The 60,948-nt window shown below is 48.6% G+C and overlaps 1 protein-coding gene across 1 annotated transcript; it reads left to right on the top strand.

Moving 5' to 3' along the window:
* Window positions 1-18,194: 18,194 nt before the first annotated feature.
* Window positions 18,195-45,194, top strand: LOC123378420 (zinc finger protein 436-like). The gene is made up of 3 exons (XM_045032152.1): window positions 18,195-18,508; window positions 28,156-28,282; window positions 38,737-45,194. The coding sequence occupies exons 1-3, from the start codon at window positions 18,347-18,349 to the stop codon at window positions 40,125-40,127; spliced, it is 1,680 nt and encodes a 559-aa protein (XP_044888087.1). The 5' UTR covers window positions 18,195-18,346; the 3' UTR covers window positions 40,128-45,194.
* The last annotated feature ends 15,754 nt before the right edge of the window (window positions 45,195-60,948 follow it).

Here is a 60,948-nt window from a genome sequence, read left to right as displayed (position 1 = left end):
CCCAGCCCCTGGCCAGTCGCGTCTGGGTTGGCTGCCCAGCTGGTGCAATCCCGCGGCGGAGGCATCGGCAGCCCAGCACCGTTCGTTCCCCTGTGGGACCCAAGCGGGATTGGGGGGCTGGGGCCTGCTGCCCCCACTCGGGGGCTGCCCGCAGGATTGCACCTTAGTCTCATCTGAAGCTCCTTCCGCCTATGCAATGCTCTCTGGTGATTTGCTGCCTTCTCATGGCATGCCAGATTTCTAGCCAGAGTTTTCCTGTCCTTTGTTCCTGTAGAACCCAATGTGGCTGGAACATTAGACTGGAAGAGTTTGCAACAAAAACAGTATGCAGCATTCTGGGTTTTTGAGTACATAAGCCGTGGCCTCTCCACTTTGTCACCATTGGGGATTTCACACCAGTAATGTGTTGGATGGAAACTTCTATTTTCATTGTCTTTGGGGAACATGAAGTTTCACTTGCTGTGGCCCACGCAGAACAAGGAAGTCCCTCAGGCTACTGCTCAAGTGGGTCCACAGTCCTGGATCATCTAGACTTAAGGAACTAAACTCAGCAGCAGCTGTTTCTTGTGCCTCCACCACACTCTTCTCTGATCTACGCTTTTCTTCAGGAATGTGCACGGTTACATCCATTTGAGATGGGAGATATGGATGCTGCAGTAGCTGCCAGGTCACCTGCACTCTGACTAACTGGGAGATCAGGCATCTCCTCACCACTCACATCCTCACTGGGGCCGGAAGGCTCACGGTGAACATTTGTGTCTATGTATCTCAGGAGAGCTCCTTCCTGCTTCGATAGAAAAGCTTCCTTTGCTTGCTTTCTTTTTCTGAATGCTGCCCCAGAGGGGGGTTTTCATCTAAAGGGGATAAATAAGCAGGCTGGTAGCAGGGCCTGAGTGAGGGACGATATCAGCGTCTTAAGGGCCTAACTGACTCCTACTACTTCAGTTGTCTGCCTGTTCTCAAGTAGGTTCAGGGAAGCAGCAGGAAACAGGAAGCTCCCTGAGAAGCTGGTGGGAATCAGTCCAGGCTCCTGGGGGTGCTGGAAAGGTACATAAGAGGTTCCTCCCCTTTCTCTCTCTCTGCAGCTCCTGCTGCTTTCTGTCATTCCCTCTCACCTTTTCTCCTGCCTGCCTGTTATGTCTCTTGTGCCCTCCTTCCTCTGGCACAGCCCTCCACCAGCTCTGTGCATCCAGAGCAGGGAGAATACATATGCACCGGCACCAGACACAATTTTCTACACTCTGCATCCTAGTGGCGCCCCCGAGAGTCTGGCACCTGAGGCGGCCACCTCAGTTCGCCTCATGGTAAGGCCAGCTCTGTTGCCACCCCATTAACTTTGGGTTTGAAACAGGGTTCTTCCACTGCCTCCTCCCAGTCCTCTCTGGGGCGTGGGGAGGGCAGTGAATCTACATTCCTCCAGTTGTCCACTATCTTGGCGATAGCCTGGAGAGTCTTTACCCCTTGGTGGTAGTAGGAAGTGAACCCTTAAGAATGTGGCCAAAGCATGAAGGGGCATGTCAATGTTTAGCATCTCTGGCACGCTGTAGCGTAGCTAGTGGGGTGCAGGGGAAGCAGCTGCTTCCCCTCAGCACATTATCAAAAAAGCTGCGCCTTAGGCGGGGTTACCATGGCGCCAGGGCTGGGGCCCATGCTCCGCTCTGAAGCTTGGCCTGCCCGGCTTCCCCCAGCTGCTGCATACCCCGCCCCCGCCGATCAGCTGTGTCTGCCAGCAGGAGGGAGACAGCTGATCCTGCAGCAGGGAGGGGAAGGGAAGAACTGAGCTCCAGCAAGCTGGGCTCCTGCAGGCAGGCTCTGCCGGCTTCCCCGAGTGTGCTGCATAAACCCTGCCCCCTCCCTGCCTCGCCGATTAGCTGTCTCCCAGCAGGAGGGAGCCAGACAGCTAATCAGTGAGGGGAGGGGGGAAGAACTGAGCTCCAGCAAGCTGGGCTTCTGGGGAGGAGGAGAGGCTGGGGCCTTGGGGAAGAAGGGGGTTGGTCGGGGAATGCCCCTATAGGGGGCAGGGGCACCCACCCACCAGTCAACTGTTTATGGGGCCCGTGGGGGCCCACGAGCCATCAGCTGTTCGGTGGGGGTGGGGGCAGTAGGGTAGCTAGCTAGGGGAGCGCGAGTGCTCGCAGGTTAGCTGGGTTTTGGCCACCAGCCAATCAGCGAGGGGAACTGCTCCTGGAGCAAAGGGCTGAGCAGCTGAGAGACCCCCACCTCCTTCTCCTACCTGCTTCTTGTGGCACTGGGGCAGGTGCTTTCTCTGGCTCTGCAGCAGCAGCTCCTAACCTCGCGCCCAACTAAAGGCAGCCAGTAGCAGCAGCCGGTAAGTGTATTTCAAAGGGGGTCTTTCTTGTGGTGAGGGTGGCTGGGGGCGGGGGACTGGAAACCCCCCAGGTGGCTGTGAGAGCCAGCACCTGGCTGCTGGTGGGATGGCCGTCTGCATGGTGGGGGGCAGGGAGCTCAGCCAGAGGCATTTCTAAAAACATCCCCTGCACCCGGGCAGCTGGACCAGGACAGGCATTGGCGAGGGCGGGGGTGTATCTTCTGGTCTCCTGTGGGGTGGGGTGTCCCTGCTTGCCCTCCCTGCCCAGGCAGAGACACCTGCCTCACCTCTCAGAGCCAGTGGCCATGTCGTGTGCCTGGTTCCCCCTCCCTGGCATCTGTTATACATATTTATTTTGTACTTAAAATAAAAACACAAGAATGATATGGTTTTATAAGTACGTGTGTTATTTTGCATTTAAAATATAAAAAAGGTTTACAGTATTGTATATAAAATCAAAACAATAAAAACATGTTATTTACTTATTTTATATTTCATACTGTAAACCTTTTTTATATTTTAAATGCAAAATAACACACATACTTATAAAACCATATCATTCTTGTGTTTTTATTTTAAGTACAAAATAAATATGTATAACAAATTTATAAGTATGTAACTAGTAATTTGATATGGCAGCAGGTGGTGGTGCCTTTTTTTGTGTGTTCGCTCCCCCTGATGTTAGAACCTAGCTACGCCACTGCTGGTATGTAAATACCTTGCAATGCTGGCTACAAAAGTGACATGTGAATGCCTGTTTTCACATTCAGGTGACATTGTAAATAAGAAGCGGGCAGCAGTATCTCCCATAAATGTAAACAAACTTGTTTGTTTTAGCAATTGGCTGAACAAGAAGAAGGACTGAGTGAACTTACAGGTTCAAAAGTTTTACATTGTTTTGGTTTTGAGTGCAGTTCCCTAACAAAACAAAAAAACCCCAAACAAACCGATATTTCTAAGTTGGACTTAAAGAGATTGCACTACAGTACTTGTATGAGGTGAATTGAAAAATACTATTTCTTTTGTTTCTCTTCTTAACACTGCACATATTTGTAATCAAATATAATAATATACACCTCTACCCCAATATAACGCTGTCCTTGGGAGCCAAAAAAAAAATCTTACTGCGTTATAGGTGAAACCACATTATATCAAACTTGCTTTGATCTGCCGGAATGCACAGCCCTGCCCCCCGGAGCGCTGCTTTACCACGTTATAACCGAATTTGTGTTATGTTGGGTTGTGTTATATTGGGGTAGAGGTGTAAAGTGAGCACTGTACACTTTGTATTGTGTTGTAATTGAAATCAATACATTTGAAAATGTTGAAAAAACATCCAAAAATATTTATAATTTTTAATCAGTATTCTATTATTGTTCAACAGTGCAATTAAACTGTGATTAATCGTTATTAAATTTTAATCAAGTTAATTTGTTTTGAGTTACTCACTTAAGTTAAATAAGATTGACAGCCCTAACGACAATTATTCTTTGAAAGGTGCATGTAAACTATTTTGCTGAATCCATGTTCCTTTGGTAGCGTGAAACTACCTTTACAGTGGATAACAAGAAAAGGAGACTCAGATTCAGGGAATCAGAACGGTAGATAAGACAAATTTGTAAACTGTTATGAGGCTTAATGCGGACATATGGCTGCTGAAGGATTCTTTTAAACACTAAAAATATGTCTGACAATTGTAATTGGAGGGGGTGTATGTAAAATATTTCCCTGACTCCACACTCCTTTGGTAGCTCAGTACATTTCAAATAGGGAAGGGCAGCCATGGCTAGGCAGTGGGATGCACTGTGCCTTTAAGAAGGAAGCCTGTGCTGAGATGTACCATCCCGGGAGAGGGGGAAATGCCACCCACCCCTGGTCCCCCATGTCAGACAGCGCAGATCGGTCAGTTTTATCCTCTCTGCCCCGCGGTTCTCCCTCCCCGGCGGTGCCTGTGCCCCAGTCTTACCCCAGCTCCTACCCCCCGCCCCTGCCTCCCCCCCGGCCCCGCCCCCTGCACAGACTCTGCCCATCCCCGCTCCGGTTTGCCCCCTGCGGCCCCAGGCCAGCAGGACCCGGGCCCGGCCCCGGGCAGGGGCAGATGTGCCCGGGCAGCTGGAGGAGCCCGGCCCGGCCCAGCCCGTCGGGCGCCTGCAGCAGCGCGGGGACCGGCCGCCCCGGCCCGGGGGGGCAGAAGCACTTTCCTGCCCCGAGGTCTCCCCCCGCCCGGGAGCTGCTGCGGGCGGAGCGAGCCCCAGGGCGGGGCGCGCTGCAGGCAGCCGGGGGTGGGTGGGGGCTGCGGCGGCTGCGGGACACAGGAAGGGGCTGGAGCAGCGGAGCGGGCGGCGCCGGGAGCAGGGAGCGGGCGGGGGGCGGCGCTGGGGAGAACAAAGGGCCGAGCGCGGCCGGGGCTGGGGCCGGGACATTGCGGGGCGCTACCGCCTCCCTCCGCCCCGAGCCGGGATTGAGCCGCTGCTGCTCCCACGGGCGGGGCCGGGGAGACCTTCGCTGCAGCGGGGACCAGCCCCGGGCCCGGCTCTGCCGGCGCCAGCTCCGGCCCGGAGACCCAGGTAACCGGGCCGGGCCGGGCCGTGACTCTGCGCCGCGTCCCCCCCGCCCCGGGATCTGCCCCCGCGCTGGGACCGCGCCGCCCGCGGGCGGCCCCGGGACAAGGCCGGGGGCTGAGCGGGGAACAGACGCGGCGGGGCGCGGGGGCTCGGCAGGCGGGGGGGGGTGACAATATGGCGGGGGCGGAGGGAAAAGGGGGGTGGGGGGCGGAGAGCCCGTGTCAGGCGGGGTAGATTTACCCATCTCCGTGCAGCCGGGGCATCGCAGGGGGGGAGAAGAGCAGGTGCCCACACGGGGGTCGGGGGGGGGGGTGAAATCCCCTCTGGTTTCACCGCTTCCCTCTCCCAGACTGATCAGATCCTCCCGGCGCTGCCCCGTCGCCCCGGAATTAGCAAACAGGGATGTCAAACCCCAGTCGCTTTCCCGTCTGCTCTCTCCCATGACCGAGTGTCTCTGTTCCCGGCCACGGCGTTTGCCCCGTTCGCTCCCCAGTGCAGAATTTACAATCCTCAGATTTGGGGGGTTTCCTGCCCATTTTATCTGCAGCAATTTGTCCTTGTTCAGGGGGGAAATTGTTGCTGCGAGTCATTTGCCAAGTAGGAACGGGGTGATGGGTGCAGTTTGGCAGAGCCGTGGGGCACGGCTGCATCTGGGGTGGGAGCCAGCAGCAGGGCGGGGAAGGGAGGCTGCCCAGCCCCATTGATTCCCTTTCTCCCCCACCCCAGGCCCCTTCAGCCACTAGCTGCCAGTCCCATTGCCAGACCCCACTGCCCACCCCCAAGGCCGCCTGGCTCCTCCACCCTCTGTGCTTTTGTTAAAGGAGCATTGCCCACTGCCCCAGTGAATGTCAGGCAAGGGGGACCCGGCTCTTTGTGCTGTTTGTTGTACACAGCTGTATAATCCCCTAGTGGGGCACTCGCCTCTGGAGGATCTCCGAGCAGCAGGGTGCAGCATCCCAGACCTTGTCTCCTCCTGCTGTTCCCTGCAGGCCGCCGGCCAGCTTGGTGGGAATTCCGTGGCTGGGTCACTGGCCGAGTCCTAAAATCTTAATGAACCCTTGCCGGGGCATTAGAGTCCAGCAAAGAAGCAGTCTGCTCCTCCTCACTAGGGCCTTCAGCTCCAGGTCCTTTTAATTCAGCCCTTTGTTCAGGCTCCCAGAGGAGGCCTGTCCCCTTTTGGGGGCTTACCCCATTTTACCTGTTGCCAGGGGAATCCAGGCCCAGCCATTACCCCAGGTTCGAACCCAGGGACCCTATACACAGCAGCCATGTGCTGCTCGCTCCAATCCATCACTGCTATTTCCCTGGGCCGCTTCCTATGGGACCCTTGTATCTGCAGCCCTATCACAGGGCCACCATCCTCAGGTTCTTCTCTCTCACCAGGCCAGGGAAGAGCCCCCTGGCTTTCCTCTTCTGGTCTGACTGACCTGCTGTGCCCCTGCAGCAACTTTTATCTGAGCCTGCTGGGCTCTGAGTGGCTGCTTCTGTGAGGCCTGTGTAGGCACTAGGCAGGCCGAGAGGACCCACCTTCACTGGTTTCTGGGGTGGGGTGTAGTACGATCTTGGGGGTCTCCTGTAGGGATCTGCAAACGCCACACACCCCCTGCCAATCCCTTCAAACGTTCTCACTTTTCCTTCCAGTTCTTCAGTATCGATATGCGGTCCCCTCAGATGTTGGTGTTTTCCTCGTATATTAGGAAATGTTTAGTTTTTGCCCCATTTTCTCCTCAGTTCTAAAATATTAACAGAAAATTCCTGAACATTTTGCCCCATTTTCTCTCTCGTTATCTATGATTTATTATCCCCTGAGATTTTCCCCATCTAATCATCTGATATTAACATCAAATCTCCTCAGATGTCTTTTTCTTAAATCCTTGAATATTGATTGATATAAAATCCTTCCATGTTTTGCCCTTTTTCTCCCTGATTATCAACTATTGATATAAAATCCCTCAAACTTTTCCACTTTTCTCTAATTTGTGACAAATTTCTCATATTTTCCCCTTTTTCTTTTTAATTACTGAACACTAATGTCCCATTTCAGATTTTGCCATTTCCAGGTAATTATCAGTTATTGATTTTAAAAAATCCCTTCCAGCTTGTAGGTGTTCCCTGTGTTTTTCATATGAAGTCCCTTCTCCTTTTTTGGAGGGAACCTGTTGCCCTGAGTCATTCTCCACAGTGGAAGTTGCAGAGGGGTTAAATTCCCCAGTGATCAACTTCCCCCCTCGCATTCGAGAATCATTTGTTTCCCTCTTTATCTCCACAGGGTTGCTGATCAGAATGACTTGCCCTATTTCAGATACTGTGAGGCCCTGCCTGGGATGTGTATATGGGGGAACCAAGATAAGGCATTAAATGCTTAAAGTTATTTAGGCAGTGCATTTTAGAAACAAATGAGTAAACAAAAGATTTGAACATTTAAAGAAGAAAGTTATTATCTTATTAAAAGTTTTAACTAATAAGAATGGGTGAAAATGCTATCAAGTTACTTGTCCACTTTGTTGTATTAATTTAATGAATTCAATGCAGTTGACATGACTTTGTGTACTTTTAAGGATGCTACTCTATGGAACCAAGGAAAACCTACGTTTCATATGTTAGGGGCTAGGATTAGAAGCAGAGTTATCATTTCTGTTGCTTAGCAACCGTATGTGCAAAAAAGTTAGTCTCTTCAGCTGTTGCATTCCTGAAGCGTTAGAATAGTTACTTTACTGGACTTATTTACGTATTTTAGTGATGTTTTTAGTTGCGCCGTTTCTTCCTGCGACCTGGGTTTCTGTAATAACTCTAACTTTGAAAACAAAGAGGGCAGAAGCGAGGAGCGAGCGGGTGGAGCGCAATATAGGGAGGGAGGGAGACATGAGCCTAGAGAGGTTAATTCACTCTGTGTGGTCATTTTAAAGTACAGACAGCAGCAGTGAGCCTGGCAAACTGAGAGAGGCTATAAAGCAGGGGTCCCGCATCCTGGCCGGCGGTTGAGCATCCGCCGAAATTCTGCGAAATGCTGCCTAAATTGTCAGTGGCAAGCGGTGTCATCGAGAGGCGTTGCCGCCGAAATGCCAGTGAAATTCGGCGGCATTTCGGCGGATGTTCGACCGCCGCCATGGTCCTTTGTCTGGCGGGCACCAGACGAAAAGGTTGGGGACCACTGAGGAAAACTTAACCAGTATGTGAAAATATCTCAGCAAAAAGGTTCTATAATTAGCTCTGTGTGGGGAGTGGGGCTCCGTGGGTTAAAGCAAAGGGCTGGAAACCTGTACCCCTGGTTTTGTTCCTGGCCCTGGGAGGAGAGTGGGGGTTGCTACCTGCATCCACAAAACCTGAATTTGTTCTCCCAGTGCCTGTTGCTTTTGTCTGCCTGCCAAATGGATTGCTGGGGTTCCCTGCTGCAGTTAGCCAGTTCTGGGGAACTCCATGCATATTTTAAAGATTTTTAGCCTGTGTTTGCCAGCCTAAATTTTTTTTTCCTCTTGCTGGCTGCGTTTTTTCTGACGACGCATTAATTCCTGGTGTTGGCCCACGTACTCTAGGTGTTTTACTTTGAAATCCTTTTTTATCCACTCTCCTGTGATCAAAAGCAGCCCCTGTTGCCTAATGTGTTCTGTGACCTATTCCATTTCCTCCTCCATCTTCTTTACCAATGTAGGGAAAGTATTGTTTGCTACTTCTCCCTCCTGTGTGCTTACTTCTCCCGTTCTGACAAGGCACCAATCTGGATTTCGGTATCACTGGAACACAGCTCTCATCATACGGTGGTGGCTGCAGTGTGATGGCCCCTACGCGTGGGCTGCTTAGTGGCTCTTGGTTTGGGTCATTCTACATGTCCCCATTCCATCCCAGGTTCCATCCCTTAATTTTGCTTGGGCCACCCTTCTCCATTTCTGTTCCCATCTATCAGGCACTATCTAAGTACCTGGAACCTGTTGTTGCTCATCAAGATGGATAGTAGGGGATGGCAAGTCTCTTTTTTGCAGATTCTCTACAGCTGTTTCCAGTTTTCTATTCTGTTTCTCTGCTTGCTATGACATTTCATGTGTCTGGATTGCTTGCTGCCCTGCCAGCAGAGCTGGTGCTTTCCTGGGCTCTATTGCTTCTGTTTCTTCTTTTTCTCTCTTTTTTTTTTTTTTTTTTGGTTTTGTTTCTGTTACTTGCCCTGCCAGTTTTGTTGTTCATTGTCTTAGCCATCTAACAGCCATGGGCAGGGTTTGCAATATTCTACGTTTCTTACTGTTCTTCTTCTTCAAGGTTACAGTCTCTGCCATTGTCTTACAAATTCCAGTCCATATTTCCCCACTTTCTTTTTGGCCTGATATGGACTGCCACTACTTGGGTGTGTCCAAACCTGATCAGACTGGGGGGATCTGTAGCTGGGGGATGGAAGGATTCGCTAGCTTGGAGCTTTCTGGTTTCATCAACCAAAGGGTTCTTCTGATCCCCAAAGGACCAGCCACATACCCAGGTCAATATATAACTCAGATCTTACCCAATAGTCACACCGTTGCCAATCCTTTAGTGTCTAATATCTACAGGTTTGTTTATTAGAGAAAAGAAAGAGGAGAGAGTTAAAATGGTCAAAGGAATCAAATACACACAATCATTGCAAAGTTCTTGGATCAGGTTTATAGCAGTGATAGAATAAACTGCTGGCTTATAATGTCTCTGGTAACATCCAAAAGATTGGAAGGTCATCAGTCCATTGATTAGAATGCTCCTTTTACTGTAAGACCATAGTCCAGAGATCAGAGCAGGAAAGAGGCAAAATGGAGATGTTTCCAGAGTCTTTTATACTTTCTGCCATGTGGAGATGCTCTCGGTACAGTAGTTAGTGGAAATATACAGGCACAAGATGAAGTCCATTGTCACATGAACTGGTCACATGCCCTTGCATGCTTTGATGAGTCATAGTAGGAGCCATTGTCCTTATTCGAGCTAAAAAGTCCCAGGAAGGCCCACCAAGTGAAGGCGAGCTTCTTCTATGACCCATTGTTTTACTTAATGGGCTCTCAACTTGAATGGTTCACTCACAATGTGCGGGTAGACTGGATGTCAACTACCTTGTGGGTGTTACCCAGGAGCAAGCACATTTGAAATACAAGTATACAGTCAAGTATCAGAGGGGTAGCCGTGTTAGTCTGGTTCTGTAGAAGCAGCAAAGAATCCTGTGGCACCTTATAGACTAACAGACGTTTTGCAGCATGAGCTTTGTGGGTGAATACACATGCATCCGAAGAAGTGGGTATTCACCCACGAAAGCTCATGCTGCAAAACGTCTGTTAGTCTATAAGGTGCCACAGGATTCTTTGCTAAGTATACAGTCAATATTCATAACTTAATGTAGAACAATGATACATGCATACAAATAGGGTAATCACATTCAGCAAACCGCAACTTTTCCACTGACACCTTACATGACATACTTTGTTGCAATTGCATAACAGCGGTAGCAAAAATTATATACATGGCATATTTTAATCCCATAACATCACACCTAGGGCTCCAGAAAGGCCTTCACCTTCATGGGTGCAAGAGGCCATTAAGTAGTCTTTGCATTGTGGTGCTCCACAATGCCCATTTAGTTTTGATAGTCCTTGATGTGCAGCAGCTCACAAGCATTGTATAGAGACTAAACATGTTCTTATAAGTTGAACACTTATCGTGAGCAGTATTAACATACGGGTGAGCTAGTCTGGTTTCCAGCTCAGAATTTGTCAATGCGCAGCTGATGCCTACAGCCTTGGCCTAAAGCTGGCGCCTAGTCTACCAATGTCACGGGGGGACAGAAGATGCTGGCTGGATATGTACTTGGGCCTGGAGGACTGCATTCTGATCACGGAGCATGATGACCTGAGCATGCGGTTTGTGCATGACCCCAACAATGTCCAAGGAGGTGGGTTGGGCTCCTGCTTGGGTGTTTCCAGGGGGGAGTGTTACCCACACAAAATTCTCTGTTGCTTGCACACTCTAGGGCTTCCACCTCTACCTAGTTCCTAGGGCTCAAGGCTTCCACCTCTACCTAGTTCCTAGGGCACAAGATGTAACCCTCTTAATTTAGGCACCCACCCTTACCCTGTTCCTAGGGCTCAGGCGTAGCCCTGTCAATTTAGGCACCCATTCCCTCCGGGCAAACACCCATTCCCTCTGGGTTTAATGTAAACTGGGGTCCAAAAGGAAGTTCTTTGGGAAGCAACTCCAGGGCACAGTCCCATCAGAGCTACCAGACCTCAACACTCTGCCAATGACACCGTGCAGAAACTGGAATCCCCCAGATGGACCTGATCCTGACTGGCCATCAAGAAAAGTTCTTCTGTCTTATTGGGAGTGGTAAGCATTGTATGTGTAAGCATGTGCATTCTGTTTTGGTAATTGTTAATAGATAGAAGTTAAGTAGGATATTACTGTGTAAGGCTCTTTCACTAGTAAAGCACTCCATAAACCTGCAAAAGATTAAGCCCGGAGGGAATGGGTGTTTGCCCTGAGCCCGGAGGGAATGGGTGCCTAAATTGACAGGGTTACGCCTGAGCCCTAGGAACAGGGTAAGGGTGGGTGCCTAAATTAAGAGGTTTATGCCTTGAACCCTAGGAACTAGGTAGAGGTGAGTGCCCTAGAGTGTGTAAGTGATAGAGAATTTTGTGCGGGTAACAGGAGCTCCATGCCATGGTGCAAACTCCCAACTTCTCTTCTAGGGGCTGCTCAAACTGTCCCATACTGAGGAGTAATGGTGCAGCTCAGTGGTTGGAGCAGGAGTCTGGCCTAGTGCTTGGAGCAGAATCAGAGGGCAGAACCGCAGTCGTGATCAGGAAACAAGCCATGGGCCAGAACAGAACCGAAAGTCAGAACCAGAGGCCTGGTCAGGAGACAAGCCAGTGGTCAGAGCCAGGAATCAGGAGTTGAGAGGTAGGCAGGGACTCGGGCTGGAGTAAAGCAGGCACGGGTTGGAGCAAGGGCTGGACAGGAAGCAGGTCTGGTGCAGCGGCAGGCGTGGAACGCATTGAGCAGCCACTGTGCTGCTGTTGCTAGAAGGTGTAAATGGTGATCTGTGGGCTCTTCTGACCAGCCAGGGAGCACAATCACTTAGTGAGGGTTTCTTGGCCCAGCTGAGCTCATTGGGTTGCTAGGCAACCATGCCCAGAGGCAGCTGAGTTCCTCATAGGATGCTGCTTCTTTGGAAGCAGTGGGTGTGTGAATACTGCGAGTGGCTAGTGGAGCAGAGGCTGGGCACTCCAGGAAGATGGTTGGAGGCCTGAGGGATGGAGTTCCCTGTTCAGTCCTGTCCTTGAGGTGGTGGTGCCACCCCTGGGCAATGTTGTCTTTCCCCACACCCCAGGGTCCGCTGTCCTCCCTCCGTCACTCACCCTGTGTCAGAGGTGAGGGAGGCCAAGGGATGCAGGTGGTGATATGGCAGAAATCCATCACTGTTCAAGAAGTGGCTGCCGTGACTTTCCCCGAAGCCCACGGGGATGCCAATAAGGACTGGAGGAAAACTGGGGCTTGGTTAAGTGAGCCCTCACTATGCTGCTGGAAAAGGCTGCCCTGCACTGCTGCAAATAATTGCTGGTTGCGTTGCTCCCATAAGGGGTAAAGTCTCTACCAGGAGCCCAAAGGAGTTTGGACTCACTAGGGAGGCACAGAGAGAAACAAGGTGTGCTGAGGCAAGAAGGCCCCGTCTCAGAGCTAGAGTTCTAGCAAAAGCTAATCCCAGGCCTAGCACGTTCCAGGGGGCACTGCCAAGAGTGATGCCCAGCGTATGTATCATCTAACACCCTTGTATATCTGTGATAGCTGCCCTCGGGGACAGTGATGGGGGAATCCGCCTAATCGTCTCCTTTGACTCTTCTCTAGCATTTGGTTCAGAGACTGTATTACAGAGAACGTTTAACCATGTCCCAGAGGGTTAATCCCAGTGGAGAGGCTGGGTCTGTGCTGTAATAAAGTCAAGAAGGGTATGTCTGCACTGCAATAGAACACCCGCGGCAGGCCCATGTCAGCTGACTTGGACTCATGGGAATCAGGTTGTGGGGCTGGATCCTGAGCCTGGACGTGTACACTGCAATTTGATAACTCTGTAGACTGTAGGCTAACAGCAGATTTTATTTCAATGTATCCCTCTCTTGGCATCGGAGCACCAGGGCAGCCAGTACATACCTCTGGGTATGTCTACACTATGGGATTACTCCGATTTTACAGAAATCGATTTTTGGAAACAGATTGTATAAAGTCGAGTGCACGCGGCCACACTAAGCACATTAATTCAGCAGTGTGTGTCCATAGTACCGAGGCTAGCGTCAACTTCCAGAGTGTTGCACTGGGGGTAGCTATCCCATAGTTCCCACAGTCTCCCCCACTCATTGGAATTTTGGGTTGAGCTCCATTGGCCTGATGGGGCAAAAAACATTGTCGTGGGTGGTTCTGGGTACAGGTCGTCAGGCCTCCCTCCCTCCGTGAAAGCAATGGCAGACAACGGTTTCATGCCTTTTTTCCTGGGTTACCTGTGCAGACGCCATACCACAGCAAGCATGGAGCCTGCTCAGCTCAACGCAGCAGTCATGAACATTGTAAAGACCTCGCGCATTATCGTGCAGTTTATGCTGAACCAGAACCTGCAAAACCAGGCGAGGAGGAGGTGGCAGTGCGGTTATGAGTGATGAGGACATGGACACAGAATTCTCTCAAACTGTGGGCCCTGGCGCTTTGGAGATCATGGTGTTAATGGGGCAGGTTCATGCCGTGAAACAAGCACAGACTGGTGGGACCGCATAGTGTTGCAGGTGTGGGACGATTTCCATTGGCTGCGAAACTTTTGTATGCACAAGGGCACTTTCATGGAACTTTGTGACTTGTTTTCCCCTGCCCTGAAGCGCCAGAATACCAAGATGAGAGCAGCCTTCACAGTTGAGAAGTGAGTGGCGATAGCCCTGTGGAAGCTTGCAACGCCAGACAGCTACCGGTCAGTCGGGAATCAATTTGGAGTGGGCAAATCTACTGTGGGGGCTGCTGTGATGCAAGTAGCCAAAGCAATCATTAAGCTGCTGCTATGAAAGGTAGTGACTCTGGGACACGTGCAGGTCATAGTGGATGGCTTTGCTGCAATGGGATTCCCTAACTGTGGTGGGGCGATAGATGGAACCCATATCCCTATCTTGGCACCGGAGCACCAGGGCAGCCAGTACATAAACCGCAAGGGGTACTTTTCAATGGTGCTGCAAGCACTGGTGGATCACAAGGGACGTTTCACCAACATCAACTTGGGATGGCCGGGAAAGGTTCATGACACTCGCATCTTCAGGAACACTAATCTGTTTAAACGGCTGCAGCAAGGGATTTACTTCCCAGACCAGAAAATAACTGTTAGGGATGTTGAAATGCCTGTCGTTATCCTGGGGGACCCAGCCTACCCCTTAATGCCATGGCTCATGAAGCCGTACAGGCACCCTGGACAGTAAAATAAATAATGGAGATATCCTATCTCCTAGAACTGGAAGGGACCTTGAAAGGTCATTGAGTCCAGCCCCCTGCCTTCACTAGCAGGACCAAGTACTGATTTTTGCCCCAGATCCCTAAGTGGCCCCCTCAAGGATTAAACTCACAATCCTGGGTTTAGCAGGCCAATGCTCAAACCACTGAGCTATCTCTCTCCCCTCAGTAGTCAGGAGCTGTTCAACTATAGGCTGAGCAAGTGCAGAATGGTGGTAGAATGTGGATTTGGATGTTTAAAGGGAGGCTGGCGCACTTTACTGACTCGCTCAGACCTCACCCAAACCAACATTCCCATTGTTATTGCTGCTTGCTGTGTGCTCCACTATCTCTGTGAGAGTAAGGGGAGACATTTATGGTGGGGTGGGAGGTTGAGGCAAATCACCTGGCCACTGATTACGCACAGCCAGACACCAGGGTGATTAGAAGAGCACACCAGGAAGCACTGCACATTAGAGAAGCTTTGAAAACCAGTTTCATGACTGGCCAGGCTATGGTGTGAGAGTTCTGATTGTTTCTCCTTAATGAAAACCTGCCCCCTTGATTGACTCATTCCCTATAAGCCACCCACCCTCCCCCCTTCGATCACAGCTTGCTTTCAAAGGAAATAAAGTCACTATCATTTAAAAATCATGTATTCTTTATTAATTGATTATAAAAATAAGGAGACAACTGACAAGGTAGCCCGGGTGGGGGAGGAGGGAAAGAAAGAAAAGGCCACTTCAAAAGTTGTTGAATCTCAGCCTTTTGCTTGGGCTGTCCACTGGGGTGGAGTGGCAGGGTACCCGGAGCCTCCCCCCCGCGTTCTTGGGTGCCTGGGTGAGGAGGCTATGGAACATGGGGAGGGTGGTTATAGAGGGGCTGCAGCGGCACTCTGTGATCCTGCTGCTGTTCCTGAAGCTCCACCAGATGCCAGAGCATGTCCATTTAATCCTGCAGTAGGTGCAGCATTGCATCCTGCCTCCAATGATCTTCCTGCTGCCACCTCTTCATCTCGAGCGTCCCTACCATCCTCACGTTCGTCCCTCCTGTCCTCACGTTCGTTGGCCTCTTTCTTGTACTGTGATACGGTGTCCTTCTGCTCATTCAAATGAGCTCTTTCACTGCGGGTCGACTACATGATCTCAAAGAACATTTAATCTCGCGTGCATTTTTTTTGCCACCTTATCTGAGATAGCCTTCGGGACGGAGGAGGGAGGCTTGAAAAATTTGCAGCTGCGGGAAGGAAAAAAGGGAGAGAAGTATTTAAAAAAGATACATTTTACAGAACAATGTGTATACTCTCTCACGGTGAACAACACTATTCACATTACATAGCACATGTGATTTCGGTACAAGGTCGCATTTTGCATCTTAATATTGAGTGCCTGCAGCTTTGGTGTTAGAGATCACAGATGCAGGGCTGGGCAACAGAATTCGGCTTGCATGCCTTTCGGCTTCTGCAACCTTCATAAAAGCAGCGCCCTCCTTTCCCATACCAAGCAAAGCCCGTTGAGTGCTGTGGTTTTCGTGTTAACGTGCAGCAGCAGAAACCAAAGTAACCCACCCCTCCCATCCAGTTCTCTGGGATGATCACTTTACCCCTCCCCTCACCGCGTGGCTGGTAGCAGGAAAGATCCCTGCTAGCCAAACGCAAACAGCTCAGCGCCAATGCCCCCGCCACCGCTTGGCTAACTGCAGGGAAGGATTTCTTTTCAGCCACAGGCAAACAGCCCCGTAGGAACGGCCACCTCTGTCCCCTTAATTAAATTACCATATTTCAACCAGGTTACCATTAACGATATCACTCTCCTGAGGATAACACAGCAAGATAAAGAACGGATGTTGCTTGTATGCCAGCAAACACCGGGACCATATGCTGCCAGGCTTTGTCATTCAACGATACAAGATTACTTGCTACTAGCATGGCATGGTAAAGTGTCCTACCATGGAGGATGGAATAAGGCTGCCCTGCCCAGAAACCTTCTGCAAAGGCTTTTGGAGTACCTCCAGGAGAGCTTCATGGAGATGTCCCTGGAGGATTTCCGCTCCATCCCCAGACACGTTAATAGACTTTTCGAGTAGCTGTACTGGCCGTGAATGCATCCCAAGTCCTCAGGGCAAATTAATCATTAAAAAACGCTTGCTTTTAAACCATGTTTTATATTTACAAATGTACACTCACCAGAGGTGCCTTCTATGGCTTCATGGTCCAGAATACCGTCTTGGGAGGGTTGGAAGGCTACTTCAGTCAGGCTGAGAAAAAGATCCTGGCTGCTGGGGAGAACGGTGTGCTGTGTGCTCTCCACAAGCTCGTGCTGTGTGCACCTCCTCCTCCTCCTCCTCCTCATCTTCCCCGGCCACAAAATCCTCAGGCATGGCTGAGAGTACCCCCTCCTCTGAATCTACGGTCAGGGGTGGGGTAGTGGTGATGGCCCCCCCTAGAATTGCATGCAGCTCAGCGTAGAAGCGGCATGTCTGCAGCCCTGCACCAGACCTTCCGTTTGCTGCTTTGGTTTTCTGGTACACTTGCCTGAGCTCCTTAACTTTCACGTGGCACTATAGTGAGTCCCTATTGTGTCTTCTCTCCATCATGCCCTTGGAGACTTTTTCAAATGTTTTGGCATTCCGTCTTTTGGAATGTAGTTCTGCTAGCACGGAATCCTCTCCCCATACAGTGATCAGATCCAGTATCTCCCGTATGGTCAATGCTGGAGCTCTTTTTCAATTCTCAGACTGCATGGTTACCTGTGCTGATGAGCTCTGCATTGTCACCTGTGCTGATCAGCTCTCCAGGCTGGCAAACAGGAAATGAAATTCAAAAGTTCCTGGGGCTTTTCCTGTCTACCTAGCCAGTGCATCCGAGTTCAGATTGCTGTCCAGAGCACAGGGCCGGCTCCAGGCACCCGCTGAGCAAGCTCGTGCTTGGGGCGGCAGATTCTACGGGGCGGCATTCTGCTCAAACCTAGGGTGGCACGGCCGCTTATTTGGGTTTTTTTTTTTTGGTTCGCTGCTCCGGCCGCCCTGTAGAGGCGGCAGCGCAGAGGAGGGCAGCGCCCTGCAGCAAACTCGGCAGGGCAGCCCGCGTCCTTCCCTCCCCACCGACCGGAGTGGAGCGGAGCCCTCCCGGCAGGCAGTGCGGCGGTCGGGGCCGTGGGGTGAGCGCCCCGCTGAAGAGCTGGCCGCCCCCCTTCTCTCTCTCCCCCCCTCCGCTTCCTCCTCTTCCCTCCCATTAGACTGGGCGCGCACTCTGCAGCACAGGGAGTCCCTTCGCTCCGGCCGCCCTGTAGGGTTTTTTGTTTTGTTTTTCCCCTGCTTTGCCGTCCGCGCCGTTATTTCTCCTCCCACGCCCCCACCCCCGCTTTGCTGCTGCAGCCGCACCGTTTTTGTGTTGTTCCCTCCCCCGCTTTGCCGCTCCAGCCGCGCCGTGCATGTTCTCCCCCCTCCAGCTTTGGTGCTCCAGCCGCGCCATGTTTCCCCCCCACCCGCTTTGCTGCTCCAGCCGTGCCGTGCGTGTTCCCCCCCACCCGCTTTACCGCTCCAGCCGCGCCATGTTCCCCCCCACCACACCCCGCTTTGCCGCTCCAGCGGCGACGTTTTTTGTTTGTTTGTTTTTTATTCCCCTGCTTTGCTGCTCCGGTAGGCCCCCCCCCTTTTTTTTTTTTGCTTGGGGCGGCAAAAAAGCCAGAGCTGGCCCTGCCAGAGCGGTCACAATGGTGCACTGTGGGATAGCTCCCGGAGGCCAATACCGTTGAATTGCGTCCACACTAACCCTAATTTGAACCAGAAATGTCGATTTCAGTGCTGCTTCCCTCGTCAGAGGGGAGTACAGAAATCGATTTTAAGAGCCCTTTATGTCGAAGTAAATGGCTTCGTTTTGTGGATGGGTTCAGGTTTTAATTCGGTTTAGCGCTGCTAAATTAGACCTAAACTCATAGTGTAGACCAGGCCTAAGTGTTTCTAAGTGCATCAGAACCTAGAATGTCTATTTGCAGGGAGAATGCCTGGGATGAATGGAGAATGTGAAATGGACAAAACCACTTCTGAAATTGCTCCAATTGCCCTTCTTGCCCTGACAGGCTGCAGAATAACATCCACATTTTGCTCCGGATCGTCCCATCCTCCCAGGAGAAAGGAAATGGCATCAGTGGAGCCGGCTCAGGTAAGGGATTGTCTGGGAGCTGGTGGTGGGCTCTAGCAGGAGGGAGAGGGGCAGTAAATGCACAGGAGAATGGGAGCTGCTGGAGGTGGGAGGAGGGGGGCAGGAAATAGACAATGTGGAGAAAGGGAGGGGACAGGGTGTGACCATCCTGCTGGAACTAGTTGAATCTGGGGCTTGTTTTTGAGGAATGGACACATGAGGCTTGAGAGTGGGACTTCTCCTGTTTGTGGAATAGGAAATAACCCCCCTGGCCAGAACTGGGAAAACTTCCCAGACTCCCAGTGCTGGAGCCTGAATCTACCAATACACTTTGTTATATGCTGCTCCCCCAATCTTTGTGTCATCTGCAAACTTTATCAATGACAATTTTATGTTCTCTTCCGGGTCATTGATAAAAATGTTAAATAGCACAGGGCCAAGAACCAATCCCTGTGAGACCCCACTAGAAACACACCTGCTCAACCATGGTTCTCCACTTACAATTATGTTTTGAGACTATCAGCCACGTTTTAATGTATTTCATGTATGCAATGTGAATTTTGAATTGTTCTGGTAATCAAAAGATCATTCTGTACCAAGTCAGATGCCTTACGGAAATCTATGCATCTTACATCAGCATTACTATCTTTATCAACCAAACTTTGAATCTCATCCAAAAAGACATGCAGTTAGTTTGATAGGTTCTAAATCTATGTTGATTGATATTAATTGCATTACCCTTCTTTAATTCTTTATTAGTACATTTATCAGGTACTCCATTATCTTTCCTGGTATCCATGTCAGATGGACAGTCCTATAATTACTTGTGTCCCTTTTAAACCTTCTGAACATTGTGTGATACAGGAGGGCCAGGGAGCAGTGGGAGAGTGGTAGAGGGGAAATATATAAGCCCTAGGCTAATTAAGGTGTGGTTCCTTGTAGACTAGGGAGGGTTGCTACTGGTTAATTGAAGCGCCAATAGTCAATTAAGGCCCTATCAGGAATCTAATAACCCCTCCTGCTTCTGGCAGTCAGGGGAGGAGGAGGAAGCAGAGAGGACTGGAACTTGAAGGTGTGCTGTGAGATTTGAAAGACTAGAGAACCAAAGTAAGGGAGACTCTGCCCCAGCAGGAGAGGGAGACTCCCTCTCCCAGCGTCTAAGTTATCCCACCCAAGGGGGACAAGGGTAAGAACCCGCAGAGGTTGAGAGGGGCTGGGGCTCAGAGTGAGGAGCCCTTCCCTCCCTTCCCGGGCCACTAGCGGGGACCTCGGCGCCCAAAAAGCAGGGGCAAGGGGTAGCGTCTTAGCCCCCCCACCAAGAAAAGCGCAGGACTCGCCATACTAACATCGGCCATCTTGCCACACATGATGTTAGCAGTGGGACTTCTGCACTGTGAAGGTAATCCAGGGTGGCTCACAACCACCCTGTCCCAAGATGGAGGATGTGGTCAAAGCACTGGTGCAAGACACTGCCGCCCAGCAGGAGGCTACCCAAGTCCAGGCAGCTGCCCAACAGGAGGCCATGCAGCAGCAGCAAGAGACCAATCACCTGCTGACGACCCAGGCCACCCAAGATCAGGCCAGGCTGCAGGAACTAGTGAACCAGGTGAAGGCCCTTACGGAGCTGAGCCGCAGGTATGACGGGACGCGGACCATACGGGCCAGCTACTGTCTGCAGAAAATGACCCGGAAGGATGATGTGGAGGCGTACCTCTTGGCCTTTGAGAGGACAGCCCTGCGGGAGGCCTGGCCCTGAGACCAGTGGTTGGGCATCCTTGCCCCATTTTTGTGCGGGGAGGCCTAGAAGGCCCACTATGATATGACAGCAGAGGAGGCGGCAGATTACCCCCGACTGAAGGCGGAGATCCTGGCCAGGGCAGGGGTAACGACAGCCTTGCGAGCCCAGAGGTTCCATGAAGACAAGACACCGCGTTCACAACTGTTTGACCTAATCCACCTAGCCTGGAAGTGATTACACCCAGAGGCTCTCAGCTCAAAGAAAATGATGGAGCTCCTGGTGCTGGACTGCTATACGAGGGGACTACCCTCAGGCCTGTGAGCCTGGGTAGGCCAGAATGACCCCTCCACCTATGACGAACTGGTCACCCTTGTAGAGAGACAACTGGCAGCCCGTGAACTGTTCAAAACCCCGGGAGGTGAAACACGGCGTTTCAGGAAACCTGTCCTGACCCTGAGGCCCCAGATCATCGAGAACTCCAGGAAAGCCATAGCGGGAAGAACAGGCACCAAGGAGCAGCCTGAGGCCCCAAAGGGACCTGGGAGTCCGGGGGGAAAGGGAGGGGACCTGGGGGTCCTGGGGGAGCGCGTCAGAGGACCCAAGACAGAGGGCAATCTCCAGGATGAGATATCACTGTTATGAGTGTGGGGAGTTGGGGCATATAGCAGTCCAATGCCCCAACAGGGAGGAGTCCATGCAATGCAATCTGGGGGATCCCGGGGACCAGTGTGGCCTAGTCAGCCTGGTGGGGGTTGCGACGCCCCCTCATGAGTACATCAGGCTGGTAAAGATGAATGGAATCCAGACCATAGCTTTGGTGGACTCTGGGAGTGCTGTCACATTCATCTCAGGGAAGTTAGTGGGGCAAGACCAACTGAGCCAGGCCAAGAGCACCGGAGTGACATGTGTCCACGACACCGTAAATTTCTACCCCACAATTCCAATACAGATTGAGATCCAGGGAAACACTACCAAGATGACTGCAGGGGTGGTCCTCAAGCTCCCCTACCCGGTTTTAATTGGCACGGACTTTCCTGGGTTTGAGAGCTTACCCCCTCCCCCCCAGCTGCATAGCCCCTGACCTCAGTTAAGGGCCCATTGCTACCCTTGCCTATAATTGAAGTTCCTTTTGAAAGGATAGCAATGGGTCTAGTGGGCCAACTAGAAAGAATGGCCCAGGCCACCGAAGCATACTCCTCATCCTGGACTGTGCTACATGGTACCTCGAAGCCATTCCTTTAAGAAACCCCACGTCCAAGGTGATCGCAAAAGAACTGTTGCAGGCTTTTGCTAGGGTAGGCATCCCTAAGGAGATCCTGACAGACCAAGGGACTCCCTTCATGTTGAGAGTAATGAAAGACTTATGTACCACCTAACAGGCAATGATCAAGTGATCTCTCTCCTGCCGTCCATCTCCATCCTCTGACAAACAGAGGCTAGGGACACCATTCCTTACCCATCCTGGCTAAGGAATGGGTAATGCTCCTTTCTATTTACCCTACTAGGATGTTACTTCCACTTTTTAAAAGATGCCCTTTTTCTCCCACTGCTTCTTTTACATGGTTGTTAAGCCACGGTGGCTCTTTTTTAGTTCTTTTACTGTGTTTCTTAATTTGGGGTATACATTTAAGTTGGGCCTCCATTATGGTGTCTTTAAAAAGCGTCCATGCAGCTTGCAGGGATTTCACTTTAGTCACTGTACCTTTTTAATTTCTGTTTAACTAACCCCCTCATTTTTGCATAGTTCTCCTTTTTTAAATTAAATGCCACAGTGTTGGGTTGTTGAGATGTTCTTCCCACCACAGGGATGCTAAATGTTATTATACTGTGGTCACTATTTCCAAGCGGTCCTGTTATAGTTACCTCTTGGACCAGCTCCTGCGCTCCACTCAGGACTAAATCGAGAGTTGCCTCTCCCCTTGTTGGTTCCCGTACCAGTTACTCCAAGAAGCAGTCATTTAAAGTATTGAGAAATTTTGTCTCTGCATTTTGTCCTGAGGTGACATGTTCCCAGTCAATATGGGGATAATTGAAATCCCCCACTATTATTGAGTTCTTAATTTTGATAGCCTCTCTAATTTCCCTTAGCATTTCATCATCACTATCACTGTCCTGGTCAGTGATAATAGATCCCTAATGTTATATTATTTTTAGAGCATGAAATTACTATCCATTGAGATTCTATGGAACACTTAAGATTTTTACTTCATTTGATTCTACATTTTCTTTCACATATAGTGCCACCCCCCCCACCCCCCGCATGACCTGTTCTGTCCTTCCGATATATTTTGTACCCTGGAATGATTGTGTCCCATTGATTGTCTTCAGTCCACTAGGTTTCTGTGATGTCTATTATATCAATAGCCTCCTTTATCACAAGGCACTCTAGTTCACCCATCTTATTATTTAGACTTCTAGCATTTGTGTACAAGCACTTTAAAAACTTGTCACTGTTTGTCTGTCCTTTTCCGATGTGTCCGATTCTTTGTGAATGTTTCTCGTCTGATCTGGCCCTTACATTATCCTCTTCCATCCTCTGCTCCTGACTATAACCTAGAGAATCTCTACCAATAGACTCTCCTCTAAGAGAAGTCTCTGTCCGATCCACGTGCTCCTCTGCAGCAGTCGGCTTTCCCCCATCTCCTAGTTTAAAAACTGCTCTGCAATCTTTTTAATGTTAAGTGCCAGCAGTTTAGTTCCACTTTGGTTTAGGTGGAGCCCATCTCTCCTGTATAGGCTCCCCCCATCCCAAAAGTTTCCCCAGTTCCTAATGAATGTAAACCCCTCCTCTCTACACCATGGTCTCATCCATGCATTGAGACTCTGAAGCTCTGCCTGCCTACCTGGCCCTGCGCGTGGAACTGGGAGCATTTCTGAGAATGCCACCATAGAGGTCCTGGATTTCAGTCTCTTCCCTAGCAGCCTAAATTTGACCTCCAGGACGTCTCTCCTACCCTACCCTATGTCATTGGTACCTACATGTACCACGACCACCGGCTCCTCCCCAGCACTACACATAAGTCTGTCCAGATGCCTCAAGAGATCCGCAACCTTTGCACCAGGCAGGCAAATCACCATACGGTTCTCCTGGTCATCACAAACTCAGCTATCTACGTTTCTAATGATCGAATCTCCCATTACTAACACCTGCCTTTTCCTAGTGACTGGAGTTCCCTTCCCCAGAGAGGTAACCTCTGTGCGAGAGGCAACCCTAACACTATCTGGAAGGAGGGTCCCAACTATGGGAAGATTTCCCTCTGCTCCCATTGACTGCTCTGCTTCCCTGGGCCTTTCATCCTCCTCAACAGCGCAGGGGCTGTCTGACCAGAGGTGGGACAATTCTACAGTGTCCCGGAAAACCTCATCAACATACCTCTCTGCCTCCCTTAGCTCCTCCAGTTCCGCCACCCTGGCCTTCAAAGCCCATACGTGGTCTCTGAGGGCCAGGAGCTCCTTGCACCGACTGCACACATACGCCACCCCCCCACAGGGCAGGTAATCATACATGCTACACTCAGTGCAATAAACTGGATAGCCCCCACTCTGCTGCTGGGCTTCTGCCTGCATTGTCTCCTGCAGCTACCTAGCTAATGAAAGGTTTGTTTTTTTTAAATCAAGTTTTGAATGTAGTTTAGTTTACAGGTTTTAAAGAACAACAAGTGAACCTTGCCCCATTCCCACTCTCCTTCCAACTCCCTTGCGAAACTCCCTGTTAGCAGCCTCTGTTCGCCTGGCTGTCCTGCCGGCTCCATCCCAGGCAGATGGCCCACAAGGGCAGGTACAGATATCCCCCGAATTAGCCCCAGAACAACGAACAGAGGTCATTGAAATTATCCAGCGGAACCAAGACGTGATCTCCACACAACCAGGCTGTACAATGCTGATCCAACACCACATGGTCACCTGTCCCGGAGCAAGGGTGACGATAAAACCATATTGTATCCCAGAGGCAAAAGGAGAAGAAATTGGGGCAGAAGTAAGGAAGATGCTGGAACTTGGGGTGATTGAGGAATCACACAGCCAGTGGTCCAGCCCTATTGTCTTGGTCCCCAATCCCAATGGCACCCTGAGGTTTTGTAATGACTTCCGGAAGTTAAATGAGGTATCCCAATTCGATGCCTACCCGATACCACGTATGATGAGCTGGTTGGATCAGTTAGGCAAGGCCTGATACTTGAACACCTTAGACTTGACAAAAGGATACTGGCAGATCCCCCTGGCTGAGGACACTAAGGAAGAAACTGTTTTCTCTACACCCAATGGCCTCTTCCAATATACCGTCCTCCCTTTTGGGCTCCATGGGGCCCCCGCAACTTTCCAACGATTGATGGACAGATTACTTTGACCCCATGACAGGTATGCTGCCGCCTATTTAGATGATGTGGCGATCCATATCCCTGAGTGGGAGACGCACCGGGGGAAAGTGGAAGCGATACTAGATGCTCTCAGACAGGCTGGCCTCACCACTAACCCATCCAAATGTGCAATAGGGTTAGCCGAGGCCAGATACTACGGGTATGTCGTCAGAAGGAGCCTGATGAAGCTCCAATGGAACAAAGTGAAGGCAATACAGGAATGGCCCTGCCCATTTCGCATAAAGCAAGTCAGAGCATTCTTAGTACCCCCCTGTCCCTATCGCCAGTTCATCCCTCACTTTGCCACAAGGGCAGCGCCTCTGACAAGAGCTCAGGGCCCGGAGATAGTTCAGTGGACCGAGGCAGCAGAAGAAGCTTTCACAGACCTAAGGACGGCCCTTTGCAGCCATCCAGTGCTCATAGTCCCAGATTTCAAAAAGGAATTCATCCTGCAAACAGACGCCTCGGAGGCAGGAAGGAGAGAGGACTGGAGCTTGGAGGTGTGCTGTGAGATTTGAAAGACCAGAGAACTGAAGTAAGGGAGACCCTGCTCCAGCAGGGGAGGGAGACTCCCTCCCCCAGCATCTAAGGACAGAAGGTACCCCACCCAAGAGGGAAGAGGGTAAGAACCTGTAGGGGTTGAGAGGGGCTGGGGCTCAGAGTGAGGAGCAAACCCAGACCCCTTCCTTGCTTCCCTCCTTTACCACCTTCCCGGGCCACTTGGCACCCCAAGAGCGGGGGCAAGGGGTAGTGTCTTAGGCTCCCCCCCCCGCCAAGAAAAGCGCAGGACTCACCGTACTAACGTCAGCCATCTTGCCACAATTGACACAGGACTATCTTTCTTCCATTCTTCTTGAGTTCTCTCATTGTTCCAAGACCCATTGAGAATCAGCAGTAATGGTCCAGTGGGCTCCTCAGCCAGTTCTTTTAAAACTCCTGGATGAAAGTTATCTGGAGTCTGGACCCGTTGATTTGAAAATGTCTATCTATAGTAGCTGCTGTTTAACATCCTCATGTGTTACTGGAATGGAAAGAGTTTTTCCCAGGTACAAGAACAGAAGTATTAATTGAATGTTTTTGCTGTCTCTGTATGATCACTGATAATTGTATCATAGTAATGGACCAATACCATTGTTAGGCTTCTTTATGTTCTTAGTATACTTTAAAAAAATCTGTCATATTGGCCTTAGATTTCCCCTTTTGACCCTTTGGATATGTCTACACTACGGGATTATTCTGATTTTACAGAAACCGGTATTTGGAAACAGATTGTATAAAGTCAAGTGCACGCAGCTACACTAAGCACATTAATTCGGTGGTGTGCATCCATGTACCGAGGCTAGCGTCGATTTCCGGAGCGTTGCACTGTGGGTAGCTATCCCATAGTTCCCGCAGTCTCCCCCGCCCATTGGAATTCTGGGTTGAGATCACAATGCCTGATGGGGCAAAAACAGTGTCGCGGGTGATTCTGGGTAAATGTCGTCAGTCAATCCTCCCTCGGTGAAAGCAACGGCAGACAATCATTTTGTGCCCTTTTCCTGGATTTCTCGGGCAGACGCCATAGCACAGCAACCATAGAGCCCGTTTAGCCTTTTTTCACTGTCACCATATGTCTACTGGATGCTGCTGACAGACGCGGTACTGCAGTGCTACACAGCAGTATCCCCTTGCCTTTGCAAGTTAGCAGAGACGGTTCCCAGTCATATTGTACCGTCTGCTGCTGTCATGGGTGCTCCTGGCTGGTCTCGGTGAGGTCGGCCGGAAGTGCATGGACAAAAATGGGAATGACTCCCCAGGTCATTCCCTTCTTTACGTTTTGTCTAAAGGGAGAGTCAGTCCTGCCTAGAATATCAGGCAAGTCTGCTAAAGAACCAGAGAGGCAAACAGCTGCTCCAGGTCAGAGCCCCAGACATCCCGCAGAAATGATGAGCTGCCATTCTAGGGGGTGCCCCTGCAACAACCCCACCTGTTGCTTCCCTCCTCCCACACCCCTCCTGGGCTACCGTGGCAGTTATCCCCCCATTTGTGTGATGAAGTAATAAAAAATGCATGAATAAGAAACAACACTGACTTTATTGAGATAAAATGGAGGGGAGCGCAGCCTCCAGCTGCTATGATATTCCAGGCAGGACTGAATCTCCAGGAGACCAAGCTTAAAGAAGGGAATGACCAGGAGTCATTCCCATTTTTTGTCCAGGCGCCCCCGGCCGACCTCACCGAGGCCAGCCAGGAGCACTCACGGGATGATGACGACTGATACTAGTCCTACTGTACCATCTGCCATCAGGAAGGGAAGGCAATGGGATGCTGCTGTGTAACGCTGCAGCACCGTGTCTGCCAGCAGCATCCAGTAGACATACGGTGACATTGAAAAAAGGCGAGAAATGATTTTTTCCCTTTTCTTTCATCGGGGGGGGGTGGGGGATTGACGACATATACCCTGAACCACCCGCGACAATGTTTTTGACCCTTCAGGCATTGGGAGCTCAGCCAAGAATGCAAATGGTTTTCGGAGACTGCGGGAACTGTGGGATAGCTAGAGTCCTCAGTCTCCACTCCCTCCCTCCCTCCCTCCCTCCCTCCCTCCGTGAGCGTCCGTTTGATTCTTTGGCTTTCCATTACGCATGTGATACAGCACTGTGTTGAGTCCCTGCTGAGGCCTCTGTCTATCATAGCCTTGGAGATATTTTCAAATGCTTTGGCATTTTTGTCTATTGGAACGGAGTTCTGATAGAACAGATTCATCTCCCCATACAGAGATCAGCTTCAGTATCTCCTGTACGGTCCATGCTGGAGCTCTTTTTCGATTCTGGGACTGCATGGTCACCTGTGCTGATCGGCACTCCACGCTGCGCAAACAGGAAATGAAATTCAAAAGTTTGCGGGGCTTTTCCTGTCTACTTGGCCAGTGTATCCGAGTTCAGATTGCTGTCCAGAGCAGTCACAATGGTGCACTGTGGGATAGCTCCCGGAGGCCAATACTGTCGAATTGCAGCCACACTAACCCTAATCTGAAATGGCAATGCCGATTTCAGCGCTACTCCCCTCGTCGGGGAGGAGTACAGATATCGGTATTAAGAGCCCTTTATATCGATATAAAGGGCTTCGTTGTGTGGACGGGTGCAGGGTTAATTCGGTTTAACGCTGCTAAATTTGAGATAAACTCGTAGTGTAGACCAGGCCTTTGTTTCCCTTATGAATTTTCTACAATTTGAAGCTGCTGACTTGTATTCTTTCCTATTGACTTCCCCTTTCCTCCATTTGCTATCTGTTGTGTTTTGATGGTTAGGGTTTTGGGATTCCTACCAGGGACTGTCCCTGGACCTTGCTGGGATTCCATCTCCTGTACCAGCCCCTGGCTAGTAGGTGTGTGATAAATGTGAAGGCCCTTGCTCCCTGTGTGTGCTGGCAGGGACAAGGGGCTCTCTTTCTCCCCTCAGCCCTGAGTGGTGCAGGGCTGGGACTCTGCTACCGTGTCCCTCCCAGAGCATTAATTTTACTGGCCCTGCTCTCCTGTGAATACTGGTGTTGTCACTGGGCGGCAGGTACTGAGTGGGTGACTCTTGTTCTTTCAGGGGGCGGTGACCTTCGAGGAGCTGGCTGTGTACTTCACAGAGGGGGAATGGGCTCTGCTAAACCCTGCTCAGAGAGCCCTCTACAGGGAGGTCATGCAAGAGAACTATGCCATTGTGGCCTCACTGGGTAAGGATTCCTGTTCCCTGGTTATTAGAAGCTGTGCGGTCTCTACAGAACCCAAGTAGTAGTAACTCTAGGCCTGTAACTTTTGGCAGGTTTCCATGCCCTGCTTTTTGCCTTATGTCCTTCCCCCGACGTGTGTATATTTGATATTGGCCATTTTTACTTAACATTTTTTTTTCCAAATATTAAACTTTTGTCCTCCGTCCTCCACTCACTGCTCCCTACGCAACCCCTCACTGCCATATCTACCCACTGTGACCCTGGCCACCACTGCTGAGTCCTTGCTTCATTCCTCCCTACCAGAGGACAACCACTGCCCCGGCACAAATGTACACTTTGTCGATGATGTCACAGGGTGGTAGTGAGAGTTCTCGTGACTTGCTAGGTCTTTCTCCTCCCTCTGCCCCATCTCCAGCAGCCATGGTCTGCCTTCCCTCCAGGCTCTTTGGATCTTTTAGCAGGTCCCTTCTGAGGCCACATTGCCAAATTCTTGCTTCTTACATTGTCCTTTTCCAGAGGAATTAGTCTGTTGCTCTTGAATTATGCATTATTCTCCAGCCTTCCCCAGACACGTGTGTGTTAATACTCCCTCCTACTGTACCTGACTCACTGGATAATTCTCCTAATTCCCCATAATGCGCTTGTCTGATGTCACAGGTGTGGAGGAGCTGCACCTTTGACATCCTCTGAAGTCTGCTCAAGGAATGCCCTCTCAGGTACCAGGCCTCCAGCCATCCTCTCTCTATGGGCAGGGACTTAGGAGTCTCTGCATCTCGACCAAGGTTTGAGGCTTGCAGTCCCCTCACCCTTCATTGCATTCACTGGCCCAAAGTCCAGCCCCTGTGCTTTGCTTCTCTCCAAGGGCTGTGACCAGCGTGTGTGCAACAGATGTGGGAATTTTGGTAAAATTTCTGTTATTCCAATACATGCCTCAACTGCCCTCTGTATTTGGTGTTGCTCAGCTCTGAGTGTGAAGAGCTGTGACAGGGTGATACAAATGGCTCATGAAGACACTGACTGTGACTAACCCATATCAATGGAAGACCTTACAGAGTCCACAGTAATCCCCAGGACTGAACACTTGACATCTATCAATGAGAGGTTCCCAGCTTGTCTAGGTGCAGCGCACGTGAACTCAGCATGTTCTGAGGAGCAGGAAGAAGTGGGCTCCCAGAAACAGGGAGCTTTCCTGGAACTAAGACAAAGGGACAGACACAGGGAAAGGACACCAAATGAGTTCCTACAGCAGTGTGGCTCAAGGGCTTTGTCCAGTATGGATTATGTCCTAACCTTTACTTCTCTGTGGTGACCTAAGGACTTGCCCATGCTGCGTTCCAGTTGACTAATAAACCCTACTCTTTTTTAAAAGGCTGCTGGATATCACTGCAGATACTTTCTGGGTGCGTTAATCCCTGAAGAATGTAACAGTCTCTGACCAGGAGTCTATCTCAGCTGGACTTGCTGGGTACAGCTCATGGCGTAAGGCAGGAGAGCTGGAGCCCAGAGACTCAGTCTCAGAGGCATTAAGGCTGCATGGCCTACCCTGAGGGAAGAGCAGGACCCTTGGGGATTTGGCACACTGAAGGGGTTCCTCTAGGGACTGTTTAAAAGCTGAGGTATAGGACAGACTGAGGATCCATGACAGTGGGTGGCAGCTGGTGGGATTCTGAATGCAACAGGAGGATTTTGCAATAAGTAACTTGTAGCAGTGAAAACAAGACTAGTCAAAGGAAAGTGGAAAAAAATGGAGTATATCCACTTCCCTAAGAAGAGCATCACAGAGCTGTGCAGGGGGAGAGTGTTCAGTGTTGGGAAATTACACAAGGCTCAGCCGAGTGCATGGCTGGAGAAGGATGATCGAATCTAGGTCTAAACCCAGGTGGGATTTTGAGAGAGTCCCAGGGCCACAGAGGCACCTGCAGCAGCAGCAGGGGGACATCCTGACGATCCAGTTCCCCCTTCGCTAGAGTTGAAGCAGTGGGAGTTGCAGCAGAAAGCAAAGGAGTTTCAGATGGAGGAACAGAGACTAGCAGACCGCAAAAGGGAGCGATTTGATTGAGAGGAAAGAGGAGAAACCTGAGGAGGAGCAGAGGAAAAACCAGGAAGAGCAGCGATAGCATGAAGTGGGTATGGAGAAGCAAAAGGTCCCATATAGGGGAAAGTGGGGAGAGATCACAGGAAGCTAGGTCTTTAGGAGCCGAGATGCCAAATGGCTGGTCCGGTTTAAGGAGAGGGGATATAGATGCCTGCCTCACTGCCTTTGAGAAGGCTTGTGACTGGAACCAGGTTGATCCTGTTGACTGACTCCACTGTCTTACCCCTTACTCAATGCCAAAGCGATAGAGGTATATACCCAAATGGATGGATTTGATTACTTGGGACTATGAGGGGCTCTACTGCTTAAGACTGAATTGACACCTGTGGCTTATAAGAAAAGGTTTGGGGATATGCAAAGAACCAGGGTGTAATGTACAGTAAATCCTTCTATAACACGGTAGTTACATTCCTAGAAAACAGGTTATGTAAACTGAAGAATAAATGGGAAAAATAGGGTTCGGTTCCCAGACATGACAAAGTTGTACATATTGGAGGGTGCTCAGGGCAGGGGGTTGGGGTGTGGGATCCGGGAGGTCCTCACCTCAGGTGGCTCCCTGTGCCTGCTGTTCCTGGTGGAGATGCGGCTAGGTGGCTCCGGGCACTCGCCCCATCCCTCCCCGAGTGCTGACTGCAGGGGCAGCCCCTTCAGGCAGAGGCAGCGTGCAGAACCCCCTGGCCGCGCCTCCACCTCCACTAGGAACAACAGACATGGGAAGCCACTTGTAGGGAGCCACCCAAGGCGAACGCCCTCCCAGATCCGGCACCCCGAGCACCCTCCCGCGCCCTAACTCCCTCCCATGAGCGTGCGCTATATAAAAATAGTGTGCGCAACATAAAAATGAGTCACTAAAGGAAAACCGCGTTATGTCAAAAACGCGCTGTATAAATGTGCGTTATGTAAGACTTTACTGTATATGGAAACTACTGCCCTGGTGGCAAAATATCTCTGCAAAGAGGGTAAAGGTGCAGGTGCCACTATGCTGGAAAGTTTATATGACCTGATGAGGTTAGAGCAACTCTGTGAGATGTGTCTCCATGAGCTTCAAATGTGGTTAGTGGACAAGAATCCTGAGGATCCATGTAGCACATTCCAGGTGGCAGATGAGTTTGTGGATAGTAGGACCCATAGTGAAGAAAACTAAAGGGTGACTGGACCAAGCTGGGGACCCAAAAGGGGGGGGTTACATAGGGGCACCCCAGAAGTGGGATTCAAGTAAATTGAAACCAGGAGTGACAGGCAATGTGGGTAGACCAGCTCCAAGCGATCCTGAAAAGCTGACATGTGGCATCTGCAGGAAAATCGGACATACACGGGTGCGCTGCTCAAGGCTGGAGAAGTTGGGGTGTGTCCGGGCCCGAGGGGCTCACCCATCCTGTGTCCAGCCAAGAAGGCTGCCTGTAGCTCAGCCTCATCTAGTGAGCTATGTGACTGAACTTCTGGAGGAAAGCAGTCTCTCAGCCATCTCCTCTGGGCTAAAGGGTGAGCTGGAGGATGAGCTCCCTCCCCAGGCGCTGGGCACATGTCCGGTGTGCTCAGACTCATCATCCCCAGCAGGAGTGAAAGGTGGTTACTGGGGGGACATTCCCAGCATCTCTCCACCCAAGTAATGAGAGACCCCTTGTCAAACCCTGTGTGGTAAAAACCCCACTGAATGCTGAAAGGATGCACAGCCTGGTGCAAGGGGCCAAAGGTGAAGCCATTTGCCCTACCTGTGGCTCATGTCCCTGTGCAGACACAGGAAGGAGCCAGGGGCTAGCTAGGAGTGGGTTCTCCAGGATCTCACTGTGACGCTGTCGGGGTTCCCAAGGTGTCTGGGGTGAATCACTACCAGCTGCATGCAGCGTGAGAGATCCTTGGCTGTGCCCACCTGGGGAAGTTCTCCCAAACCTGCCGGCTGCTGGCAGCACAAGCACACCGATGTGCTCTATGAGCCTCACGTGTTCCCTCTGCAAGCTAGCAGTTAATGCACCCACCTTGTTATACTCCCTTGTCTTCTGGGCACCCACTCTGTACAGCAATCTGCTGCCTCGATGGGGAGCAGTGCACCTTGGGGTCGCCAGCCTCCCCTCCACTTAACACACTCTTTAATATCAGTCATTTGGTCGTGGCTATAATAAACCAACTAGAAGCGCATTTAACTGGCTTAAGGCAAAGATCCAAACTAAAGGCAATAATATGTCTAATAATGTGTTCCTCCCCCCCGGTCGGCCCTTACCGCACTTGTCCAGTCCAGAGAGCTGGGATCTGCTTTTCATGAGACACTCACACTGGCAATGTCGTCTCTGTAATGGATAACACCTTGTGGCCGCTCTTCTCTTCCAGAGTCCCGGGCTTTTGTCTCTTTTCAGAATCGGGGTGATTCATTGATTTTCGGCTCAGCCCTGAGGGTTCCCTGTTCAGAGTCTTTTCTTGGAGTTTGTGACAGAGTGCCGGGAATCAGCAATTGAACCAGTGCTCTCCTCATTGTTTAACCCACTAGGCCTTGGGCAGGGCTTGATTAAGAGAGGAGCTCCTCATTACCAGATCAAACTGGGGCAGTGAAGCTAATGAGCTAATTAACCCAGTAACAAGGAGATTGGATAAAAGAGCATAGGGAGGAAGTGCAAGGGGGGAGAAGCAGGAGAGAGAGAGAGAGAAAACCAAGGCTAGTAGGGCCTGAAAAAAGAGAGTTGTATGGAAGGAGTTGTCTTTCCCCTCCCCGCTCCTTTGGACAACACGTAGTGAAGCTGGATAACACTGTGACCATTTCTATACTACAAAATGTTGCCAATGCAAGTTGTGTCAGCGTACAGCCGCTTCATTTAGTACATGGTACAGACGTGGTCCTTTTCCCTCCGCTGCACATAATCACTAGGAGTACTTGCATCAGTGCACGTGGGTAGATATCCCAGTGAGCAACCTTCCACCATCAGCACACTATATTTTGGGTAGTTTTGGCAAGGCACGGTGGGGCAGAAATGAGTCGCACAGGTGTGACCGGGAGCAAGGGGTCAACTTCCTGTAATGCAATGTTCTCCATCTCATATCGTCACATCAACTCTATCCCATAATTTTGTGCTTACTTTTAATTTCCCATGATCCTGTGCTGGACTTGTTGCTGTCTGCCATCTCTCACAGAAGCATGGAATCTGCATGATTGTTATGAGCGTTGCAAGTATAGGATGCACGATTCTCCAGTACTTCCAGAGCTGCAAAAAGGACCGCAGGGAACATGATGATTTCATAGTTGTCAGTTTGCTGTGTGACACAGCACAAAGCAGTTCATGATTGTTAGTGGCATTTATTGCCTGCACAAATTTAGAGCCTTCACCTCCCCCTCTTCGTGCAATGGCCCTCTATGGGTTAACAGGATCTTTTCCCAGTGAAAGAGCCTTAATGTATGTTTATTAGCATTAATCAACAGAATACGTGCACTAAGCATCTAATGCTCACCACTCCCAATAAAGCAAGCAGACTTTTCCTGATGGCCAGTCAGGACTGGATTTCACCTAGGGCTTCAGGGTTTCACCACGGTATGCTCCAGGCATCTCTGGCACCACCCACATGGCAGCTGCTGCCATAACCCAGCACTCCGGTACAGAGTCTAAGGGCTCTAAGCTGCCCGTCTCCACCACGGCACCATCGACAGTGCTAAAGGAGACGGCACTGACAACTGCTCTGATTACGGTGCCACAGCCCAACGCTGCTAGCACAATAGCGCCAACACACAGACTACAGCAGCTCAGCATGCCTTATTCTCGATGCAATCGGCACCTCACTCTACGCCACTGAGGCTCTCAGCACTGCACCACTTTCTGCAGCAGAAGGATCTGTTGTCTTTGTTCCCCAGTCTCCTTAAACAGGTAACACCAGTCACTGCTCTTACCGAAGGGGGACCAAGTGTCAAACGCTGGATATCTGCACAATCAGCCTTGGAATTTGGCATTAATCACCCCCCGCTGATAGCAGATTCCACAGGAAACACATTCCCATCCCCCCCCCCCCCCCCCCCCCGTGACCCAGGAACACACAAAGACATGACACTTATTGATACAAAGGTGTGTGAATACTTTATGGGCCGATCTAATCTGGCCTATCTCAGTATAATACTTAGTACGTTTTCATGCTTTCAAGGGCTATTTCAAATATACAGGTAAAATTCATAACATTCCAGTTTGTTCAGGGAGGGTAGGTGGCAGCATATCTGGTTTCCCATCTCTCACCCCAAAGTGTGGTGGATGTAGAGATGTCTGCGCCTGCTTTTAGGCCACAGGCATCACAACTTTGGCCTGTCTTTGGCTCAGCTCTCAAGTGGGACATGGTAGGGAGGCCTTGGCCTTCCCTCTGCACCGGGTCCCAGCCCTGGACCTTGTGGGAATAAACAGTAGCTAACTCCTCCATGCAGAGGATGTGAGTCTGCCACTCTGAGCTACTTCCTACCTCTCCTCTCTTTCAGCTTGTGGCATGGTCCCTTAGAGTCCAAACAATCTGGAACTGAACAGAGTTCAGATGAGCAGAGCCCCGCAGGGCCTGCTGGTTCTCAGGAAAGGGCAGGGTTTGGTGAAGGCACTGCAGTTGGGACTCACCAGCATCGTGGTTCCCTCCCAAGTTCAACTTTCCGTGTGGCTTGTCTGAAAGACCTGGCTTCCCTCCAGCCTGTTCACTCTACCCCATTTCCTCGCTGCTCTTGGCTGAGCTGCAGGTTCTTCCCTACCAGTACTGTGATGTTATCTTGGGTGTGGGGGCCTGAGGGCCAAGTTTGGGGTCGGGAGGGGAAAGGATGGCGAGGAGGCATTCCTGGCCCTTCCAGACCTTGGGCAGGTTGACATAATATATACCTGGGTTGTCTTCTTTCTTCTGGGTTGCCAGACCTCAGAATCAATCTCCCCCACCTGTTTTACCACCTTGGCGGCGCCTTGCCATCAGGCCAGAAGCTTGGATTTCAATGTCAGCAGCAGAAGTATCGCTCAGTCTCCAGGTTGGAGCTCTCAGAGACGGGCTTTGCTGTTGACCTGCTCCTGGTTGTGTTCTGTCTTCTCCAGGTTTTCCCTGGCAAGTGCCCCCAGGATCTTCAGTTTCTTTCTTGACTTTATAACATACCGTGCTACGTTGGTTGTTCTGGAGTTCTGCCCTTCCCATGTCTCATGGAGGAAATCCAAGATTCCCCTTGATTGCCTCCCTTATAGTAATTGGGGGGAGAGAGAGCTCAGTGGTTTGAGCATTGGCCTGCTAAACCCAGGGTTGTGAGTTCAACCCTTGAGGGAGCCACTGATGGGTCTGGGGCAAAAATCAGTACATGGTCCTGCTAGTGAAGGCAGGGGGCTGGACTCAATGACCTTTCAAGGTCCCTCCCAGTTCTAGGCGATAGGTATATCTCCTATTATTATTATAAATGGAGAGAAACCTGTGGGTGCCTGGGGCACTTCACAGGTGGTGAGCAGGACAGGTGGGATGGACCCAGTGTCACGAGTCAGTGGATTGAACTACCACAACTCTTTAATGTTTTGTTAAACTGTTCCACCAGACTGGCAGTTTGGTGGTGGTATACTGACGTCTTCAAGTCATACAATTAGTTCACTAAGGGTATGTCTACACTACCCACCAGATCGGCGGGTAGCAATCGATCCAGCAGGGGTCGATTTATCGCATCTGGTCTAGACGCGATAAATCGACCCCCAGCGCTCTCCCATTGACCTCTGTACTCCACTGCCACAAGAGGTGCAGGGGGAATCGACGGAAGCGGCAGCAGTCGACTCACCATGGAGAAGACACCACGGTAAGTCAATCTAAGTACATTGACTTCAGCCACGTTATTCACATAGCTGAAGTTGCATAACTTAGATTGATATCCTCCCCCGCCCCCGCCCCGGTGTAGACCAGGCCTAACTGTGAGATGTTTGCCCCTTGCTCTGTCAATAATTGTTTGCAGATCCCTACTCAGGCAAATACTTTTATGAGCTTACTGGCAATGACAGCTGCCATTTCTGACCAGAGGGGAATGGCCCAGGGTCTCTGGTGGCACAATCCAGGAGCACCAATATATATTAGTACCTGGCTGCAGACGTTTTCAGTGGACACACCAGCTCTGTGCCTGTCCATAAGAACGGCCATATTGGGTCAGAGCAATGGTCCATCTAGCCCAGTATCCTGTCTTCTGACAGGGTCCAATGCCAGAAGCTTCCTTGGAAATGAACACAACAGGGCAATCATCCAGTGATCCTTCCCCTGTCCCTCAATCCCAGCACCTGCCAGTCAGAGGTACCACTGCAGAGGGGAATAGTATGGGGGGGGGCCTTTGAGATCTTTTTCTGGCTCACCCTCTGGTTCTTGGGGCAGGAGGCACAATAGTCCCGTGCCTCTGGGGTGGATGCCCGGCCAGTAGAACTCCGTGGTCACTCTGTTGAGTGTCTGCTCTGTCCCCAAGTGCCCCGGCACAGCGCTGCATGGACCAGCTGAAGCACCTCCCCTTTGGAAATTCCTGGGTACCGAAGCTGCATTTGACCAGCCCTGTCTCAGCCTGCTTCATCTACTGATATGGTCTCTCCTCTAGCAATTCAAAATAGGGCCACTATTTCAGCTGCTGCGGGTCTAACACTTTGTCATCCACATGGGTGAGATGTTCATAAACCTGACTCAGGGTTGGGTCTTTCCTTTGCTCTCCCACAATGTTTATTTGCTAGACAGCAGGTCTAGGTTGAGCAGTGGTAGCAGGCCCCTACTGCTCCAGTTAAGTTCAGGTGAAAAGTCATTTGCCCATGAGGGTGGTCCGTCTCCTGGATCTTTGGCTTCCAATGGAGCCATCTCCTCTTGGCACCTCCTCTTGGCCACCATGGCCATCTGCTGTCTTCCTGGTTCTTCCAGTCCAGGCTCTAGCCCCTCTACAGATGCTCCAGGCCATCCCTGGACATCCTTCCTGAAAAACTTCCAGTCATGCCGAAGTATGACCAGAGAGGCCAGGTCTTTGGCCTGCACTGTCTCAGTCTGGTCTTGCAGAGTCAGTTGCACCTGTTTAATCGGACAGGTTTGCATGTCCCCGTGGATACACTGGAGGAAGACCATGCATCTAGATTCTCCTCCCGACCCCATCAACCACTCCCCGACTAAAGTCTGGCTGCAGCCAGAGTCTCAGTCCTTGTACTTTTACTCCATTCACTAGCAAAGGGACTAACATTTTCCCTGGGCCCATTTTCTGAGCCCAGTTATCTGCTCTCCAGGCCTGCCCATAATTATAGTCCATGAATGGGCAGTCCCACCTGAAACGGCCTGGCTGCTCACATGCAACTAGCCCCCATGGGAGAAAGAGGTTTCACCATTAATTCTCCTGAGTGGGATGGCCCCTTTGAATAAGGCTACTCTGCTTTACTCAGATGTCTCCTGGCTAGCTGAGGGTGGGCTTCCAGGCGCCTCTATTGGCCGTTGTATCCTCGTCACCCTCAGTGAGGTTTGGGTTCGGTGGGACTTGCGGCCTCGGAGGTGCACCAGACTGGCGTTTGGCATTTCAGCTATGGACCCATGGTATATCAGGTAGTTCTCCACCATGGCAGCACCCTCTTCCAAGGTCTCTGGTTGGTGTCTCATAGAATCATAGAATATCAGGGTTGGAAGGGACCTCAGGAGATCATCTAGTCCAACCCCCTGCTCAAAGCAGGACCAACATCAACTCATCTTCCACTCAAGCTCCCCCCTGGAGTTCAAAAGAGCAGAGCCCTGTGGGGTCTGCTGGTTGTCAGAAAAAGGGGTGGGGTTTGGAGATGGCACTACCTGTGGGCCTCACCAGCATCATGCTTCCATCCCAGCGCCAACCTTCCAAGTGGCTTTTCAGGAGAAGGACCTGTTTTCCCTTCAGCCTGGTCACTCTCCCGCCCCCTGTTTCCCTGGGCTTCTAAGCATCTTTTAACCAGCTCCTCCAGTTGAGGCATGCTTCGCAAGCTGGAGGGGGTGGGGCTGCCTGTGCCAGTAGTGTTCTTTAACCCCATCTGGCCCAGTATGGGGACTGTGGACCCCATCACAGTTAAATACAATAGTATCAAGTTATGCCTGTGTTTGTCATATCTGTCCGCCATTACATTGTTCATTTTGCTTGTGTAGTCTAATTCTTCCCCCACCCGGTGTGTGTCTTGTCTATATAGATTGTAAGTTCCTCAGGGCATGGGCAATCTACTACTCTGTGTCTATACAATGCCTAGAACAATGGGGCCCCATTTTTTATTGGCCCTTTGGCACTACTATAATAAACCTGATTAATAATAACTGTCCTGCTGCTTGGATCCCAGGAAGGTGGCCTCAGGATGCTTAAAATGAGCTGAGGGTAAAACCATGGAATGGTGACAAGTATCCCACAAATTCAGCTGATCTCTCTTGTTTTTGTTCTCTTGTGCAGGGTTTCCAGTTTCCAAGCCTGATGTGATCTCCCGGCTGGAACGTGGGGAAGAGCCGTGGGTCCCAGATCTCCAGGGCTCTGAGGAAAGGGAGCTCCAGAAAGGTGCTCAGATAGATGAGGCCTCCATTAAACCAACTCAGAAACTGGAACCACATGGCACATTAGCAGGAAGATGCAAAGAGAAAGTTTCTGGGAGGTGCGGAGAGGCAAAAGCCTGTGAGAATCAGCATAGGCCAGAGAAAAGCTTCAGTAGTGGCTCAGACCTTATTCGACATGAAAGAATTAATATGGGAAAGAGACCTTACACATGCTCTGAGTGTGGGAAAAGCTTTAGTCAGAGCTCAACCCTCATCACACATTACAGAGTTCACACTGGAGAGAGGCCGTACACATGCCCTGAATGTGGGAAAAGCTTCAGTCATGGCTCAGCCCTTATCACACATCAGAGAATCCACACTGGAGAGATGCCTTACACATGCCCTGAATGTGGAAAAAGCTTCAATCACAGTTCAAATCTCATCAAACATCGGAGAATCCACACAGGAGAGACACCCTACACATGCTCTGAGTGTGGGAGAAATTTCTGTCGGAGTTCAGCCCTTATCACACATCAGAGAATCCACACGGGTGAGACACCCTACTCATGCACCGAGTGCAAGAAAACCTTCAGTGAGAGTTCAGACCTTATTAGGCATTGGATAATCCACACAGGAGAGAAACCCTACACATGCCCTGAGTGTGGGAAAAGCTTCAACCACAGCTCAAACCTGATCACACATCGGCGAATCCACACCAGAGAGACACCCTACACCTGCCTTGAGTGCGGGAAAAGCTTCACCCAGAGCTCACACCTTATCACACATCAGAGAATCCACACGGGAGAGAGACCCTTCACGTGCTCTGAGTGCGGGAAAAGCTTCTGTCGAAGCTCAAACCTCATCACACATCAGAGAATCCATGTAGGGAAGACACTCTGCTCATGCTCTGAGTGTGGGAAAAGCTTCAGTCGAAGTTCAGCCCTTATTAGTCATCAGCGAATCCATAGAGGAGTGACAAACTTCACATGCCCTGAGTGCGGGAAAAGCTTCAACCGGAGCTCACACCTCATCACACATCGGAGAATCCACACGGGAGAGAAACCTTACACGTGCTCTGAGTGTGGGAAAAGCTTCAGTCGGAACTCAAACCTGATCACACATCAGAGAGTCCACACTGGAGAGACACCCTACACATGCTCTGAGTGCGGGAAAAGCTTTAGTCAGAGCTCAACCCTCATCACACATCGGAGAATCCACACAGGAGAGAGACCCTTCACGTGCCCTGAGTGCGGGAAGAGTTTTAGTCAGAGCTCAACTTTTATCAAACATAAGAGAATCCACATCGGCGAGTAATGTCATAAATGTCTTGACTAGGGCTGGCCAAAGAATTTTTGTAAAATACATTAGCGAATTCCCACATAGTTTGCACCATTGTCTTCAGTGTGGTGTCTCAGCTCCACTTGAGTTGCCTGCCTCTATTTTGCACCTCCCCCTTCTTTGGGGTGATTTTCGTGATCCTTTATATCAACTCCTTTATCTTTGGGAGTGTCCTCCTCCTGCCAGAAATATCCATCAGCGCCAGCTGGGGGAGATGGGGTTGACCTTGATTAGCTACACTGAGGTAAAAGCTACCTGTGTCTTGTCTCCACTGGGATTGTACGTGGAGGTAACTGCTCAACATAGCGATCTTGTAACAACAAAAGTACATTTGCAGTGCAGACATGACCTGGGTACAGTGGCTGGGTTAGTTTTCCCCTTCACCTGAGCTCAGCTCCATAATTTTTCCTAGTCTAAACAAACCCCAAGGATCACGTTGATACCATTCCCCCTTTACAATGTGATTGTTAGTCACTGTGTTCCCCCTTGGGGACAGATTGTCTCAATCCTTCTTGTTCTCACCTTGCTCAGGGCTGTGCTGGACAGAAGTATTTTTTCTATCATTTTCCTCAATTAAAATAGATTGAAATAGAACAAAGAGCAGGAGCAGGATGGGGGTGAAATGTGTCATTTCGGCCTCTGTGATACCTAAAGGAGATGGGGTGAGTCAAAGGGATTCCCTCCTTCCCCATCACTGTCACAGTCCCCCCTCGGCCCAGCAGCATTAGCTTCTGTGTAAGGCACAATAGCGTTTATCCTCCCTACGTTCTACCCCTGCACCTCCCAGTGTCATGTGATGCCGTGTTCTGTGTGCTCCCTGTGCTTAGGTGTCACACTTTGATCCTAAATCAGACTCACTGGGGCTAGAAATGAAAGTGTCACAGACCTGGATGGGGGATTTGAATGGATCCCAAACACAGAGTAGTCATTCTGCGCTTTCATCTCTGCTTCCATCTCTTGGCAAAGCTGCTTCTGGGCTTTTTCCTGCTGAGCTGGGATTGTTTGCAGATGGGAAAGTTGGCTGCATTTCCCTCTTGTGATGCAGCTTAAAACTTTTGTACGTAACGTGACAATAATAATGAGGTGGCACTGAGTGAAGAAAGGTTGAATGGACCCGAGGAGAACACAATGGGAGAATCTGTTTTGATTTATCAGATATAACCTGCTCTGGAAATTCATTTGATATGAAACTGAAGGTGTTTTAAAGCCCTCTGTGTTGTGAGTTTTTCTCTTTCCTGAAGATGGTTTGGTCTCACAATTAGATATTACCTTTGTTTGACAGAATTTACCTCTGATTTACTGAGGATTTTGAGACAAATGACCATTTGGTACAACAGAATTTCTTTTATTCGTGGCTGCTCCTCACCCCTCCATGATGACAGGGAGGAAGTTCCAGTGCGGTTCAGTCACTGGGAAAGAATGCTCCAAGTTACTGGGCACGGTACCAAGGAAACAGTCGTGTTCTAAAATTTCTACTCTGAAGTGGTGAACAACAGCATACCATAAATTGTGCAACTAACTGAAGTAACTGGACACAAGCACACTTGTTGTGGATGGAATATAAATGTATAACAAGAGATGTCCAATAACTAGGCTTAATCAATTTATTAATTAAGGATTATTAGTCAAAGATTAATACATCATAATACAGAAAAGAAGAGTGCCTAGGTTACCAATCCCTCTGGAAGACAGGAGTGCAGAGCTCACACTGTCTCAAAGATCCTGTGCTTATCCCTCCTCTAATTGTACCTAGCTGGGGGGGAGTTTCACAATTTTCCCCATATCACTTTTATCTGATACATCTTTCTTCTCTGTTTTCTGTGACATGTTTTTCATAGACAATGATTGTTACACTTTCTACGTGAGGGATATGTTGTAATTTTCAACATGACATATATTTTACATTTTGACAATTATGTAGACCTTACACATTGAGCAAAAATGGAGAGGCATGTACACAAGACAAGAATTTTGATTTGAATATTCCAAGTGTAGCATTCTCTCTTTTTCTGCTATATTTATGCCTACCCCTGAAATGAAAATACTTCAGCTATCTCATTGTTTAACGTAGATGAAAAAGCATTTTGGAAGATCTTAACATGAGGACAATTCAAGAAACATACTTGATATTATATATAATGTTAGCAGTGTATATACTGTTCATATTGGCTAGCACTCTAGAAGTTACAGACTTTCTCTCTCCTAATTCCATCTATATTGTAGTAGCCAGGGATAGCACAACACCAAGAAGCTACTGTATTTAGGTGTATCTTACAAGCTTCTTGTATCTTAGTTTTTGCTAAGCTTGTATTCTCCAGCACAGATACTAAGGAGGAGTTCTTACAAAGGTCACAGCATCTACTGTGTGGTAATACATAGGGCCCTACCAAACTCATGTTCATGAAAAATGTGTCTCAGCCAGTGAAATCTGGTTTTTGCCCATGAAGCGTAGTCTTTTGTTTGCTTTTACCCTATACTATTCAGATTTCACAGGGGGGACCAGTGTTTCTCAAACTGGGGGCCCTGACCCAAAAGGGTGCTGAGGGGGTCGCAAGGTTATTTTAGGGGGGTCACAGTATTGCCACCCGTACTTCTGCATGACCGGAGAGTGGCAGCTGCTGACTGAGGTCCCAGATATGAAGGCAACAGTGCAGAAGAAAGGGTGGCAATACCATAACATGCTATCCTTACTATGCGCGGCTGCTGGCAGTGGCTCTGCTTTCAGAGCTGGGCTCCCGGCCAGCAGCCACTGCTCTCCAGCTGCCCAGCTCTTAAAGGCAGCACCACTGCCTGCAGCCGCACAGAAGTAAGGATAGCAGTACCGCGACCTCCCCACAATAACTTTGCGACCTCCCCCACAACTCCTTTTTGGGTCAGGACCCCTACAATTACAACACCCTGAAATTTCAGATTTAAATATCTGAAATCATGAAATTTATGATTTTTAAAATCCTATGACTGTGAAATTGACCAAACTGGACTGTGAATTTGGCAAGGCCCTAGTAATAGTTACAGCGAATGTAACATGAATATAAACGACTTCAAATATAACATACTTTATAAATTTACTATTGACTACTTTCTTATTTTGATTATATAATACCACTTTTCTACTTATAGTTGTTACAATAATGAATTATATTTTTATCAGTTATCACACTTTTCACCTTTTACTTATAAGAACTGATTTTCCAATATACCTTATCCAGACAAATTAGTAGTTTGTAATAAAACAGTTTACATCCCTGAATAATAGTTCCATGGTAGAAATCAGGTTTTAGTAAAATTCCATTCTTACATGGTAGCTGTCACTGCAACAGCACTGCCGTGATTTCACAAGCTGTGTTTTTCCACTTTAGTTTAGCTGAAGAGAATACTGATTCAATTCACTCAATAGCCCAGCTGCAAATCCCTCTGGTCCAGTTTGGTCAGCTAGTGTTATGAAGCATTGTGGGTTTTAATTTAGTTTGGTCATCACACTGTTATTCAGCTGGTTATGGCAATATTGTTTCAGATGATCTGGGAAGTGTATTCCCCAGTCATTGATTTGGAACTCAGCAAAAAGCTGATTGGATTTGGATCCCAAACCAATTGTGGTCGAAGCTCTGCAGGAGGTTACTGTTGAAGACATTTTCTTCCAAATTAGGTGCACACTGCCTACTATTTGGGAAGCCCAATCCCTAGCTCCGTAGAGATGGAGAAAATGGAAGTGACATTTTTGATGAGTTCACCACTGGTAGATGCTGCAAATGTGTATAAAATGAACTCAGTGTTGAATGTGACATAGCTGCAGAATTATACCTGTTTTTAATAAATACTCCACCTTCAATGGGTGACAGGGATTCTAACCCAGGCCTGGACCACGAGATTAAAGAAATAAACTGGGCATGTTTGGGGAAGCTATTCCTCACTAACACTACTGACATTTGGTGTGGTTTGGTAAGGATCCTACCACTGAAAAGTGTCAAGCTACCTGAACCAAGGCTAAGGATTATACAAGAACTCAGGTAGAAATAGCAGGTACCCAGCAGTTGATTTTCACCCCAGAGATGGAAACTGTGATGATCCATGGCCCAGCTAATCTATTTATTTTTAGAACACTGCTCCTTAGTTCAGTGGCAATCATTCTGGTCCCAAAGGATGCCGTGGTTAAATTGGGAGCAATTGTCCTTTGCTTTTTGCATCCAAAATTTCATGAGGCAAAGAGAGAAACAGTTGATGCCTTCAGAGGACATTCCTTCTCCCTGGATCCCCATCTGATGGCCTTTTTGGACAAGGAGCACTTCCATGCTGTGCACGTGATGATGCTCAGTAAAGGAATGAATGCATCAGACTCCAAGTTCAAACTGCAGGATACCAGAATGTTGAGTCCTGATTCTATGCTTTTGTCTCTTAGCTTTGCTCTTGTGTTTTATGTATTTGCATCACCTTTTGCTACTCCGACAGATTAGAAAATGTGAAAATAGAATATAGGTGATTTTCTCATAATGCAAATCTTTCCACCTCATGTGAGACCTCTTCCACCAACACTTACCCACCATCTTCTGCTGTATGTCTACACTGCAATGTAACCCCAGCTTAGTGGGATTTGAATCATCTGACCCGTGTGAAGGAACCCTGGGTTTGAGTGTCAGCATTGCATTTTAACCTTATATTAAGACTTTTCTAACCCATGCTGGAACCTAGGGCTCTGGAGTCCACACAACAGACCTGAGTCAACGTAACCATATCCTAATGTCCCCCGCCCAAAAATGTGGCTGCTCTAGCTCGAGGACCGTGGTGCACTGTGGGAAAACTTTACTGCCCACCCTGCATGTTACCAGGAAGCCACTCATTTTGCCAAAGGCCTGATCGGTTAGCTCTCTTTTGCAAACCCAGGGTGCTCTCTCATAGTGTGCTTACAGATTGGTAGTCAGAAGAGAATCGGTTAATGCTAGGGCTGTCGATTAATCGCAGTTAACTCATGCGATTAACTTAAAAAATTAATTGTGATTAAAAAACTTAATCATGATTAATCACAGTTTTAATCGCACTGTTAAACAATAGAATACTCATTGAAATTTATAAAATATTTTGGATGTTTTTCTACATTCTCATATATATTGTATTCTGTGTTGTAACAGAAATCAAAGTGTATGTTTTTTATTATAAATATTTTCACTGTAAAAATAATAAAAGAAATAGTACTTTTCAATTCACCTCATATAAGTACCTCTGTCATGAAACTGCAACTTACAAATGCAGATTTTTTTTGTTCCATAACTGCACTCAAAAACAAAACAATATAAAACTTCAGAGCCTACAAGTCCACTCAGTCCTACTTCTTTTTTAGCCAATCACTAAGAGGCAAACAAGTTTGTTTACATTTGCAGGAGATAATGCTGCCCTCTTCTTGTTTACAATGTCACCAGAAAGTGAGAAAAGGCATTTGCTTGGCACTTATGTAACCGGCATTGCAAGGTATTTACTTGCCAGATATGCTAAACAGAAGTCTTAAAAGAGCAACATTCTGATGCAGAAACTACAGAACCCGAACCACCAAAAAAGAAAAACAACCATCTGCTGGTGGCATCTGACTCAGATAATGAAAATGAAGATGCATCGGTCCATACTGCTTTGGATTGTTATCGAGCAAAACCCATCATCAGCATGGACCCATGGACCCTGGAATGGTGGTTGAAGCATGAAGGGACATATGAATCTTTAGTGCATCTGGCACGTAAATATCTTACGATGCCAGCTACAACAGCACCTGTTCTCACTTTCGGGTGACATTGTAAACAAGAAGTGTTTATCTGCTGCAAACATAAACAAACTTGTTCATCTGAGCAATTGGCTGAACAAGACGTAGGACGGAGTGGACTTGCAGGCTCTAAAATTTTACATTGTTTTATTTTTGAATGCAGTTTTTTTTTGTTTTTTTGTTACATAATTCTACATTTGTAAGTTCACCTTTCATGATAAAGAGATTGCACTACAATACTTGTATTAGGTGAACTGAAAAATTCCTTTTCTCTTGTTTTTTTACAGTGCAAATATTTGTAATAAAAAATAAATATAAAGTGAGCACTGTACACTTAGTATTCTGTGTTGTAATTGAAATCAATATATTTGAAAATGTAGAAAACATCCAAAAATATTTAAATAAATGGTATTCTATTAATGTTTAACAGTGCAATTAATAGCGTGATTAATTTTTTTAATTGCTTGATGATCCAAATTTTTACACTTCATTTGCCAGAGTTTATGCTCCTTTCTATTTTCCTCACTAGGATTTAACTTCCGCTTTTTAAAAGATGCCTTTTTGCCTCTCACTCCTTCTTTTACTTTGTTGTTTAGCCACGGTGGCACTTTTTTGGTTCTCTTATATGTTTTTTAATTGGGGGTTGAGCCTCTATTATGGTGTCTTTCAAAAGTTTCCATGCAGCTTGCAGGGATTTCACTTTTTGCGCAGTACCTTTTAATTTCTGTTTAACTAACTTCCTCATTTTTGTGTAGTCTCCCTTTCTGAAATTAAATGCTACAGTGCTGGGCTGCTGTGGTGTGTTAATTATATTATGGTCACTATTACCAAGCAGTCCAGCTATATTCCCCTCTTGGACCAGATCCTGTGCTCCATTTAGGACTAAATCAAGAATTAGCCTTCTTGGCAACAAGGGCACACTTGACTCATATCCAGCTTCTTGTCCACTGTAACCCCTAGGTCCTTTTCTGCAGAACTGCTGCCTAGCCATTCGGTCCCTAGTCTAGTATCAGAGCGGGAGCCGTGTTAGTCTGGATCTGTAAAAGCAGCAAAGAGTCTTGTGGCACCTTATAGACTAACAGACGTTTTGGAGCATGAGCTTTCGTGGGTGAATACCCACTTCGATTTCAGAAAGGGGTCCCTAGTCTGTAGCAGTGCATGGGATTCTTCCATCTTAAGTGCAGGACTCTGTACTTGTCCTTGTTGAACCTCAGATTTCTTTTGGCCTAATCCTCTAATTTGTCTAGTTCCCTCTGTATCCGATCCCTACCCGCTAGCATATCTACCACTCTTCCCAGTTTAGTGTTATCTGCAAACTTGCTGAGGGTGCAGTCCACGCCATCCTCCAGATCAGGGGTCAGCAACCTTTCAGAAGTGGTGTGCCAAGTCTTCATTTATACTCTCTAATTTAAGGCTTCGCTTGCCGGTAATAACATTTTAACTTTTTTTTGAACGTCTCTCTATAAGTCTATAATATATAACCAAACTACTGTTATATGTAAAGTAAACAAGGTTTTCAAAATGTTTCAGAAGCGTTGTTATTTAAAATTAAATTAAAGTGCAGATCTTATCAGTTTAGTGTGATCCTTTCCATTGCTTTTCCTTGCTGAGTTTTCCAATGTCTGGCACGTATTTGGATACTTTAAGCTGCACACAGGCTTCTGAGTGATCAGTTGTTAACTGGCTCCGAGAGGGACAGAGGACAGATTTCATGTGTGAAAATACCTGTTCACACAGGTATGTGGATCAAATGCTGAAAGCATTGCAAAGGCAATTTTCTTCAAACAGTTAAATTTCACTGGCAGGAATGTCCAGCAGGTCAGAATAGAGGCCCCATGATCTCTCTCGGTAGCTTCAAGTGCACTTCGCAGATCCACAAACTTTGATGTCCACAATTCTGAGCTTTTTAACTGAATGAGCTGCATTTCAAAATCTTCAAACACCCATCCACTGAAATACAGACAAATCCAAGTCGCTTTTGTTGAACTTTTCAGGTTTAATTAAAAAAGAAAACATTGGGCCAAATTGCTGGAAATCTTGAAATCTGTCAGAAAATTCTGATTCCAGTTCTTGCATGTACTTTCCAATCTCATTGACACTGACAGTGCAACCTGTCGATAGCTCTTTTATGTGTTGGAAGTAGCAGAAAAGTAGAAGATTGACTATCCCTGGAAAAAACTGCTAGTTTCACAACAAATGCTTTCCAGGCTTCATAAAGATCCAGAACTGTTTGCCCTGCACCCTGGAGACAGAGGTTGAGTTCATTTAGGTGAGCAGTGATATCAGTTAGAAACATGATCTTACACAGCCATTTGTCATCATCCAGTTCAGGGTAGTTTTGTTCTTCTTCTGACAAAAAGGCCTTGATTGCCTCAAAACAGTTTACAAAGTGCACCAAAATCTTGCCATGACTTAGCCACTGAATGTTGCTGTGAAGTGGGATGTCGTTATAAGCACTGTCCATCTCTTCTAGCAGTGCTTGAAATTGTCTGTGAGTCAAAGCAGATCGAGCAACAAGGAAATTCACAATTCTCACCACTGTATTCATCACATTATTAAGCTCTGAATTAGAAATTCTAGCACACAGGTTTTCTTGATGGATGATACAGTGAAATTTCACTGTCGGACGGCCAATTTGATCTTCAAGTAACTTTACAAATCCCTTCTGTTTTCTGACCATGGCAGGGGCACCATATGTTGTCACACAAAATATTTTTCTAACGTCAACTCCTCGTTCTTCAAAATGGTTTACAAAACTTTCCAGTATATCTTCCCACGTTGTAGTGCCATGCAGGGGTTTTAGGCCACAAAGTTCCTCTTGGATTTCATTGGAAGCACGATATCTTGCAATAATTGCCCAATGTGGAATGTCGTTTATAACCACGCTCTCATCAACTGCAACACTAAACACTGCTGTGTCTTTCAATGCAGTCGTCTGCTTTTCCTTAATGTTTTCTGCCATTTCATGTCTGCATCTCTCAACTGTCCTGGCAGAGATGGGCAGTTCTTTTATTCTAGATATGATTGTTTCCTTATTTGACAAATCATTGAACAAAATCTGCGAACTGCTGAGAAAAACTTCTTTTAGATATTCCCCATCTGTAAATGACTTTCCATGTTTTGCAATGCACTGTGCAATCTTGTAACTTCCCTCCGTAACTTGATTTTTACTTACTTAAGCTTTTAAAAACACTGCTTTGCTTCTTATGGGCTGCTACTGCCTTTTTGATTGATTCAGTCTTGTCTGCTTTGTCAAGAAAGGTTTTCTCGTGCTTCATTTCAAAATGTCGAACACTTGATGTGCGACAAACAATACTTTTATAACAGGTTTCAGAGTAGCAGCCGTGTTAGTCTGTATCCGCAAAAAGAACAGGAGTACTAGTGGCACCTTAGAGACTAACAAATTTATTTCGTGCTGAAATAAATTTGTTAGTCTCTAAGGTGCCACTAGTACTTTTATAACAGAAAGCACAAATAGCACGGTCCTTCTTTTCAATAAATCCAAATGCATCTGTCCAAGCAGGCTGAAATGATCAGACATCTAGCTTCACTTTCTTAGGAGCTGCCATTTTGTCAAATGTTCCCTTGAACTCTCAGTGTGGGGAAAAAAATGGTGATAGAAGGCAGGCACAAGGTCATACGCAGTATGGTTTGAGATAAGCAATTTTAAGATGGGGGTGCTGAGCTGCACCCCCTCTTGCCTGGTGTGCAACCCTCACTGTCCCAGGCTGGGGACAGCGTGCCACAGCGGGGAGGCTGCAGAGCACTGATCCAAGGCCAGGAGCAGAGCCCAGGGTAGCCTGCCGGGACTCCAGGCCAGAAAGCAGGCTGAGCAAGGCTGGAGAGCCAGACCCCGGCTGCAGGAGGTCAGCGGCTGGAACCCAAGATTGGCAGCTGAGGTGAGTGGAGCTGGCGGCTGGTAGGCCTGAGGCAGGGCTAGAGGCCTGGACCCTGTCTGCAAGGGGACCACCACCCGGAAGCAAGGTGAGTGGAGCTGCGCGGTGGGGACCCCTGCTGGCAAGAGGCCAGCAGCCGGAACCCCAGAGCAGGGACTGAGCGGCTCAGCCAGCTGTCACCCTGGGGTTTCTGCCCCCAGCTCCTGCCAGCTGGGGTCCCAGCCCGCTGCCAGCCTGGGGTTCCTTCCCCCAGGCCAGCAACGGGTGCTGAGTGGGACTGGCAGCGGTACCCTGGCTGGCAAGGGGCCAGCAGCAGGAACCCCAGAGCAGCGGCAGGCTGAGCGGCTCAGCCCACCCCATGTGCCATCAAAAAAATCGGCTCGTGTGCCACCTTTGGCATGCATGCCGTAGGTGGCCAACCCCTGCTCCAGATCATTAATGAAGATATTGAACAAAACTGGCCCCAGGACCAACCCTTGGGGCACTCCACTTGATATCGGTGCCAGCTAGACATGGAGCCATTGTTCACTACCCGTTGAGCCGGACAATCTAGCCAGGTTTCTATCCACCTCATAGTCCATTCATCCAGTCCGTACTTTCACTTGCCAGCAAGAATACAGTGGGAGACCATATCAAAACCTTTGCTGAAGTCAAGGAATAACACATCCACTGCTTTCCCCTCATCCACAGAGCCAGTTATCTCATCATAGAAGGCAATTAGTCAGGCATGACTTGCCCTTGGTGAATCCGTACCGACTGCTCCTGATCACTTTCCTCTCCTCTAAGTGCATCAGAATTGATTCCTTGACGACCTGCTCCATGATTTTCTCCTGGGACTGAGGTGAGGCTGACTGGCCTGTAGTTCCCTGGATCCTCCTTCTTCCCTTTTTTAAAGATGGGCACTACATTAGCCTTTTTCCAGTCATCCTGGACCCCCCCTCCCCCCATCGCCATGAGTTTTCAAAGATAATGGCCAATGGCTCTGCAATCACATCCACTAACTCCTTTAGCACCCCCGGGTGCAGCGCATCCGGGCCCAGGGACTGGTGCTTGTCCAGCTTTTCTAAATAGTCCTGAACCACTTCCTTATCTACAGAGGGCTGGTCACCTCCTCCCCATGCTGTGCTGCCCAGTGCAGCAGTCTGGGAGCTGACCTTGTCTGTGAAGACGGAGGCAAAAAAAAGCATTGAGTACACTAGCTTTTTCCACATCCTCTGTCACTAGGTTGCCTCCCTCATTCAGCAAGGGGCCCACACTTTCCTTGACCTACTTCTTGTTGCTAACATACCCGTAGAAACCCTTCTTGTTACCCCTCACATCCCTTGCTAGCTGCAACTCCAAGTGTGATTTGGCCTTCCTGATTTCACTCCTGCATGCCTGAGCAATATTTTTATCCTCCTCCCTGGTCATTTGTCCAGTCTTCCACTTCTTGTAAGCTTCTTTTTTGTGTTTAAGATCAGCAAGGATTTCACTGTTAAGCCAAGCTGGCCGCCTGCCATATTTACTATTCTTTCTACACATCGGGATGGTTTGTTCCTTCAACCTCAATAAGGATTCTTTAAAATACAGCCAGCTCTCCCAGACTCCTTTCCCCCTCATGTTATTCTCCCAGGAGATCCTGCCAATCAGTTCCCTGAGGGAGTCAAAGTCTGCTTTTCTGAAGTCCAGGGTCCATATTTTGCTGCTCTCCTTTCTTCCTCGTGTCAGCATCCTGAACTTGATCATCTCATGGTCACTGCCTCCCAGGTTATAGGCGCAAACTTTCTCCTGCACCGGTGGGTGCCTGCACCCCCCCCATCTCTTTCTGTGCCCCTGGCCCCGTCCTGACTCCACCCCATCCCGGCCCCTGACCCTAACCCATTCCAACCCCATCCCCAAAGTCCCCACCCTAACTCCGCCCCCTCCCTGACCCTATTGGATCCGTCCCCAAATCCCCACCCTGGCCCGCCTCTTCCTCCAGTGCGCCACGTTCCCCATCCTCCCTCCTCCCTGCCCCGCGAATCATCTGTTTCACGGCGCATGCTCTGGGAGGGGGGAGAAGCAGGACGCGGCGGCGCACTAGCGGAGGAGGCGGAGGTGAGCTGGAGCAGGGGGGTGCGCAGGGCCACGGGGAGCTGCCAGTGGGTGCTGAGCATCCACCAATTTTTTTCTGTGGGTGACCCACGGAATCAGCGCCTATGTCCCAGGTTCCCATCCACATTTGCTTCCCCTACTAATTCTTCCCTGTTTGTGAGCAGCAGGTCAAGAAGAGCTCTGCCCCTAGTTGGTTTAGTTGGAAATTGTCCCCTACACTTTCCAAAAACTTCCTGGATTGTCTGTGCACCACTGTATTGCTCTCCCAGCAGATATCGGGGTGATTGAAGTCCCCCATGAGAACCAGGGCCTGTGATCTAGTAACTTCTGTTAGTTGCCAGAAGAAAGCCCCATCCACCTCATCCCCCTGGTCTGGTGGTCTATAGCAGACTCACACCACGACATCACTCTTGTTGCTCACACTTCTAAACTTAATCCAGAGACTCTCAGGTTTTTCTGCAGTTTCATACTGGAGCTCTGAGCAGTCATAGAATCATCATAGAATTCAAGATCAGAAGGGACCATTATGATCATCTAGTCTGACCTCCTGCAAGATGCAGGCCACATTAGCCGATCTACCCACTCTTTTAGCAAGCGACCCCTGCCCCATGCTTCGGAGGAAGGCGAAAAACCTCCAGGGACACTGCCAATCTGCCCTGGAGGAAAATTCCTTCCCGACCCCAAATATGGCGGTCAGCTGAACCCCGAGCATGCGGGCAAGACTCTCCAGCCATACCCTCTGAAAAAGGTTAAGAATATCATATCATTGACCCAATTTGACCCAATTAAGTACCAGTTTGGCACTTAATTGACCTATTGACTAAGCCCGTTATCCTATTATACCATCTCCTCCATAAACTTATCTAGCTTAATCTTAAAGTCATGGAGGTCCTTCGCCCCTACCGTTTCCCTCGGTAGGCTGTTCCAGTATTGCACTCCCCTGATGGTTAGAAACCTTCGTCTAATTTCAAGCCTAAATTTCCTGACTGACAATTTATATCCGTTTGTCCTCGTGTCTACATTAGCACTGAGCTGAAATAATTCCTCTCCTTCCCTGGTATTTATCCCTCTGATATATTTAAAGAGTGCAATCATATCTCCCCTTATCCTTCTTTTGGTTAAGGAAAACAAACCGAGCTCCTCAAGTCTCCTTTCATACGACAGGCCTTCCATTCCTCGGATCATTCTAGTGGCCCTTCTTTGTACCCGTTCCAGTTTTAACTCATCCTTCTTAAACATGGGAGACCAAAACTGCACACAATACTCCAAATGAGGTCTCACCAACGCCTTATATAACGGGACTAGCACTTCCTTATCCCTACTAGAAATACCCCGCCTAATGCAACCCAAGACCGCATTAGCTTTTTTAACGGCCACATCACATTGCCTACTCATAGTCATCCTACGATCAACCAGGACTCCCAGGTCCTTCTCCTCCTCCGTTACTTCCAACTGGTGCGTCCCTAGCTTATAACTAAAATTCTTGTTAGTCATCCCTAAATGCATAACCTTACACTTCTCACTATTGAATTTCATCCTGTTACTAATACTCCAGTTTACAAGGTCATCCAAATCTCCCTGGAGGATATCCCGATCCTTCTCCGAATTGGCAATACCTCCCAACTTGGTGTCGTCCGCAAACTTTATCAGCCCACTCCTACTCTTGGTTCCCAGGTCAGCAATAAATAGATTGAATAAAATAGGACCCAAAACCGAACCTTGAGGAACTCCACTGGTAACCCCCCTCCAACCCGACAGTTCCCCTTTCAGTACTACCCTCTGCAGTCTCCCCTTTAACCAACTCCTTATCCACCTCTGGATTTTCATTTCGATCCCCATCTTTTCCAATTTAACCAATAATTCCTCATGCGGTACCGTATCAAACGCCTTACTGAAATCCAGATATATTAGATCCACCGCATTTCCCTTGTCTAAAAAATCTGTTACTTTCTCAAAGAAGGAGATCAGATTGGTTTGGCACGATCTACCTTTCGTAAATCCATGCTGTAATCTATCCCAGTTGTCATCGGCCTCCTGCTCCTTAACCACTCTCTCTTTCAAAATTTTTTCCATTACTTTGCATACTACAGATGTTAAACTAACAGGCCTGTAGTTACCCGGGTCACTTTTTTTCCCCTTCTTGAATATAGGAACTACATTAGCTAATCTCCAGTCCAACGGTACAATCCCCGAATTTAGAGATTTATTAAAAATCATCGCTAACGGGCTAGCAATATCACTCGCCAATTCCCTTAATATTCTAGGATGAAGATTATCTGGGCCCCCCGATTTACTTCCGTTAAGCTGTTCAAGTTTGGCCTCCACCTCAGATACCGTAATGTCTACCCCCATATCTTCATTCCCATCGGTCCCTCTATCACTATTCCTTAGCCCTTCATTAGCCTCATTAAAGACCGTGGCAAAATATTCATTCAGATATTGTGCCATTCCAAGATTATCCCTAATCTCCACTCCGTTTAAAGTTTTAAGCGGTCCCACTTCTTCCTTCTTGGTTTTCTTCCTATTTATATGGCTAAAAAACCTTTTGCTATTGGTTTTAATCCCCTTCGCTAGGTCCATCTCCACCCGTCGCTTTGCCTTTCTCACTGCATCCCTACACCCTCTGACCTCAATAAGGTAGGTTTCTTTGCTGATCCCTCCCATTTTCCACTCCCGGTACGCTTTCTGTTTTTTCTTAATGACCCCTCTAAGACGCTTGGTCATCCAGCTCGGTCTAAAACTGCTACCTACGAGCCGTTTTCCCTTTCTCGGGATACATGCCTCTGACAACTCCTGCAATTTCAACCTGAAGTAACCCCAGGCGTCATCTACCTTTAGATTCCTAAATATGTTGGTCCAGTCCACTTCCCTGGACTGCTCTCTTACATACAATGCAACTCCCCCACCTTTTCTGCCCTGCCTGTCCTTCCTGAACAGTTTATATCCATCCATGACAGTGCTCCAGTCATGTGAGTTATCCCACCAGGTCTCTGTTATGCCAATCACATCATAATTCCTTGACTGTGCCAGCACTTCCAGTTCTCCCTGATTGTTTCCCAGGCTTCTTGCATTTGTGTATACGCACTTAAGATAACTCGCTGATCATCCCGCTTTCTCAGTATGAGGCAGGAGTCCTGCTCTCTTCCGCTCTCCTGCTCATGCCTCCTCCCAGCATTCCACTTCCCCACTTACCTCAGGGCTTTGGTCTCCTTACCCCGGTGAACCTAGTTTAAAGCCCTCCTCACTAGGTTAGCCAGCCTGCTTGCAAAGATGCTCTTCCGTGTCTTCGTTAAGTGGAGCCCGTCTCTGCCTAGCTCTCCTCCTTTTTGGAACACCATCCCATGGTCGAAGAATCCAAACCCTTCTTTCCGACACCACCTGCGTAGCCATTCACTGATTTCCACGATTCAACGGTCTCTACCCGGGCCTTTTCCTTCCACAGGGAGGATGGACGAGAACACCACTCGCATCTCAAACTCTTTTATCCTTCTTCCCAGAGCCACGTAGTCTGCCAGTAATCCGCTCAAGGTCATTCTTGGCAGTATCGTTGGTGCCCACATGGAGAAGCAGGAAGGGGTAGCGATCCGAGGGCTTGATGAGTCTCAGCAGTCTTTCCATCACATCGTGAATCTTAGCTCCTGGCAAGCAGCAGACCTCTCGGTTTTCCTGGTCAGGACGGCAGATAGATGACTCAGTCCCCCTGAGGAGGGAGTCCCCAACCACCACCATCCACCTCCTCCTCTTGGGAGCAGTGGTCATGGAACACCCATCCCTAGGACAATGCTTCTCATGCCTTCCAATCAGTGGAGTCTCCTTCTGCTCCCTTCCCTCAGATGTATCATCTAGTCCACTCTCTGCATTAGTACCTGTGGAGAGAAGATGAAAATGGTTGCTCACCTGTATCTGCATTGCTGGTACATGGATGCTCTTTCTTCTTCTGGAGGTCACGTGCTGCCAAATTTCTTCACCGTCCTTCTGTCCCCGCTGCGCAGCCTGCTCTGATTCTTCAGAATGTTGTGCCCATAGAAGCATATCCTGACGTCTGTCCAGGAAATCTTCATTTTCTCTTATGCAAGGTTGATATTTGTTTCTCCAGACCTTGCATCTTCTCTTCCAAGATGGAGACCAGCTTGCACTTTGTACAGACAAAGTCGCTTCTGTACTGTGGAAGAAAGACAAACATGGCATATCCTGTGCAGGGCACAAGAAGCTGACCGCTCACCATCCATATTACAGTCCGTCTAAGAGCTTCCTCGGCTGTTGCAGCAACTACTCAGAAGAGTCTGCAAGCCATGCGGTTCTCCTGGTCATCGCAAACCCAGCTATCTATGTTTCTAATGATCGAATTGCCCATTACAAATACCTGTCTCTTCCTAATAACTGGAGTTCCCTCCCCCTGGAGAGATATCCTGAGTGTGAGAGGTGGGATACTTCCAGCAGATTCCTGGGACCCCAGTGAAATGGGGCCATATCTACACTGCAATGCAATGGGACCCAGAACCTGGGTCTCGGATAAGTCCAGCTTGGGCCCTCCAGCCCTGCAGGGTCCTGGGTCTGAGCCATGGGTTAGCACAATTGCAGTGTAGATGCAAGGGGGATTAGGCTTGAGCCCAGTCTTACATTGCAGTGTAGACTTACATTGCAGTGTAGACATACCCCAGAGACAAATGAACTCACGGAAATGGAAGGCACCTGTGTTAGTGGAGAACAGAGCACGACGGGGCTCATTTGGAGAAATTGAGGATTGACAGGGAAATAATACATATGATAAGATTTTGTAATCTTTTAATATGTTTGTTGTTACTAGTGAGAATGGAATTAAAGATTATGTTAATTATTACAGAATAAGAGACTGATTATGTCATGACCAGAATTATATTGTAATACTGCAAATTATATTGGTTTTCTTCCTCTCTTTTTTTTCCTCATCAGTATTATAGGAAATGGTAACTAATACTCAAAAGTTTATTTGCTGTAATTCAGCCCCTTTGGATTAAGCAGTGCTGAAGTAAAACCTCACTTCAAATGGAATTTATGTTGATCAGCTTTAAAATAAACTTTCTGTGAAGAGGAAAATTACGGAAGGAGACAAGTTGTGTAACCATCTTCCCCCGTCAGACTGTAACAGTCACTGCAATGTGAGCCCGGGTGTGTGGGACTCGCTCTGCAGGCTCAGTGTGTCTAAGCCTGTGCTGGAGAGTCCACACTGAACGGTGACCCTGGGTTTAGAATTTCAAGACCTGAGTCTCACACCAGCGTTCACGTGCCCACAGTGCACTGCGCAGACCCAGTCGAATCAGCCTCTCCCAGGCTTCCTAGTGCTCCCTCAGCTGTAGCCTCTTCAGTCCTTTGTTCCTTGTGCTCCATGGAAACACTTGAGTGTCCCTCCCACAGCACTTTATCAGAAGTTGTCTCACCCACCAATACAGCCAGCCAAGCTGTGTTTTGGGTCTGCAAGCTGCCGGCAACTGGAGCCAGTAACATTGGGGAAGAATTTGCCAGGTTTGCATTTTCACTCCTGTTTCATAAAGTGAGCAAAACATAGGTGAGATGCTGGTGGCAGATTCTGAGCTAGTGAAGGCTCATGTCGGAGGAGGAGGATACAAGTCAACTGGCTGATGCTGCTCATGATTCTTGGTGTAGCTACTGATGCCTCCTATGTAGTGCAGCACCTGTGGAGAAGGGCCACAAGCACAGACTGGTGGGATGACATTGTCATGCAGGCCTGGGATGACCAGCTGTGGCTGCAGAACTTCCATATGCAGAAAGTGATGTTTCTGGAGCTTTGTGAGCAGCTTGTCCTGACTCTGCAGTGTCAAGACACATGCAAGAAGGGGTGAAGTTGGTCCAGAAGCGGGTTGCTATAACCATCTGGAAGTCGTCTACACCTGACTGCTGCAGGTCCACTGCAAACCAGTTTTGTTTTGGCAAATTAACTGGGGGGGGCAGAGATTTCTGAGGTATCAGGCATGTGATTTACCCAAAGATGGTGAGCATAAACACACAGTTAAGAACATAAAAATGACCATACTGGCTCAGACCAATGGTCTGTCTAGCCCAGTACCCTGTCTTCCTACAGTGGTCGGTGCCAAATGCTTCAGAGGGGTGACCAGAACAAGTAAATGTATTGAGTAATCTGTCATCCCTGTCACCCCATCCCATGTTCTGGCAGTCACAGGTTTAGGGACACCCATAGCATGGGGTTGCATCCCTGACCATCTTGGCTCATAGCCATTGATGGCTCCATCAACTTATCTAATTCCTTTTTGAACCCAGTTATAGTTTTGGGCGTGTGTTGGATGAGGAAATACAGCCAAACCCTGTTTATCTGATCGAATAGGGACTGGGGCCAGATCGGATAATTAAAAAAATTGGATAATTCAGAGAATAGATAAGTGTGATGCTGCATCACCACCTAGTGCCCACAGGACAGAGCACCTGCTTCTGGACCTACGTGCACTGGTTGTGCAGTTAATACACAGAGCCGGATAATGGAGGGTCAGATAAACGGGGTTTAACTGTACTTCCTTTGGTTTGTTTTAAACCTGCTGCTTATTAATTGAATTGGGTGACCTCCGGCTCTTGTGCTATGTCTAGGGGTAAATAGCACGTCCTTATTCACCTTTTCCCACCGTTCATGATTTTACAGACCTCTATCATATGCCCCCTTAGTCATCTCTTCTTCAAGCTGAACAGTCCCTGTCATTTTTCTCTCTCCTAATACGGAAACTGTTCCATAGAGTTAATAATTTTTATTTCCCTTCTCTGTACCCTTTCCATTTCTAATGTTTCTTTTTTGAGATGGGGCAACCAGAGCTGCACACAATAGTCAAGGTGTTGGTGTACCGTGGATTTTTACAGTGGCATTGTGATATTTACTACCTTTTTATCTATACCTTTCCTAACAGTTCCTAACATTCTGTTAGTGTTTTTGACTCCTGCTGCGTGTTGAGTGGATGTTCTTAGAGAACTATCCACAATGATGCAAAGATCTTTCTTGAGTGGTAACAAACCTAGTAACAAGCCTAGTCATTTTGTATGTATAGTTGGGATTATATTTTCCAATGTGCATTACTTTGCATTTATCAACTTTGAATTTCATCTGCCATTTTGTTGCCCAGACATTCAGTTTTGTGAGATTCCTTTGTAGCTCTTCGCCATCTGCTTTGGATTTACCAAATTTACTCAAGATGGGTCTCTTCTGCAAACTTTTCCATCTCACTCTTAACCTCTTTTTCCAAATCATTTATGAATATATTGAACAACACTGGTCCCAGTTCAGATCACTGTGGGATCCTGCTATTTACCTCTGTGCACTGTGAAAACTGAACGTTTATTCCTACAATTTCTCCCTATCTTTTAATCATTTACTGATCCACAAGAGGATCTTTCCTCTTATCCCATGACTGCCTAATTTGCTTAAGAGCCTTTGGAGAGGGACCTTGTCAAAGACTTTCTGAAAGTTCAAGTACACTATATTCACTGGCTCACCCTTGTCCACATGTTTCTTGACTCCCTCAAAGAATTCTAATAAATTGATGAGACGATTTCCATTTAGAAAAGTCATGTTGACTCTTCCCCAACAAATTGTGTTCATCTACTGGTCTGAAAATTCTGTTCTTTACTATAGTTGCAATGAATTTGCTTAGTACTTAAGTTAGGCTTACTGGTGTGTAACTCTGGAGCCTTTTAAAAAAAAATTGATGTCATATTAGCTATTCACCAGTTATCTGGCACAGAGGCTGATTTAAGTGATAGGTTACATTCCACAGTTAATAATTCTATAATTTGAGTTCTTTGAGAACTCTTCAGTGAATCCCATCTGGTCCTGGTGACTTATTACTGTGTAATTTATGAATTTGTTCCAAAATCTCCTCTATTGACTCCTGAATCTGAGACAGTTCCTCAGATTTGTCACCTAAAAAGAATGGGTCAGGTGTGGGAATCTCTCTCACATGCTCTTCAGTGAAGACAGATGCAAAGAATTCATTTAGCTTCTCCCCAATGGCTGTGTCTTCCTTGAGTGCTCCTTTAGACCCTCGAGTGTCCAGTGGCCGCACTGATTGCTTGGCAGGCTTCCTGCTTCTCATGTACCTGAAATATATTGTTGTTTGCTTGTGTGTCTTTTGCTTATTTGGGGTGTGGCAAATTGCCAAAACTATTATGATGGGTCTTGCGCTTTCTCTTCTTTGGTGGGGGTTCAGGGCGCCATTTCTTGCCCCTGAATTGGAATATTAACTGCCCCACTAGTGTCCTAGAGGAGGGGAGTGGAGAGGGAGGGACCTGGGCCCGCCCTCTACTCCAGGTCCCAGCCCAGGGACCCTGAGGATAGTGGTGAACCACTTGAACTGATGGTTCGTTCCACTGGGCTACTTCCCTCTCCTGCCCTTCAGCTTGTGGGGGGGCTTCCTGCCCTCCCTCTGCACAAGCCAGGTGCCCCTTACCTAGGGTCTTGGACTTCTTAGCCCACTGCAGCACTTCTCCAAACTGTCCTCTGCTTCTCTTCAAACTGTTCTCTGCTCCAACACCAATCCTCTCTGCTCCAACTCCTCCCAACTGTTCTCTGCTCCAACTCCTCCCAACTGTTCTCTGCTCCAACACCAATCCTTTCTGCTCCAACTCCTCCCAACTCTTCTCTGCTCCAGCACCAATCCTCTCTACTCCAACTCCCACACTTTCTGATTGAAGCAGGGGTTTTTATCATGTGACCGACTGCAGGTGCTCTAATTGGCTTCAGGTGCTCTAATTAATCTATAGCAAACTTTCTTCCCTCTACAGGGAATAAGACTCCCTTCTAACCCTCTCCTGCTGCCCTCAGCCATGCTGTATCACAGAGGTATAAAAATAGTTTGAGCCTCTATTATGGTGTTTTTAAAAAATCTGTAGGCTTTTCAGTCTTGTCACTTTTGCCACCCAAGGCTAGCCCACAACATTTTGGCACCTGAGGCGGGGAGCTCAAATGACGCCCCCACGCTCCCTTGCTTGGGCAAAAACTTTGAAAGGTCTCAATTTTGCCTTCTTCCTGTTCTACTCTTCTCATGGTACTGCTCTGCTACCTACCCCAATAAAGGAGAACTAACAACTT

The sequence above is a fragment of the Mauremys mutica genome, chromosome 10 (genome assembly GCF_020497125.1).
Source record: "Mauremys mutica isolate MM-2020 ecotype Southern chromosome 10, ASM2049712v1, whole genome shotgun sequence".
NCBI lineage: Eukaryota > Metazoa > Chordata > Testudines > Geoemydidae > Mauremys > Mauremys mutica.
This window is presented reverse-complemented; position numbering and strand designations above follow the sequence as displayed.

Excerpts from the sequence above, each read along its gene's own strand:
- LOC123378420 (XM_045032152.1), top strand. The coding sequence starts at position 18,347 with ATGCCTGGGATGAATGGAGAATGTGAAATGGACAAAACCACTTCTGAA. Across the intron at positions 18,509-28,155 it reads CATCAGTGGAGCCGGCTCAG|GGGGCGGTGACCTTCGAGGA; the intron begins GTAAGGGATTGT and ends TTGTTCTTTCAG. Across the intron at positions 28,283-38,736 it reads TGCCATTGTGGCCTCACTGG|GGTTTCCAGTTTCCAAGCCT; the intron begins GTAAGGATTCCT and ends TCTCTTGTGCAG.